General features: G+C 36.5%; 4 protein-coding genes across 17 annotated transcripts in view; 1 reads left to right on the top strand and 3 right to left on the bottom strand.

Moving 5' to 3' along the window:
* Nucleotides 1-4504, top strand: part of LOC125673163 (glutathione gamma-glutamylcysteinyltransferase-like) — a 36009-nt gene extending 31505 nt beyond the window's left edge. For 8 of the 11 annotated variants that reach the window (XM_048909570.2, XM_048909573.2, XM_056160710.1 and 5 more), the window contains 2 exons: nt 2257-2403; nt 3722-4504. In XM_048909570.2, the coding sequence (XP_048765527.2) occupies nt 2257-2403; nt 3722-4443 (869 nt within the window). In that variant the 3' untranslated portion in view covers nt 4444-4504. The remainder of the gene's footprint in view (nt 1-2256; nt 2404-3721) is intronic. The other 3 variants (XM_056160714.1, XM_056160712.1, XM_056160713.1) reach the window with 1 other exon arrangement.
* A 2965-nt stretch (nt 4505-7469) lies between these two features.
* On the bottom strand, nt 7470-10661 carry LOC130053554 (synaptotagmin-9-like). Its single transcript, XM_056160895.1, has 2 exons — nt 10463-10661; nt 7470-8267 (listed from the first exon to the last, which is right to left on the bottom strand). Exons 1-2 carry the CDS (start codon nt 10659-10661, stop codon nt 7960-7962), a joined length of 507 nt encoding a protein of 168 aa, XP_056016870.1. The 3' UTR covers nt 7470-7959.
* A 36-nt stretch (nt 10662-10697) lies between these two features.
* LOC130053553 (synaptotagmin-6-like) lies at nt 10698-18995 on the bottom strand. The gene is made up of 4 exons (XM_056160894.1): nt 18933-18995; nt 12955-13138; nt 12468-12605; nt 10698-11234 (listed from the first exon to the last, which is right to left on the bottom strand). The coding sequence occupies exons 1-4, from the start codon at nt 18993-18995 to the stop codon at nt 10867-10869; spliced, it is 753 nt and encodes a 250-aa protein (XP_056016869.1). The 3' UTR covers nt 10698-10866.
* An 11117-nt stretch (nt 18996-30112) lies between these two features.
* Nucleotides 30113-63475, bottom strand: LOC125673164 (synaptotagmin-6-like). Of its 4 annotated transcripts, XM_056160708.1 has the most exons (9): nt 63326-63441; nt 62561-62949; nt 57019-57060; nt 56695-56920; nt 34463-34646; nt 33697-33834; nt 32428-32750; nt 32015-32132; nt 30113-31373 (listed from the first exon to the last, which is right to left on the bottom strand). In XM_056160708.1, the coding sequence occupies exons 4-9, from the start codon at nt 56881-56883 to the stop codon at nt 31066-31068; spliced, it is 1260 nt and encodes a 419-aa protein (XP_056016683.1). In that variant the 5' UTR covers nt 56884-56920; nt 57019-57060; nt 62561-62949; nt 63326-63441; the 3' UTR covers nt 30113-31065. The 4 variants fall into 4 exon arrangements, with proteins under 4 accessions (XP_056016683.1, XP_048765535.2, XP_048765534.2 ...); XM_048909578.2 differs by lacking the exon at nt 57019-57060 and having other exon boundaries at nt 63326-63475; XM_048909577.2 differs by lacking the exon at nt 57019-57060 and having other exon boundaries at nt 63099-63354.
* Nucleotides 63476-72089: the final 8614 nt, after the last annotated feature.

The raw sequence follows: 72089 nt of genomic DNA, 5'->3' as shown, positions 1-72089 counted from the left end.
AACCAAACCATTTAGCTGTTTCTAGAATTAGAATAATCCGAGAAACCGTTTTAAAACGATAATTGACTCACAACCGTGACTAATTTGGATACAAATGATAGCGAATAAAACCTAAAATAGATAGATATGTTTATTGATCGATTTTTATTCATGAGAAAAGTCTGACAGCTGTTAACAAACTAGTTTCATCTGTGACATCATCTCAAAATTACACTCCTAAGTATTTTGTCCAATTACTGGTATGAGATAATTGATCAATGAAAATTGGCAAATTTGTTTGTTTTGAACTAAAAAATATTGGGAACAAGTTCTGACAACTTACAAGTCCCTGGCAAATGTTTGAGCATCGTATTTCCATTTCGATATACTGCTTATTATTAACCAGGGGCACCGTAATAACATGTACAATATTTTTCAAACCCTGTCCCTTTTTACAATACATGTAGCATCGGATTAAAACATATAAATATAGGATGATCAATGAAATATTCAAAAGATATTCTACATTGTTTCATGCTGGTTCATAATTATAGTACCAATTAGCATTCTTTGTAAGAAATACATTTTATCTTTAAATTCAAAACTGAAATTTATTTTCAATATTTACATTTAACTTTTATTTCTGTCAGCCCTTAAAATACCCGTACTATGTTTATCAAGATACATACGTGCATTGTTCACAACTGCAACGCACTCACTTGGAAATAACTATCATTACAATTTGTAAAGATGTGCCAAAGGAAAAGTTGGAAATGTAAATATCTATACATAAGTGTACATGTACATACCGGTTATTCAGCATGCAGTTTGTTGAATTTGACGAAACGAAGAAATTCCTAAAATAGTTTTAGAATGTATGGGATGTTATTATTATTATGCGTCTGTCTTTTGCTGTTCGTCTGTCTGTTAATTTTTTTTGTGTTAAAGTAATATCTTTCACACTGAGGCCTACGACTATCTAACATGGTGAATTTATGCATCTTTTGAGGAAGGTGTGTCTCTAATAACCAAAAGAAGTCATTGTGACCTTCTTCTGGAATTTTAACTCAACGGTATGACAAACGGGGATTACGTCAGCCTCTCCATCGTCAACTTCCCATATCTATGTAGCAAGATTCGATCATCACCTGCATATGATATTTATGTCTCTCAACTGATTTGATACGCAAGAGCATGTTCTGCGCATGAACTGTTTTCAAATCGAGGAAGACTACTGCCAAATAAGATGATGTTATAGAGGTTTCAACGCTCTCGTTTAAAGTCGGTACATGTAATTCGCAAATTGTATGGTCATTATCTATTTACTAATATAGCCTGTCATTGGGTCTGATATCTTTCATGCTAATTCTTATGCCGTTCTTTATACACTGGTGTTTACTAAGGATTACTCCATTTACCTTATCAATATATAGGGCTCACGGTAGGTGCGATCGATCGACAGGGATGCTTACTCCTCCTGGGCACCTGATTCCACCTCTATTGTGACCAAGGGTCCGTGTTTACCCCACTCCTAATTTTGTATTCTTTATAGGAATTATGAGATTGATCACTGTTCATTATCTTCAGCTTTTCATGGATATGTTTTCAAGTCATGTATGGATTATAGCTTTCACACTGTGAGGCATAGTGTCATCAAACTTAGTTGACGCATTTTCGGTCAGAGAGGTGTTGTGAACGAAATATAGGTCACCATGACCTGATTTTGGACTTTTACAAATCGTGTTTGGGTAATATTCATCACACAGTGACGCCGAGGACCAGCAACCTGTTTTTCTGATGAATCTTGGGGGAAAGGTGTCCTTACCCAAATATATATGTAGGTCACCGTGGTCTCCATTTTGAATTTTACGGTTATATACCCTGAAATAATGTCCGCATCATATCTTACAGACTGAGAGGCGAAAGACCATCTAACTTGATGCATGTTACGGGAAGGTGTGTCGTCAAACCCAGTCTCTTTAGCCTCCTTCTGGACTTTTATGGTTATACATACTCAAATCGTGTTGGATCATATCTTGCGCTCTGAGGCTCTGTGCCAAGAACGGTTTAACAATCGGTATGAAACACGTCAGACAGCATTTGACCCAATGATAGGTTGTATTGACGAACGATCTACGTTATAACGACCATAGAATTTGCGAAATACTGACTTCAATCGAGACTGTTGAAAGCCCTGTACCATCAACTTGTTTGCTTGCCTCGATTTAAAAACTGCATGTAGACTTGAATAAGATTCAATATTTGATCGTTTTGTAGGTGATGGTCATTTTTCCCCTGTGGGAGGGTATCACCCTGAAAAGGATCTTGTTCTGATGTTGGACACCGCGAGATTTAAATATCCCCCTCACTGGATTCCTGTGGAACTTCTCTGGGATGCCATGCACGCCATGGATGAAAGCACGGGTAAATGCATCCTGATAATCTATGATATGAAAAAGTGAAGATAACTAACAGCAATCAATTTCATAAATCCTATAAAGATTACAAAAGTGAAAGTAAAACAGACACGAACCCCTGGAAATACCGTAAGTGATATCAGATGTCTTGGAGGAGTATGTTTCTCCTGTTTACCTGTCACACCAACCGTGAATTCTATCTTAATCAGATAAATGCCCTAATCCATAACTAAAATCAGTATGCAAAGAACTACATGACAATTTGCATGAAACATATCACACGGCATTCAACCCATCGATAAATGGTATTTGCAAATAAGATCAGTATAACCACGAATTTGAGAAATGCTACCATCAAACGAGATAACTGAAACCCCAGCAATATCAACTCGTTTGTCAATAGTCTGCCTTGATTCAAACATTAAGAGCATAGTCACTATATGCAAATGACAATGGAATATTGCTAGATGGATATGGGAAGTTGACGATATAGAAACTTAATTCATCCCCTTTGTCACAAGTTGAGTCACTAGTTTGGCGTTAATGTCTATGTTCAGTAAAATATCCAGATTTAAAACAGATGTGGAAGACTTTGTGGTGATTTGTATTTTTATATAAAATATTAAATCGACATATGAAAGTAAAAATTGTTAATGATAAAACGTCGATGTGTTTAAATGTTTTGAATAAATTTTGCCTCATAAGAATACAACAGATCAGCTAATAACACAATGTGTGTCCATGGAAATACCAACAGACTGTTGGAAGACCTAATTTTCAACACCTACGTAGATTTTTTTGATTATTATTTTTCCAAATCATCATCATTATACTTGTGCGTAGAATCAGAATGCACAGAATTATTTTCTACCATTATATTTAAAGAAATTTTACTGCAAGATGGCACCTATAAATCTATTCTTTATCACTAAGGGATAGTGGACATCATGTAAAACATGATATGTAACTATTACTTGTTTCATGTATGTTTTATTTAATTTTTACATCCATTTGAAATACAATTATTTCATAGGGAATTTTTGCCACTCAGAAGTCAAGTGACACAAAAGTAGGCCTATGTTGGGAGTTGTGGGCCATTTAGGCAGTGATGGTTCATTATCGTGCCAACGCCTACTGTATATACAACCTAAGTTTGGGGGCCTTATCCTCCACCTTTCATCAGAGAGATCTACACGTTTTTTATTCCAAACGATTTGAGCAGTTACACTATCGTTTTGAACGCTTAGTTGTGGTGCCACCTCAGCCTTCCAATTACGAATCCAGTGATCTACCTATTAAACCTGATATATAGTATTTATCTACAGGTGAACCAAGAGGATATCTGACAGTAACAAAGATCACTTCATTGCAAACAGAACAAACGAATATCTTGGCTCTTTTCAAGATTTCGTCGTCTTTTGACATTTCCAATATTAATGTCGTCAGTGCTGGAATCTCTCCTTTCATCTGTCAATGGCAGGAGTGGTTAAAGAAAGATAGTGTAGAACAACAGGACAGCAAGCAAACACTACAGTACATTATCAAGAATCTCAACAACTGTGCTAAGGCAGGTGAGGTGGACGAAACTGTATTCACTACACAAATTGATATCAAATATGCTGGGAATATTTCACAGGCACACGCTTGTGTCGTCCATCAACTTCTTTCTAGCATTGAGAAGACACCACTCTTCACAGCTGTGACAGACTTCCTAACTCATCATGGTGAAGATCAGCATTTAGATAGACTTGGATGCATTAATAGCAAGTTATGCCCAGTACAAGCTGGATGTCTCATTGATAAACTTGGCACTGCCCACTTTGTGGTTATGTTCATCCTCTCTTGGCCATACGAGGCTTGTGATGCTAAAGTAACCAATAACAATGCTGTGCTTGATAGGCTAGTCGTAATGATGCTATCTGAATTTCATGAAAACATTTTAAGTGGAGAGTCAAACGTACTGCGGAAGCAATTCTCTAGTTTGTTAAAGCTTCAAAAAGAAAAAATGGCTAAGAGGAAAAAGTGTAACTGTCACAAAAAGAGCTGATGCGTGGCTTAATTAATACGATATTAAAAGTAGCAAGGAATAAAGATGTAGTGCAATTTCCTATTGTTTTTTTTAATTTCTTGTTCTCATTTTGTTTTAGGCAAAAAGGGATTCATCGTAATTTAGGAATAACGAAAAGTGGTGAATCTAATATCTATAAAGAATACAAAATTAATAATAGGGCAAACACGGACGCCTGGATATACATGTACCAAAGGTAGCATCAGTAAGCATCAACCAATCACACCGACCGTGAACTCTATATCTTGATCAGGTAAGAGGGGTAATCAGTCGTCAAAATTAGTGTGGAAAGAACGGTCAAACAATTGGTTTGGAACATGCATTCGGCCCAACGATAGAATGTACTGGTAAATTAGATCGTTATAACGACCATATAATTTTGGAATTCTGAATTAAAACGAGACTGCTGAAACTTCTTTAACATCAACTTATTTGTCAGTAGGTTCCTCGATTTAAAACTTGGTCATACTCAGAACATGCTCTTGTTTATCAAAGCAGCTGAGATACATAAATATCGTGTGCAGTTGGTAATCGAATATTGCTACATATATAACTTCCAACTTCCCATATTTATGTAGCAATATTCCATTATTATCTGTATATAGTGTTTATGTCTCAACTGATTCGATACGCAATGACTTATTCTGCGTATGATCAGTTGTCAAATTGAGGTAGGTTACTGACAAACAAGATGATGGTGTAGGGGTTTCAACAGTCTCTTTCGGATAATGTGACCTTAAAAGCAGACATCCCGTGTTGTGACAGGCGTTGACACGTTAAAGAACCCCCACTGCTACGCCACTGTGCCCGTACATGTAGCATAGTAAGTCTATTTGTGGTACGTCACCTGCATCTGGTGACGGCTAAATATAAGTGGGACCTAAACTATTGAAATCCTTCGTAACAAATCAAAATAAACAATCCCTCGGATGCAATACAAATGAAAGATTTTGCAATGTAAATGGAAATTGTACAATGCAAACGAAAAAATTATATAATACAAATGGAAAATATAGAATACAAACGGAAAATTATACAATACAAATGGAAAATATAGAATACAAATGGAAAATTATACAATACAAAAGGAAATTATACAATGCAAATGAAAAATTATACAATGCAAATGGAAAATATAGAATACAAATGGAAAATTATACAGTACAAATGGAAAAGATCAAATATTGCAACGTTTGACATGCCATAGTAGAATTATCTCCATGGGATATATGCGTTTTTAAAGTATGAAAAGGTGTAAAAAGGAACAGTCATCAATCTCATAAATCCTATAAGGAATACAAAATTCAGTGTAGGACAAACACGGACCCCTGTGGATCCAATGTCTAGGAGGAGTAAGCATTCCCTGTTGACCGGTACAATCTGTCCTGAGCCTTATATTTTGATCAGGTAAGCGATGTAATCAGTAGTTAAAGTCATTACATAACGAACGGGCCTAACAATTGGTAGGAAACACATTAAACATGTTAACTTCCGTCCATCATTTAGCAATTTTTCGCATTTAAGAAGCAGTAGATGATGTTTGACGGTTGATTATAGCCGTCAGATGGACTTTATTTCCACTTCACCATGACGATGCGAGAGGTAAGACCTTGACAGAGTTGCTTCTAAACGGTAGGGTTCTAATTATCCTATTATATCGAAAATTTCAAGCGATACAGTTGGTAAAAAAGAAAACCAAGATGGCGGCGCGATATACCTTGTGAATATTATGTTTACAGGAGTACGTGTGGGTGGTACATTTTCCTTTCCAAAGTGAAATAATTATATGGATTTGTCAGATCTTTATGTTCAATTGTCTAACCTATTCAGTCAATTCCTTAACTGCAAATTTTGTCATTTATGCAAGTTTCTCAATCACCCATTTGTATGAATAAAACATTCCATACATCTCTGATTGAACGTAAACCTGGGGTGTTCATTTATATTGCAATATCAACTTTTCAGAAAAATAAAACACATTTTCTGCCAATAGTAACATCAACATTTACAGTCATCCATATAACATAGTAAACACTTGTATTACAAAAAGCAAAACGTGATATAACATGTACCGACATAGCCACTGTAGCCACAACATTCACTGAATGACACATCTTATCGATATAGAAAGGGGCCATATTAACTAGGAAACTGTAATTCAAGGTCTGCATGTAGAAACCAGCAATGGTGGAGAGAGACATGTATAAATATGCACACCAATGCATGATGCAACTTACAGTGTACATATTCTTATCCTTAAAACTTAATAACATTGTGTACCATGAAAGGTGAAGATAACGAAAAGTGATCAATCTCATAACTCCTATATGCAATACAAAATAGAGAATTGGGCAAATACGGACCCCTGGACACAGGTGGGATCAGGTGCCTAGGAGGAGTAAGCATCCCATGTCGACCGGTCGCACCTACCGTGAGCCCTATATCTTGATAAGGTAAACGGAGTTATGCGTAATCAAAATCAGTATGCCAAGAATTGTTTAACAATCGGTATGAAACATCTCAGACAGCAATTAAGCCAATGATAGGTTGTATTGGCAAACTAGATCGTTACAACCACCTTAGATTTGCGAAACGCTGACTTTTAACGAGACCGTTGAAACCCCTGCACCATTAACTTGTTTGTCAGTAGCCTGCATCAATTTAAAAACTGACCATACGTAAAACAAACTCTTGCATGTCGAATCAGTTGAGATATATAAATACCATATGCAGGTGATAGTGGAATATTGTTACATAAGTATGGGAAGTTGACGATAGAGAAGCTGAAACCTTTCTGTTTATAATACAGTTTAGTTGTTAGTTTGCCGTTAATATCTACTTGTAATATAATATCCAACTATGGAGCAGAAATGGATGACTCTGTGGTGTCTTTTATTTCGAGTTCACTGGGATATATCGAATCATATCCACCAATATTGCCCTACTATACTTGCAATAGAACAAATCTGTTATAAAGGTCTCCTCGTCAAATGCACAAGAAAAAAATCGTTATTGTTAGTATTTATTTCTGCTTGTGAACTCTCTTCCAACAGGTCAGATACACGATGTAATTACTTCATTAAAACTGAATCTTATAATCCAAAACTTTGAATTTCTATGCAAGTCATTTTGAAATACTAGACAACTGATATATATATGATAATCAATGTGAATGAAACTGTCTTTGCATTGAATATAACTGTTGAAAGAGGCAACAGGACTTTCTCGTAACCAAATATGGATCATAAGAAACATTTCAACCTAAGGTTAGGAACTTTGTTCAAAGCCATGACACGTTTCCTAGAACGGCAAGCTAGAGCTGTGCAACATTATCACATTAATGTAAAGGCAATTGTTGGCATACAAAATAACACTAGCTATATACATCTATAAAAACAAGCCTTATTGTACTTCTTTGGCAAAAATGGAAAACACTCTTCAAAATAATGTCAATGAAAAACTTTATCACGAATAAAAATTCGAAACCATCAGGCGTTATCGTCTATATAGGTGCTGCCACATAGCCATTGACTGTCGGTGGTTATCAAGCATGTCATTCCAATGTTTGCCTTCTCCTTCTGGTCGGTGTGCCCCAATAATGCAACGGCCAACAAATTCACCGTGACCTATCAGGTCATGGTCAAAAACTGTTACTTCAAGATTACATTTCGGCAGCATATCTGAGGAGATATTAAATGTCAGAGCCTCGTTCCAGACCGGTGCTGTTGTGCTTCTTTTGACTGAGGTTTTCTTTCTCTTGACCTTCTTTCCATCAACGATAAGTGAAATCCTCACGTAAGGGTCTGTAAAACGACAAAAAGACACCAATGCAGTATATCGAAATATCTTCATTTTATGGTATCAACCTTTGTGGGCTGTGCTAATAATCATAACTCACGGCAAGATGTTCAATTCTACATTGAAATAAAGAGGGGATTGGGAGATATAGGGCAGTTTCGACCCCATTCGATTCTTGATTCATATTTTTATAATTTAAAGAGGTTCGTACCTGGGAGTAATGTCAAATTTTTTGGACGTGCAGTTTTAATTTCTACGTTGAAGGAGAATTAAGAAACCGAAAACAGAAACTGGGGTCTCAATGCTTGTTATTGAGCTAGAGTGTTCCAAATATGACGTTTTTCCACTTAAAAATTAATCATTTAAACTTGATTTGTAGGTTGGTATCAACACAATATAAGCTACAGCAATCAATCATTACATAAAATAGATACCCAATCATGTCTTTTAACAATACAGATAAAAAAAATTAATACAAGTAATGGAAATAAATAATGACATTTTTGCACTTGATATACGAAAAAATTCCTGATATCAGATTTAAGAATTTAAAAAGACATATTAGGAGTAATGCCAATTTCTAAAATTTCACAAAATTTTCAAGGCCTTATCTTAAAATTTAAAATGAAACTGAACAAGGGGATGGAGACCAAATTTTTCAATTATTGGCGAAAATATTGAATTTTTATGCAAATTTTCGAGTAAATTAATCTTAACTTTTTTTAAGAATCGGTGTTCTATATCAAAAAATATATCAACCAAATTAAGAAATTACAACATTTGATCTAATTCCAAGTCTCAACTACTTGTATGATCAATTATAAAACTACTTATAGGAGTATAAAAATAGAAGATATATTAGATAAACCAGAAACTGTAATATCACGCAGATTTAGAAATGTTTCTTTGATGAATCTTTCCGCCACAAAATACAGTCCCTGCAAAACCCTTTCAAAATTTGAATTGACACAAGTTTTTTCAACTGGATAAGGTTCAGTAATAGATGTGTAATATGTTTGCACCAATGGTATCAATATTGAACCAGTAAATACGTAGTTGTAGCATCCTGCGCAGTTGTGCTCAATAGCTCAGGAGCTAACCTCCTTAACATTTTTTTATTCAGAACGTAACCAGTTTCATTTAAGATAATCACAATTTCACAATGAGAAATCTTTCTTTGACTCTAATCAAAGAAAACGTGCATATAAGCTAATTACGTAAAATATATTGATCTCTTAAGATATAGGGCTGTATGACAAACGGGATGATTTCATCTTCTCCATCGTCAACTTCCCATATTTATGTAGCAATATTCCATTATCACCTGCATATGGTGTTTATATATCTCAACTGATTCGATATGAAAGAGCTTGTTCTGCGTATAGTCAGTTTTTAAATCGAGGAAAGCTACTGACAAACAAGTTGATGGTACAGGGATTTCAACAGTCTCGATTGAAGTCAGGATTTCGCAAATTCTATGGTCGTTATAACGATCTAGTTCGTCAATACAACCTATCATTGGGTCAAATATTGTCTGACGTCTTTCATACCGATTGTTAAGCCGCTCTTGGCACACTGATTTTGACTGCGGATAACTCCATTTATCTGAACAGGATATAGGGCTCACGGCGGGTGTGACCAGTCGACAGGGGATGCCTACTCCTCCTATCAACCTGAACCCACCTATGGTGTGTCCAGGGGTCCGTGTTTGCAGAACTCTCTATTTTCTATTGCTTATAGGAGTTATGAGATTGATCACTGTTCGTTATCTTCACCTTTCATACTTTATGACAGTGTTTTGAATTTTTCCTGTTTATCAATGTATTCTGTTATATTTCTTGAGTTAAATCTTACATTTCGAATTAACTTTATTGGCAGTTATGGATTTAAAAATGATCTAAATACCGATGATTTTTTTTTCTCAATTTCAAATGGGAATTGTGATTGAATATTTTAATGCTGAGATTATACAATTTTTGCTGTAGTCACTCTAAATTATACCCTTCCTGAAAATTGTTCGATATTTCAGGGAAGAACACTGTGTAGTCGAAATTACAAAATGAACATTTGGTGAAGTACGATGTATTATAAATTATTCTTCCTTAAACGTCATATATTTATACTTGATTGAGAAATATACTTGGCATATATTACCATGCACAATTAAGCAATTCGCCAACTAAATATTTCGTCAGCTTACCGTGTGATCCCCTGCCAGCTGTCATCACGAGTTCCTCAGCTTTTGAAGCAACCACGATCAGTCGTTCGGCTGCAGGAAGGTAGCTCAAAGACAACAAAATTTTCCCCATGTCATTGTGCTGTAATAAGAATATCACAGTTTGATTTAGAATATCTTCCTCTGTCTCCGGAATCCTGGGGAAACCTCCACATAGTATCATTTTTTCCATTACCTCTTTATGATTTTGTGTTTACTAATTCATTGATAATTCTTTATCATATTTAGCATACCAAGTACATGCATATGCAACGAGAAAATCTGTTCAGTTAAGAAAACAGTGATTAGTGTTTACAGGACGAATTGCAATTTGTGATGTTTAAAACAATACTCAGAGATCAATCCATGCGTTTAAGCATATTTGTATCCTAAATATAGTTTGACGCTAAAACATCAAAGACTGATAATCTCACCTGACTTTGCTTTTGAATGTCACACCACATTTCTACACTGTTTGTGACGTCAACCTGTCCCAGATCGACTCTAACTTCTCTCATCGTTTTATGACGGGAAAACTTATCATAGTCAAAGACCTGAAAAATCAATGTTCGTTCTTTGACCTCGTCAACTGTCACCGGAAATTTAAAGTATTCATTGTAAAACGGATTGTGGGCTCTGCGTTTGACCGACGATTGTCGTGTTATCTCATCAACTTCCGGTACCATATTAATCCGGATGCACGGATCCCCAAAGCCTCCTTCATGCTCACGTGACTTATCTACCAGAAGTTCTTGAGCTGTAAATAAACAAGATATGAAAGGTTACCTTGTTTATAACCTTTTCTACAAAGTGACAAATTCTGGTGTTGTTCATCAGGAATATCTTCAAAATAGTAAGTCCGACGTGAACGAATCATGTTGTATGAATGTAAAAAGAGATATATATCTACATACTTGCATGCTGAAATAAAACCTTCAGAAATCCTTTTTTATATCACTATGACTTGAATATTACTGGATTTATATGTACTACGAAATCTCTAAATTTAGAGGAAGCGAATCAATTTTCACGGATTCTGTGAGCATCACTGGCATTTCAAACCAAGACGGAATACATAATTTTTATGATGCTTTAATGTACACTTGTTCTTGCGATACCTTTCCGCTAGCTTTCTTTCGGATATTTATCAACGAGGTATGATACTCACGAATGTTTAACTTGTTCATATTTATTCGCTGATATCCGCGCAAAATAAAGTTCTTTCCAATATAAAGGTGATTTACAGAAGAGATGGAATCATTGCAATGTTTGGCATTTCTTTGTCTATTGGTTCTAGTTAAGACAATGATCAATGACCTTCACTACGTTTGATCGAACATGGTCCAGCGGTTCAGAGGAAATTCAATAGAAATACAGACAAGCTTCGACAGCAAACGTTTACTTGAACTTTCATGAGGAAAACAGAAGTTTCCTATACTATTGACCTACAGAATTGTAGACAACGAAACTACTGTGAATTATGTATCTAAGGAATATAATACTTTACATATGTCTCTTCTGCCTTTTTCTTTACTGTGTTATAGCAAAGAAGCCATGGTAACCATTCTAATTTACAGCATAGTGTCCGGGAAATCGAAAAACACATACCATTTTCTAAGTGAATCTCTTTGGCATCAACTATGTATATGACGTTATAAATAGGTATATTCCCCTCAAACTAGTACGAGATACATATTTTGCAAAGTAATTAACTTGAATAGATATAGACCATATGCTTCGACTACAGCCAAACTAATATAGATGGTTAAACATATCATAATATATTAGGTATCCTGAAATTAGCATTGGCAATGGGTGAGAACAGCCCTCCTTATTTGAAATATTGAGGAAAAACCTCCCATTTCGTGGGTTTATTTTTTTTTTTATAGATTTGCTAGACTGTTGTTTATGACATTAGATATTGAAATGTTAATTTCATCACAATTTGTAAGTCTTCTTGTCATTAATCTTTGTAAAAATCAGAATCCACCTTCAATGAGATGAACGAGTACATCGGAGGTCCGGAAGTCGTACTTGATCCGGATATGTAGTTTACCCTGACTCTGCTCCATTGACGACTGTCGAAGAACGGCGTCCTTCCGGGGATATAGACCAGGTCGTATAGCACCTGTGAAATATGCACGGAATAATTTTGATAATACAGTCTGCCCATGTTGTTTTTTATAATAGATGAAACTGAAGCTGTAATGGATGCAATTATTCGATATTCATAAAAAGAAAATTGGAGAAAGGAGAGATATCGAGATAAAATGTCACATCCAGACTGTTGCACAGATTCGCAGAGATATTACATACATTTCTATGATCACTTATTGTTTTCTCTGAACCAAATTTTATTTATTTTTTTACATTCAAATTCTCTTCTACATTTAGTTGTTATGTCACATCATTTACAGAAACTAGGTACTAGTATTCAAATTGTGACATTATCTTGTGATATTCGGCTGTTCACTTACCAATGTTAGTGTCAAATATGTGAGTGTCTGCACTAGTATCGCTGCGTGTACTAATACTGATGGTTTCCTCGGTAAAAGGGTCATTCTTGATATTTCCCATCGCCATTGTAGAGATGCTGCCCTGGGATTTGGATGGAACGGCTGACGGTTGTACAGAACGGTGAACTTTTGTCAAAAACGCTTCCTGTAAAAATGATAGTATGTTGATGAAAACCATTTACCTATATTTGTAAAATTGACTAAATGGAAAATTTTCGATTTACCAAATCGATCAAAGGATGGGCCAAAACTTTGTTTACCTTCAAAGAACGATATCTAAAATTTAAAATTCCAAGAAGGAGGGGTCCGAACCCAGATGACCCTCTCATCCCCGCTTAATTTTACCATTCGCAGTCTGATGATATGAGGGACAGGGAAGGAATTTTACTGATCACCCTTTTTTATGCAGGTGTGTACCGCAGTACAGGTTACTACAAAGATCATGACAGTGCTTGTTCTGGCATTTGAACACTTTTTAAAGTCATGCATGTGAAATGATAATTTATAAATATTATGAGGATCCCACTCAAAAGCTAAATGAAAGGACAAAAACCAAACCTGTATCACGCCGTGTTGGCTTGTCATACCTATATTTGTAAAATTGACTAAATGGAAAATTTTCGATTTACCAAATCGATCAAAGGATGGGCCAAAACTTTGTTTACCTTCAAAGAACGATATCTAAAATTTAAAATTCCAAGAAGGAGGGGTCCGAACCCAGATGACCCTCTCATCCCCGCTTAATTTTACCATTCGCAGTCTGATGATATGAGGGACAGGGAAGGAATTTTACTGATCACCCTTTTTTATGCAGGTGTGTACCGCAGTACAGGTTACTACAAAGATCATGACAGTGCTTGTTCTGGCATTTGAACACTTTTTAAAGTCATGCATGTGAAATGATAATTTATAAATATTATGAGGATCCCACTCAAAAGCTAAATGAAAGGACAAAAACCAAACCTGTATCACGCCGTGTTGGCTTGTCATACGGCAAAGGAAATGCTTATGTTTGTCCAATATTGAAGAAAAGAAAAAATTAACAACACTGAAACTGTATTTCGAAATTTTCTAGTAAAGTAGATATTTGAATGAACCTGTAGCCAAACCCTTGCAATTTTTCTACAATCGGACTTCATTAATGACCCCGTTCATATATGGAATGGCGCTTTTCGAACTCTTCTCATGAACACCATTTACAAGGACATCGCATACTATATTTCAAAGTTTTTGTAGTTTTGGAATCACCCACGTTGAAATCTACGCAGTCATGAGGTGACCATTTTCAAACTTGTTTCTTTACGCCCTTTCAACAATATGTCATATGTCACGAACGTATTCGTAAAACTTTGAGTTTTCATCACGCCCTATCCCACGTATTACCAAGGTGACCATATTCGAATTCTACTCACCTAAACTTTTTCAAAGAATTTTCATATATGACACGTTTAACTATTTACAGTTTTGAATTTTGACCAGACACAATTGATGATTTAGAATTCTTTTGTTGGAGTTTTATTACATCACAGCGAAATGCGATTTTTCACAACGAATTTTACAATTTCCAAAAAATGTTCATTGCTTATTATAATCATGTAAACAATTTACCTGCTGTATGTCTAAGTGTATGAATGATTTTCTAAAACATATTGCATTTTCAACATATGATCAACCAAGCCCCATCCTGGAACCCAAACTTTGAACCCACGGGGTCATAAATTCCAAATCATTCATTTCTATCATAGTTGGGTTAAGGTGTCCCAAGAAAAATAACAAGTAATAACAGCATGTTCAAATTAAAGTAAAATCTTCCAATCGTCGCATATTTTTTACTAAAAATCATCTTTCAATGCATAAACAAACATCGCATCATGCGGAGAAATCCCTCGTTTAACTATTGCGTCATCATCCAAGTGATGTTGAGATATTTATATCCGCTAAACTTTGTACTCAAATAATTTGCACTTTGGGATTGATTTGTCGACATTGATATGGTTCATGTCAATCTACAACGTGATCCAGACAGCTACAATAATCTCTCATATTTAGCAATTTGCATGATCACGATTCAAATGCTGTGAATTTCACAAATTCATTGCCAAATCTTATCTAAACGAGGCAAAAAAGTCTACCTTCCGTATCAAAACCCTAAATCTACATGAGAAGAAAAAATATCTTGCTGTGACCTTCAACTCAACATTTAGATATATCGATGAGGTTTTTATCTATTAACAATAATCCTTATCATTTATATGTCGATTCGATATATCCCTGTGAACTCGAGATAAAAGACACCACCGAGTCCTCCACATCTGCTTCATACTAAAATATGTTATTGAAAATGGATATCAACAACAAACTTTCAACACAACTTTATGACCAACTGGATGATTTCATTTTCTCTGTCATCAACTTTTCATATTTATGTAGCAATATTCTATTATCACATGTATACTGCTAAAGGCTTTAATTTAGCGGGGCTAAAGTTTCGAGATTTTTATCCACAAATGGTTAGCTGTACTTGGGGAAAATTCCAAAATATAGTTCTTCCTATACTACATGTACATCAGTATCTGGTTACGTCTCTTCAACATTCGTCATTGGTGTAAGAAATATACCAACATGGTTTGCAAATAAAGTTCCCCAATTCGTCAAATTTAACAAGTAGTTTTTTAATATCAGAATTCAGTGTGCTTACCACAGATACACAATCATCATTGTATTGTAATATAGGAACTGTATTGATACGTGCAAGTGCATGATAGTTATTTGGTACAGGTAGTCAAGGTAAATTAAGTCTTCGATGAGCAATCAGCATTTTTCCCTATCCGTACCTATGATCGAGTCGAATTCGGGCTTCATGGCTGAAGAGCGTGCAGTTCATGAGGATTCACAAATTGAACGACCCGGTCCTATGCACGATTCTCCTGACAAATTTTACATTACATATGCTTAAGACCTTTTTTCTGATAAACTTGAATGACCCTGAAACGACCAAATCAGAAAACGGTCAGTGAAATCAAATTGGCATCTAAAGCAGTGGAAAAAGGGTATCTGACTTTATGTTACAGAGCAATAAAATTCAATTTGAATTCAAAGCGGATAGAGGGTATGACTTTCCGAAAGCTACAGGTACGATTGTATACATGTAAAACCTATACGGTACCAATATTGATGCACCAGATGCGCATTTCGACAAATAATGTCTCTTCAGTGATGCTCAACCGAAATGTTTGAAATCCGAAATAACTATGAAGTTTTAGAGCTAAATATAGCCAAAAACAGCGTGCCAAAAAAGTGGAGGCAAATTCGTCCTAGGATAAGAGCTATGCATGAGGGAGATAATCCTTAATTTTGAAATGAATTTCTAAATTTTATAACAGCAATTAAATATACACCCGTATTTTCAAGCTAGTAACGAAGTACTTAGCTACTGGGCTGAAGAGACCCTCGGGGACTAACAGTCCACCAGCAGAGGCCTCGACCCAGGGGTCATAATGTAAGACTTATACGAGGCTCACGGCGGGTGTGACCGGTCAACAGGGGATGCTTACTCCTCCTAGGCACCTGATCCCACCTCTGGTGTGTCCAGGGGTCCGTATTTGCCCAACTATCTATTTTGTATTGCTTGTAGGAGTTATGAGATTGATCACTGTTCGTTATCTTCACCTTGCACGGTACCAATATTGATGCACCAGATGAGCATTTCGACAAGTAATGTCTCTTAAAAGGCCCAAACATTTTCTCTCTATAAAATGTGTTTGGAATTAAAGGAAAACCACCTGAATTTGCGGATATTTTCATTGAAAATGGCAGTTTTTGCAATTTTAAGCCAACATTTAGCTCTCGTCATATAGCACAAATCATTTTGCTGACCAAACTGAGAGGATTTGGGGTTTGATAATCATTTCTTTATTTGAATGCCAGGGTTTGAGCTCCAAGTCAATTTAAAGCAATCAAACAAAAGGAACACAATTTGTCGTATTGCCGATAAATGTGGATGTGCTTTTTTTCAGGAATATCAGAATGACCCAATCACTGATGATCTTGATGATGTTGCAAAGCTAAGGCAAGCTATTTTCAGAGCTAGGAGACGCAACTCCAAGAAACCTTATGATAGAACGTCTCGACAAAATGCACGTTCCTTTCCTGGTAGTACTGTGCCTCCTGTTAATTTGATTGATTGATTGAAAATTGTTTAACGTCCCGCTCGAGAATATTTCACCCATATGGAGACGTCACCACTGCCGGTGAAGGGCTGCAAAATTTAGGCCTATGCTCGGCGCTTATGGCCATTGAGCAGGGAGGGATCTTTATCGTGCCACACCTGTTGTGACACGGGGCTTCGGTTTTTGGTGTCTCATCCGAAGGACCGCCCCATTTAGTCGCCTCTAACGACAAGCAAGGGGGTACTGAGGACCTATTCCCCACGGGATCCTGTTAATTTGATGAGAGTCATTAAACAGTTGATTTTGTATAAAGCAAGACGTACTCATATTGTACTCAAGTGCCAGTCCGCACTTTTTGGCCTATGTTGGTTAAGTCATTTTCTGGAGAGTTCCGAGATTTTGTATTGGCTGGAATATCACAAGATCCACCATTTTTTTTAAGGAAAGGTTCTCAATACAGAGCGCGTGTTTGCTGAACCACAGTGTCAGAGTACTGTGTCAGTAGATTACATTGACCTCTCGGAATTTTGAAGTGTTTCTCATGAATTTTTATTTGACAATACGTAATTAGCGTGACCTTGATAACATCTAACTTCTTTGAACTTGTCATGATAGGGCATGATGAATTAACCTTGATGGGGCATTGTGAACGAGCCTTGATGGGGCATTGTGAACGAGCCTTGATGGGACATTGACTGTTTTCTGGACCATGTCAATTAGCCTTAATGAAGCAATATAAATTTGCATTATAACCTTCATTGGATGGATTGTGTTAATGTATTGTTAATTAGTCCCGTACACAAGTACAGTTTTGAGTATTTTTTGTTGTCATGTCAGTTTTTATGGAAAGAAATTAAAACATTCAAGATCCAAGACTCAAAGAATTTTGTTTTGCACTGTATTTTTAGACAGGGCAACATTGTTTTTGAGGCTAGAACAGGTAACAAATTATGCCCTGTATCTTATCTTGAAAAATATATTATTTCTACTTTTTATTTCTACAGGTATTGTTTTTCAGTCGAATGAGTTTATTTTCAGAACAGTTTCCTTTTATAAAAAGGAAAATATTCACTGGCTGTGCAAGTCCAATAAGCCCTTGACAAATACGAGAGCGACAGAACTTTTGTTAGTTTCCCCTGAAAAGTGTGGATGTTGATTTTAAACTTTATGGGTTACATAGTTTAAGAAGTGGGAGAGTTATTGCAGCAGCCAATAATAATATTCCAGATATACTCTTTAAGGTTCATGTTAGATGGCGTTCGGAAAATGTCGAAGATGGGATATATATTAACAGTTTAGATGACAAACTTTTAGTTACATAGAATCTCGGATTGTGATATCTTTTAGATTATCGTTTGCCTATCCTTTGTAATCGAACCGGTTGATAGGCGCTCAACACGCTCTATATTTAGTTTTGTTAGATTTTTTTGAAATACAAGTACTTATTATAGAAATACTTTATGTTCAGATGCGTCAAAAGAAGAACATAATATCAAATATTCATAACTATACGCTTGGTGGAAATTTACGCGCTTATTAGCTATTACGGGAGCGCGTAGTTAGGGTAAATTTCCCCCACGCGTAAATAAGAACTTTAACAGTATATGTACACGATACAAAATAAAAAGAATACCTCAAGACGCTCTTGAAGGGCGCAAGTGGCACGCTATGCAATATATATCTTGCATTTCGTTGCTTTCATTAATTTATCCAGTATAAACTCAATAAATACCCAGCATTGAATATTTTGACAATAATGTTTTTACATACCTTCCTTCTCCTGTAGGACTTTTGGATGTCCCTTGGGACCGTGTGACTATATTCAGTGCCCATGTTTCAAACTCTGATCAAGACGTGTATCACTCGTTTGTAATTATATACTGCGATTGTTCCACATAACCATAGATATTTTATATGTAGGCACTAAGTAATAAGTAATACGTGAAACAATTCATGCAACGACTTATTATTTTTTTTATCTACCGATAATTGTATCAAGACACTACCAATCACAAGTTTCAACTGTTCGCATGCAATTAGAGATTCTTCATTCTACGTCATACAAAATGTGAATTGCTTCACGTTATGTGAAAGATTGCTTCACGTTATGTGAAGGAAGTTCTAAAAAGAATGCAGTGTCTTGTAGAAATGTTTTGACCTCTTTGCTAAAGGAAACGGGATGAAAAAAAAAACCCCAAAAAAATGGGTACGTGGGTTGATATACTTGGCATTTATTTATACAGAGAAAATGACAAGCAAAACCAGTTTGAACTTTCTTTGTCGAGTATTGGCCGTGACATAACTCAAGAATTTGTGGGATGCCATAATCAACACATTTGGGCAAACCCACACAAAATGCAACACCAACACAAAATGCAACATCAATCAACAAGTTCAAAATTTACCATCTCGGGTCAACCGCGGATGGTTTCTTAACCAGAGTATGTTAAATCAACCCAATATTTAGCTTAATTATGCAATGACTTATGATAAAAACTCATTCTTTAAAACAGTCAGTTTACCAAATCAGAGTTGAATTGCACAGAACAGTTTCAAATTCAATAGCAACGAAATACATATTGAATCAGTTGGGAGTTATGATAATAACAATCATGTTGACAACCGCCACAGTTTCACAAATTCCGTCACAGTTCAATTGCACATAACAGTTTCAAATTCACTGGCAACACACCAATACATATGGACTCAGTTGACTTGGTGTGCGCAAACACCACATGACTGCAAACAGGTAAGCATTGTTTGCAGTCATTCCACCAAAGGGGGAGCCACCTATCAACTGACCCACCACCAACCTCGCCTAATTTCCTTAGATTTAAGGATACACTGAACATTACAAGTTTCAATACATAAAACCAAGTCCTCAGTAAATTGCTGAGGGACACGTCATAAAAAATTGCCATTCATCATATCCCTGACCTGCAGCATGGGCTTACCTACTACACTGTTGAATTGGGAAAATATCTTTCCGTTGCATCATCATGTTGGAATACATCCACTTTGATAGAGGAAGTATTAGGGAACAAATCAAAATAGTTGTGCGGAAATCACTCTTTAATCAACTGCAAATATTTCAAATTATTAATAAAAACGTATGCAGAGGAATGCTTCATTCCAATGTCAACCCACACTGCGAATCCAATTTCTTATCCATCAAGATATAACATATTCACAGCGGGGTTAAGGTGTCCCGAGTAAAATAACAAGTAATGACAACATATTCATATTAAAGTAAAATTCTTCCAGGCGTCGCATATATTTTTTAAAAGTAAAAATCGTTTATCAATACATAAACAAACATCGTATCACGTGGGGAAATCCTTCGCTTTACTATTACGTCGTCATACAAGTGACGTAGATCTATTTTTATCCACTAGACCTTTAGTTGTTTATAACCTCACCACAGGTGAAATATGCACTCAACTCATTTGCAGTTTGGGCTTGATATGTCGACATTGATATGGTAAATTTAAGAAGTGATAAGGATCGGTACAATATCCTCTCAAATATAGCAAATTTCCATTATCTCAACTCAAATGTTGGGCATTTTCCACATTCACATCCAAATAGTATCTAAACGAGGCAAAATATTGTACCTTCCGTATCAAAATCCTAAATCTGCAACTAGTTACCTTTAAGAATATGCCTTGATCGAAATAAAATATTGTCATCTTTCTCCTGTGTCGAGTCGATATGTACATGCGTTGGGTTTCTTTATTTCAAATGACTATACACATCGGGGGCGATTTCAAGGTCACAAAGTAATATAAAGGTTACTTTACAATCTTTCGTGCACACTATATATAAAAATATGATACTTATATATTATGAAAGAAAACTGGAACAAAATCATCTGACGAACAGATTTAAACATATAGTTTGAACACTAGATAACGGCAGTAAATAGCGATAACATGTCATTTTCCCCGCGATACAACCATAGACCAAACTCCCCGTCGAGGCCTCATTACGTCACCTACGAATAGACCTCTCCTATGTGACGCAGTACAATATACAGATTTGTATATTGTGAGTCCGCGATTATCACGCAGGCAAATAACACTAAGAAGTAGTTCGTAGTTAAAAGTTTGAAGATATAGACAATAAGAGCATTAATATAAAAGTATGGATTTTATTTTAAACATAAAATGATCAAAAGATCATTAAGAAGTAGGGAGACTGTTCAAATTATTATGTAAAGTAATGAACTTGATGTTTACGTTCTTGTTTTGAAAGTTGTTTACATTTGACGTTATGTTTTTCGTCATTCTACAGTGACGTCAAACAGTGTACGCGGCCTAAAAAATCGCTATCCCATAATGCCTAACTTGAAGAGTTTGGTTTGTAAGCAAACGATCTCTGGCGGAAGTTTGAACTATAGACCTGTAGGTCTGGACGTACTTTTATGTTGTGACGTCATATAGTGTGGGTGCACCGAGGTACATTTCATGATGTTTGTTTTAACTTTACTGGGGACACCTAAACCCTGCTGCGGTAATTAATCTTGTTTTGAGTGTGTTATCGCTATGTCATGGCGGCTTCACCTCTGATTGTTTAACTCGATTTCTTTGTAATTACGAAACTTCTAGTTTTAAGATTTGTTGAGCTCTTATTGACCAACTTGTTGAATGCAAAGACGGAGATATTTACCATAAAATACTGGCATTTGAAACAGTTAATAAACAAAATGTTTTTGGCAGTGTTGTGACCTTACCGCGACTTTTTCTGGTTCAAATTAACTTTCCTCTGTTCCCATTTGTATTATCATGTTTTTCTATGAATTTTCGTACTCGGCTAGGCATTTAGATGTTGTACGACTTGATTTCCTTCTGTCTCAGATTGTATTGATAAGTCGTCCTGTTATTATTATTATTATTATTTTTTTTTTTTTATACAAAAGAAATATATAAATATATTTAGTTGCCGTATGATTTGACTCTCTTCCGTCTCGAATTGTATTAGTAGGTCGCTCTATCAAATTTAGTGCATGCAAATATATCAAATAGTTGTATAATGTGTTTTGTCAGATCAACTGACCTACCTCTGACGAATGCTGGACAACTCGCCCTCAAGACAATTCGCCCCCTCTTCGAGACAACTCGCCCCCTCTCTTAAGACAACTCGTCCCCCCCCCCCAATGCTATATATATATAGCATTGGGGGGCGCGTTGTCTTAAGAGAGGGGGCGAGTTGTCTTGAGAAGGGGCGAGTTGTCCCGAAGATGGGGCGAGTTGTCCTGATACCGTCTGACATATCATACTAAAAAAAATTCGCGTTAAAAGAGAAACGAAAGCTGGACGCAGGCTCATTAGACATATCCATACAGTGTGTGTTGAGCGGTCTAGATGTGTGGGACACCAACAATCTAGGGTTAACATAGATAACCTTGTTTGTATCTCATGTGATACACCCAGCACTCACATATCAGCCGTAATAGTCGCTGATGAGCCTAGCGAGCTTGTCCCTATTCCAACTGTTGGCAAGCAGTTTTCAAAAAAGAGGAGAATACAGGTGAAAGTGTCTCTGGAGAGAAATGTAAACATCAAACAATTGAGTGGTGTAAATGAACATAACTTCATGCATATGCCTACCAAGAACAAACATGTGCACATTACAGACAAATCCATCAGTCTGCATCTGATTAATGAAAGATCTGTAGTAGGAAAAGCTGTATCTCTCTGTGAATATATCACCGATAAATGTGTCGACATCTTGGCTATAACTGGAACCTGGTTGAGTGAAGGAAATTATTCACATGTAAATGACCTCTGCCCAATACATTGATGTGCCCAGACCTACATCCAATGGGGTTAGAGGGGGAGGGGTTGGCTTCGTTATCAGGGCCAGCATGGATACTATATGTACCCCTCAACCTGAATTCAAGACATTTGAAACTTGCACGGTCAGACTCAATGGCAACCATCATGTCACTCTAGTACTTGTGTATCACCCCCCCTCACAACAGAATGGTTTCACAGTGACCCAATTTCTCCAGGAGTGGGAACAGTTCCTGTCACACGTGTGTACCACTAATCCATTCCAACTGTGTATCCTCGGATACATGAACATCCATTATGACGAACCGGACATGTCCAAACCAAACAGATGCAGAACATAGTGGTTAGATTATACCTCAAACAACATGTAGATGTCCCCACTCATGCAGCTGGACACACTCTGGACTTAAGTGTTCACAAGGGATGACCGTATGTACTCACTAGTAAAGTCAATCTCTGTGATTGATATAGGGATATCAGACCATTATGCTGTCACATGGCAACTCCATACCTGTCCATTACACCTGACAAACAAAACTCGGCTAGCTAGGCAATTGAAGCACATCCCTGTGGAAATATTGGCACAGCAGCTAGGAGAATCGCTGTCTTCCATCAAAGAGGGGAACAATGTCGACGATCTGCTGTCAGATTTCGATTCCAAAGCAAAAGAGGTTCTGGACAGTATACCACCCCTCCGAACCATCACCATCAAAGGCGACTCCCTCAAACCGCGGTGCAATGAAGCCAGACAACGGAGAAGACAATTGGAGCGTAAAGCCATGAGCTCAGGTCTGGAGGTGCATAGACAGATGCTTGCGAAGCAGACAAGATCTGTGGTGTATATGATCAACTCCTCCAGCTATTATCAGGAAAAGCTCATCACAGCGGACAGTAAAGATACTTTTAGAGTTATTAGGTGTCTGATGAATTATAATGAAAGGACTCCCTTACCACCGGCTACCAGTTACCAGATCCTTGCCGACGATTTTGCGCAGTTTTTCTACAGCAAAGTTGAAAAGATCAGACAGGGTCTCGATACCTTAGATTTCCAAGACAATACAACTTCTCAAGACCTGGACAGACTAGTGCCTCAACTTGGTTCCTTCAAGATCCAGACGCAGGAAGAAGTGGACAAGGTCATCGGGAGCTGTGCTAATAAGACCTGCTCACTGGATGCCATCCCCACTGCGCTCTTGAAGAACAGCACTGTTCTGTCTGTGGTGCTACCGACTATTACTGAGCTGATGAATACATCACTTTCAACCGGGTTTTTTCCAAATGAGCTGAAACGTGCACTTGTTACACCACGTCTGAAAAAGCCTGGACTTGATATGAGAACTTTTAGGAATGATAGACCAGTATCAAATATCCCATTGATCAGCAAGGTCATCGAGCGTGTTGTTGCGCATCAGCTTAATAGCCATCTCACCAGGAATGGTCTACATGATGATCTGCAGTCAGCTTATAAGACCGGTACTAGCACCGAGACAGCCATCCTGCGAATAAAAGCAGACGTAGAAGCAGTACAGGATGAAGGTGACGCTATGCTCCTGGTCCTTTTTTTTTTTTTTTTTACCTAAGTGCGGCATTTGATACCATCGATCATACTCTCTTGCTGCAGAAACTACGTGAGGAAGCTGGATTGACGGACACAGCACTCCGTTGGGTACAGTCTTACTTGAGTGGCCGCATCCAAGCAGTGAAGATCAACACCAGTGTGTCCTCAGATGTACCACTGTCCACCAGAGTGTCCCAAGGGTCTGTTCTCGGCCCCCTTCTCTTCTGATGTACCTTCTCCCACTCAGGAGAGTTATCAACCAATATACCATAAACCGTCATGAGTTTGCAGATGACACTCAACTTTACACCCGTTTGAGTGTAAAAAAAAGAAACAAAAAACACTGCTATGCGGACCTATCAAGTCAACATTATGGAGGAATGCATTATGTCCGAACCTGGATGAGTGTGAACAAACTTAATCTAAATGATGGAAAAACTGAGATAATGGTGGTTGCTAGTGCCCACAACCAGTGCCGTGTGAAGGATATCCGTCTGAAGATTGGTGAGGCAATATTGACACCTAAGTCTACTGTTAAAAACCTCGGTGCTGCCCTGGACGCCACCTTATCAATGGCAATGCAAGTCAGCTCCGTGGTAAGGAAGATGTACTTCAACATCAGGAGAACATCCAAGGTGAAACACCATCTCACCCAGGAAACGTGTGCGAAGGTCATCAATGCAACAGTTATATCCCACCTTGACTATCACAATGCCCTCCTGCTTGGTATGACCGATCGCCCCATGCACCGACTACAAGTGGCTCAGAACAATGCTGCACGTTGTCTCACAAGAACATGCTACAGACAACATATTTCGCCGGTACTTCCGACATCTACATTGGCTGCATGTAAAGCAACGTGTTGTGTTTAAAGTGCTGACAACCACACTTAAGTCACTACACTCTTTCCATGAGAGAGCTATTTCCTGTTTACCAACCACATAGGACTTTGATATCATCATCCGACCAATGGAAACTGGTAGTGAAGAAATCATCAAACAAATACGGTGCAAGAGCCATAAAAACACTAGGTGCACAATTGTGGAATAAACTGTCACTGGGACTTCGAGAGCTTGAAACACATGGAGCATTCCGCAAGAACCTAAATACACTCTTTTTCAAGCGTGAATATGCCCATGAATGTAAAATTCAGTGCAATATCAAGGATTCCATGTGCAAGCTCTTGCAAGCTAAATTTTGATCCAGCTGTATGCCATTGGCATCTTGTCAAGTCAAAGTCAACCACTTTGTCATTTTATTACCATGTTTTATTAAATTCTTTCTATTGTTTTATCATTTCCTTTATAGCTCTTGTAGGTCTTTTATTAGTATATTATCATTGATTATTAGCACAAACATTGTATATCGCATAGAAACTATTTTGCGCTTTATAAATGAATAAAATAATAATAATAATTAATCAAATTAAACTATATTGGGTGGAAATTGATAGCCTTTCCACCATTAATATTGATAAGTCACATGGGGTGGAACGACCTTAATATGCCTATATAATGAAGGGATGGTCATCACATGTCATAGATTTGTCATAATCTTCACCAGACTTCACCTTTCAAAATATGTCATATTATATTAACCTGTCGTAGTTTGTCATAATCATCACTTCTCATTGACTTGATACATGTATTATGTAAAATTGTCATAATATTTCAAAATCTTCTCTTGACATGACCTGCCATATAATGTTCAAATGTCGTGGCTTGTCAATATCTTAAACTTTCGACATCATGACTTGTCATAACCCTAACTTGTTATGACCTGTCATAATTAGAGTAACCCAAACTCCCGGAGTTTAATGATTTCTCTCTTTTGATCAGTTCTTCGTCTTCTTCTTCTTGTCCTACATGTTTCTTACAGACCGCTTGATAAACTTCTATGACACTAAGGAGATAATAGGCTTACGTTCAAGTTTTACCGTCCATTTTTCTTGGTGTCAAAGCATATATGTGATGATTGAAATGGCTTAGAGTCTATAATAGAAATCTATTGGAACATTTGCAGTCTATTGTATTGTTGCATAAGAATGGAAAGAGATATTGATATAAGTGAGTTTTTGATGTGATGTACATATGTTATGTCTTATACTGGATTATGATTATATGGTATTTTGAGTATGCCTTCAAAGGTCATTCCCCCTGAGATGAGATGTAGTAAAATATCTTTAGAATGCTTTGAAATATGCCTTTAAACTAGATACTAGTACAGACTGTACAATCCAGACAAATGGATTGATATTTGGACCCTCTGGGGTCATCCCTATCCTATTAAAATCGGAACTATTTAATGTAATTTCCTCACCCATTGATCACTTAAGAAATGGTCAAACATCTTGAAACTAATTGGGAGTTTATTGTAAATGATTGTAACTTGAAAACGATATGATTGAGTCTATGCTTTTCAGTATCATTTACCTGGTCACATATGTAATTCATTTGGTATATCAAATTTGGTTCATCCCCACCCCCTGAGATCAGAAAAAGCCCATTGTGTTGAGAATGCTTAAAAACCACATTTTTAGAAATATTCTTAGTCTTTGAGTGAAGAAAAAATAATTGGTATATAAATCAAGTCCCAATGGCGTCATCCCCACCATTTTCAAATCAGAAGTTACAATGTAAATATCTTGAAATCAGTTTAAATTCTCACTCCTAAATATATTTTCTTGTCTCTGATGTCAAATTGCATTAGGTGGCGAGTAAGAAAATTGCTGGAGGAGGTCATTCTCACTCATGTTATTTTATAAATGGTCAGATATTTTTAACAGAATTGATATTTTCTCCTAAACCACAAATAATAATAATACCATATTTCTATAGCACCCTTTTCATACACTATGTACGCTCAACGGTGCTTTACAATGTATATTATACCTTTCAACAGAATGTTATACACATAATACATAGAAAATGAAAAAAAAAACACATTAAAAAGCAATGCTATAAAAGGCGTTATCACATGTAAACAGTCCGTAGCTGTACCTATCCTGATTGTACATATAAAACATGAAAACACAAGACAACATAAATAATATTGGTATCTTGGCCGCGTTAAACATAAGACGTAAGAGTGCAGTATTTGGTCATGAACCATATATTTTACCTAAGAAATAAGTTTCATTTTTGAAAATACACGAGCGCATGAACTGCGACACTTCACGTCGACATACGTCATGAGACACATTAGTGCACCTGGACAATGTAAAACTTATACAGTACCAATTTTGATGCACCAGATGCGCATTTCGACAAATAATGTCTCTTCAGTGATGCCCAACCGAAATGTTTGAAATCCGAAATAACTATGAAGTTTTAGATCTAAATATAGCCAAAAAACAGCGTGCCAAACAAGTGGAGCCAAATTCGCCCAAGGATAAGAGCTGTAACGAACATCAGAGTAAAGCATTGCAGCTCATACCTTCATGTATTTTCAAATATGAAGTTCATTTTATATATTCACATTCTTCTCTCATTTCTGGCGAAATTCCCAATCGTTAAAATAGGCCTACTATGTTTATCAAGATTCATACGTGATTGTACACAGTATGAGAAAATGGATATTATTACAATTTGTAGATATATCAAAAGCAATATCATTGGAAATGTAAAACTATGAAAATAAACTCCCAAATACTGAAGAAGCAGACATTGTTGAATGTTCTAAAAGTGTCTAAACCCAACGCCAAAGTCCATTCTTGCAGTTATACATTAGTGCGAACCATGAAAAATATTGATTTTATGTCATGTTGTAACATTGGATAAGCAATTGGTTTAGCTTACATGACTAATATTACAAGCTATTCTTTTGTTTTCCATTGTCCGATTTTACTTTTTCTGCCATTAACCTTATTGAGGATTTCAATTGACTCCTTGTCTTTCCCTTCCACTTTTTTTGTCTCCTCATATCATTCATACAGCCAAGTTTATAAAACGTTTGATTCTTGAATAATCCAGTATATTTCTAGCAGTTTTTTTTTTACCTTGAACATTCCCACATGGGAAGTAACTCCTTAGTGATAACATGGTCACGTACACGCATATCAACTCTAGGAAACTCCAAAAATATTCCAAAATATGCAGCACCCGACATTTCAACTTTGGTTAAACATATTTGTTTTATTACATTTAATTCAAATAATGCTGTGGAAAAAATAGATTTTAGAAATGCTTAAATCTCTACTTTTCTAATGACCAAGAACGACATTTTTTGGAATGATTGTTTTTAGCAAATGGCAGCATGCTATAAAGAAAATATACATGTATCAAGATACACATGAAGAATAAAGCTGATATAGTATAACTCAATCATAAATATTGCTAATAAAATTATTTTTACAGTGAGTGAATTTGTACCATTATGGTGTAAAATTATTGAAGGGTTTCTGTCTGATGATTATACATTTTTCTTTCCCACAAACATCTTCCTAGTATATATGTGATGAAGTAGAATATTGTTATTTGTGCTATCTCAAAATGTTTTTAAAATATGGCAAATGACAGAATATCTTTGGAAAAAGGTTATGTTCCTTATTTCCCATTTTACTTTGAAAATAGTTTGCAAAATGTTCGATTTATAAAAAATATTTAAATTTTACTGCAATTCCAAAGTGGACTGAGAATTATCTCCTCATGGGATCAGTGATATATGCGTAATGGATGTTTTTATAGTATGAAGAGGTGAGGATAACGAACAGTTATCAATCTCATAAATCCTATCAAGAATACAAAATTAAGTGTAGGACAAACACGAACCCCTGTACACACGAGAGATTGGATTCGGTGTCTCGGAGGAGTAAGCATCCCCTCTTGACTAATGCCATCTGACTTGATCCTTATATCTTGATCAGGTAAGCGGCGTAATCGGTATTCAAAATCAGTATATAACGAACGGGCCTAACAATTGGTAGGAAACACATTAATCTATTTTGGAATGTTTGTTCATATTCAAAACAGTTTAACAACATGTATCCATCTGAAAGGCTTGTCTTGGTCTTTTGTGGTGCACCATTTTGTAAAATATACAAATTTATTTTATACCATTAATGTATCGTTCTTTGATACTGTGGATCCCATCCTATTTTGCATTTTGTGATTATCTCCCATTTGAAGGAGGCATGGCCTTCATGAAAGGCGAAGATAACGAACAGTGATCAATCTCTTAACTGCTATAAGCAATACAAAGCAGAGAGTTGTTCATTTCAACAAATTTGAATCCCCTTCATCCAAGGAGGTTTTGTGCAAAGTTTTGGTTGAAATTGGCCCAGTGGTTCTGGAGATGAAAATGTGAAAGGTTTACGACGCCGACGACAACAGGCAACGGACAAATTTCGATTAGAAAAGCTCACTTGACCTTTGGCTCAGGTGAGCTAAAAAGATACAATTTTTAAAACTCCCATTGTATATGATGGTACATTCTCCCTTCAAGAGTCAAAGAATTATATGGACTTGTCAGATCTTTATGTTCACTTGTCAGATCTATTCAGTCAATTCCTTACTGCGAATTCTGTCATTTATGCGACTTTCTCAATCACCCATGTGTACAAATAAAATATTCCATACATCTCTGATTGAACGTAAACCTTGGGTGTTCAATAAATTTATTGTGATATCAACTTTTCAGAAAAATAAAACACATTTTCTGCCAATAGTAACATCAACATTTACAGTCATCCATATAACATAGTAAACACTTGTATTACAAAAAGCAAAACGTGATATAACATGTACCGACATAGCCACTGTAGCCACAACATTCACTGAATGACACATCTTATCGATATAGAAAGGGGCCATATTAACTAGGAAACTGTAATTCAAAGTCTACATGTAGAAACCTGCAATGGTGGACAGAGACCTACAGTTTTGCATGCACAAATATGACCAACAATTTATGATGCAACTTATAGTGTTCATCTCTTTATCTTTAAAACTTGAACACCATTGTGTGTCATACCTACCAATATTGCCCTACTATACCTCGCAACAGAACACATCTGTTATAAAGTCCTCTTCGTCACAAAATCAAATGAACAAGAAAGAATTGTGTGTGTGTCGCGTTGGGATGTGCGTGACAATTTCACTAACTTTCTTCTGCTTATGAAAGTCTCTTTCAACAGGTCAGATACACGATGTAAGTACTTCAACATAACTGAATCAATTTTGAATATCTATTATAATCAATGTGAATGAAACTGTCTTTACATCGTATATAACTGTTGAAAGAGGCGACAGGGCTTAGACTTTCTCGTAACCAAATATGGATGGTAAGAAACATTTCAACCTAAGGTTAGGCCCTGTGGCTCAACAGCCACCACACGTCTACCAAAACGGCAAGCTAGAGCTGTGCAACATTATCACAATAGTGTAAAGGCAATTAACGGCATACGATATAACACAAGCTATATACAGCTACAAACAAGCGATATTTGCCCTACTTCTTTGGCAAGAATGGAAAACAAATCATTCTTGTTAAAGCACTTTTCATAATAATGTCAATGGAAAACTTTATCATAAAAATTCGAAAACATCCGGTGTTATCGCCTATAGAGGTGCTGCCACATAGCCATTGACTTTCGGTGGTTATTAAGCATGTCATTCCAATGTTTGCCTTCCCCTTCCGGTCGGCTTGGCCCAATAATGCAACGTCCAACAAATTCACCGTGACCTATCAGGTCATGGTCAAGAACTGTTACTTCAAGATTACATTTTGGCAGCATATCTGAGGAGATATTAAAGGTCAGAGCCTCGTTCCAGACCGGTGATGTTGTGCTTCTTTTGACTGAGGTTTTCTTTCTCTTTACCTTCTTTCCATCAACGATAAGTGAAATCCTCACGTAAGGGTCTGCAAAACGACAAAAATATACCAATGCAATACATCAAAATAGCATCATTTCATGATTGAAACTTTTCTATGTCTGATATCAAGGAAGCGCTTTAAAGCATAGCTCACGGTAGGATGTTCAATTCTACATTGATTTATAGAATATGAAAGACTTAGGGGCTTGGGCGATTCAGGATCGTTTCGATCCCATTCAATATTCAATTCAGAGTTTTAGTATTTTTGATTGAGAACGTCACCAGAAGTCATTGATGATAATAACAACTTTACTTTGAGAAATCTTTCTCTGATACCAATCAAACAAAACGTGCATATAAGATAATTATGTAAACTGTACTCGATGATAAAATGTCCCCCCCCCCCATTATTTCTGTTAATTAATACATTAAATATGTGATATTTTCTGCGTAAATCTTGCATTTGGAATGAAAGGTACTATAAGTTATGGATCTAAAATTGATCCAAATTCGTCGCTATTTGATAAGAAAACACTGCGTAGTCGAAATCATACACAGGTCATTGGCTAAAAAGCATGCATTAACGTTTTTCCTCAAAAGTCACATACATATACCTAATTGAACAATATTCATGACAAATATTACAACAATTAAGCAGTTCGCCAACTAGAAATTTTGACAGCTTACCGCATGATCCCCCGGCAGCTGTCATCACAAGTTCCTTAGCTTTTAAAACAACCACGGTCAGTCGTTCGGCTGTGGGAAGGTAGCTCAACGACAACAAAATTTCTCCCATATCATTGTGCTGTAAAAAGAATATCACATTTTTATTTCAAATATTTTCCTCTGTGTTTTGAATCCTGGTATTATCATTTGTGTCCATTACCTCTTTATGATTTTGTGTTTACTAATTCATTGATAATTCTTATCATATTTAGCATACCAAGTACATGTATATGCAATGAGAAAATCTGTTCAATTAAGACAAATTTACAATTTGTAATGTTTAAAGCAATACTCAGAGATCAATCCGTGCGTTTAAGCATATTTGTATCCTAAATATAGTTTGACGCTAAAACACCAAAGACTGATAATCTCACCTGACTTTGCTTTTGAATGTCACACCACATTTCTACACTGTTTGTGACGTCAACCTGTCCCAGATCGACACTAACTTCTCCCATTGTTTTATGACGAGAAAACTTATCATAGTCAAAGACCTGAAAAATCAATGTTCGTTCTTTGACCTCGTCAACTGTCACCGGAAATTTAAAGTATTCATTGTAAAACGGATTGTGGGTTCTGCGTTTGACAGATGATTGTCGTGTCCTCTCATCAACTTCCGGTACCATATTAATCCGGATATACGGATCACCAAAGCCTCCTTCAGGATCACGTAATTTGTCTACCAGAAGTTCTTGAGCTGTAGATAAATAAGATATGAAACGTTATCTATCTATAACCTTTACAAAGTGACAAATTTTCGTCTTGCTGTCCATGAGGAAAATCTTCAAAAAGCAATTCCTATGTATTCCAAAACATAGAAAAATATAAGATTCTATAGTGTATTTCGAAATATTTCAAACATCAAATGTGTTCAAAATGAATGATATGATAATTGTTTTAGCAGTTTTTAGCATATCACTACACAGAAAAAACGGTAATACAGCTAAATAGATGAACGAGTTGATGAGTTTCTTTAAATATAAACAAAAAACATACGATACATACATGCATATATACGCTTAATTTTTTTTCTTGTTACATATATTTGAATTTGTTGATTATATTTGTTTATTTTCAGCTGTGTTTTAAATTAAAAAAAAACCCGGTGTGTATTGTTGTTGATTATAATTGAAAAAACATCGAAGCGAACTGTGAGGTCACAATGTACTGTTGAAGTCGATGGTGTTATATTCGCCGCGTTAGATAAATAGGCGGATCCTGTAGTTATCATCATATATCCCCCTTTAAGATTCGACTGCTACTGGGCGTTTAGCGCAAAGGGAATTTCATACATAATGTATATTTTCAAGTGAATGGCCATTTCTACCTCTATTACCGCAGGTAACTGAATTCTTATATAAATAATTATCACTTGGGACACGTCAATGATCCAACAAACACACCGTCTATACATAATACACACTTGTAGGTAGTTAACCATATCATAATACATAAGATATCTTAATATTAGCGTGAGCGATGGCTGTGAACAGCCTCACCTTGTGTAATACTAATGATAAATTTCCCATTCCATTGTTTTTGTTATAGACTTGCGAGACTGTTGTGTGTTTATAACATGTTAATGGGTCACAAACATGTACGCCTACATGTCACTAATGTGTTTCAAAAGAAAGGGAAATCACCTTCAATGAGATGGACGAGCACATCGGAGGTCCGGAAGTCGTATTTGATCCGGATATGAAGTTTACCCTGACTCTGCTCCACTGACGACTGCTGAAGAACGGCGTCCTTCCGGGGATATAGATCAGGTCGTATAGCACCTGTGAAATAATTTTGATAATACAAGGCCAAAATAAAATATATTAGTTTATTTTATTCAAACTTTTATTATTGAAATCTTAGTTTTTGATTCGCTTTAAATACAAGTCTAGATACATTACAAATAATTTTCAAACATTTATAGATCAGTAGTAGTGAAAATGTAAATCAAAGAAACTTAAACGCGAAAAGAAAATATTCTGGTTTGAAAATTCTGGATTTGTATTTTATTCATATATATTGTTAATAAAATATTTAGGGTCGGCAAAAATGTAGGTAGGGTCGGGAAACCGGAAACACTTATATTTTTTTCATTTGGTTCAATCTGGACACTTTTATAATAGATGAAAGCGAAGTTGTAATGGAAGCAAGCATTCGACATTTATAAGAAAATTGGAGAAAGTGGAAGTATGGATGTAAAATGTCACATCCAGACTTGCAACGATTCGCTGGAATATCATATCAATGACTTTTATGAATTTGTGTTTTCTCTGAACTAGATCTTTCTTTTTTTACATTCCGATTCTCTTCTACATTTTGGTACCACACTGTATGCCGCATTAGTTACGGAAACTATGTACTAGTATTCAAATTATGCCATTCTCTGGTGAGATTCAGATGTTCACTCACCAAAGTTAGGATCAAATATGAGACTGTCACCACTAGTATCGCTCCGTGCACTAATACTGCTGGTTTCCTCGGTGAAAGGGTCACTCTTGATACTTCCCCTCGACATTGTAGATATACTCCCCCGGGATGTGGACGGAAGGGACGACGGTTGTACAGAACGGTGCTCTTTTGTCAAAAACGCTTCCTGTAAAAATAATCGTATGTTGATCAAAACCATTTACCTATATTTCTAAAATTTGCGGTTTAGCAAATCCACCAAGGGGCGGATCAAAGATTTTGTCTACCTTCAAACAACGAAATCTAAATTACAAAATTCCAGGAAGGAGGGGTCCGAACGCAATTGACCCTCACACCCCCGCTTGATTTTGCCAGACGCAGTTAGTGACTACTACTGACATGAGGGACAGGGAGGGAGTTTTACTGATGACCGATATTTTCTATGCAGGTCTGTACTGCAGTGTAGGTTACTACAAAGGTCACGACAGTGCTTATTTTGACATTTTTAACATCTTATAAAATCATGTTTGTGAAGTGATAATATGTAAGTGTGATGAGGATCCCACTCAAAAGCTAAATGAAAGGAAATAAACCAAACATTTATCACGCAGTGGTGGCATGATATACGGTAAAGGAAACGCGTATGTTTGTCCTGTATGTCCTGACTAAAAAGAAGAGAAAACTAACAACACTGAATCTGTATTTCGAAATTTTCTAAGGTGGATATTTTTAGGAAAATGTAACACGAAAGAAAAATAATATTTTCTCGAAAAAGGAAAATATAAACCAGTAGGTCATCCGTAAAATAGTGGATTTTCTTCACTACAAAGCGATCATTGTGAACTTGTAGTCAATCCCTTGTCAATTGGACTTTGCGTGCACTTAAGGACCCCGCTCATATTTCGAATGACGATTTTCGATCTTGACTCATGAAGACCATCGCATATTATATTCCTAAGTCTTTGTACTTTTGGAATCGCCCATGTTGAAGTCTACGCACGAACGAGGTGACCATTTTCAGACTCTTTCTGTTTACGCCCTTTCAACATGTCATACAGTGTATTTGAATTTTGATCACGCCCTATCCTACATATTCCCAAAGTGACCATATTCGAATTCTACTAATCTAAGCTTTTTCAAAAGTATGTCATATAACACGGCTAACTATTTGTGACCATACACAATTGATAATTTAGAGTTCTTTTGTAGGAGAGTGAGTTTTATCGCATCACATCGAAATGCGATTTTCTATTTCTCAAAGGGCAAATAAAATGGCTGAAATATTGCCAAAACGGCGTAAAACCCTAATCAATCAATCAATCAAAGGGCAAATGAATTCTACATTTTTCAAATAGGACCCATTGCTTATTGTAATCATGCAAATAATTTGACTGCTTAATGTCCCTGAGTATGAAATATATTGCATTTTCAACATATGATCAACTAAGTCTCACCCTGCGGCCCGAACCTTGAACCCAAGGGGTCATAAATCCCACACCACTCATTTTAATCAAACACACAATTTGTCTGCTTGATGTCCAGCAGTAAAAACAAAATGTCTACTGCATTTTCAAATCATAATGTATATGACCATTCTAGCCCCATCTTGGTATCTGAACCTTGGGGTCATGAATTTTACATCTCAATGCCAATTGTAATCTTGCTCACATTATTCCTCTCAATATTGTCCAAAAGTAAAGAATATTTTCTAATATAAAATTACAAAATGTCACTTAGAACAATTATTGAATATTGATGACTGATAAATGTTAAAAGGTCATAACGAGTCAGTATGAATGGAATATAGGAATTCTACGCAATATTTGTTATTCCATTACAAAAGGTTTTGGGATTGTGAAGTCAAAAAACCCATAAATATTCGTTCCATGTCACAATATTCAAACAGTCTCGATACCTAATATAACGTAGATGGGTTTCTTGTCTAATTCGAAAAATTAGTTCAATATATTTCATGTATACATCTATCGTGACAATCATTCATTGCAAATATCTCTTAACATCGGATTCTAACATGATATTACAACGATATATGCTTAGCAACTCTTATTACATAATCATGTACTATTCAATCATAATTATATATAGTAATCATGTATAATCTGTTTTAATAATTAGGAGCCAAATTTTCATTAGATGAATATGGAATATAGAAATTTTTTTCATATAACTCTTCATTATGTATTCCATATAGGAGTTGTGAGATTGATCACTTTTCGTTATCTTCGCCTTTCTAATATTTAGAATGCAAATCATACACATTTTCAAAATAACGGAGACATATATATTGAACATTTGGTCTTTGTCCTGAAAACGATGCCTTGTGAACTGTCAATGAACCTACCATCGGAAATTCTAATGCCGTCGTCTTCTAGTCTCTTAGTATATCAAAACTAATTCCGGTCAATAGGCGACAGAAAAAGCTAGCATTCTGACAATTGTCAAGGGTATATCACATATGGTTAGGTGTACTTACGGAAACATTTCTAAATACCATTCTTCTCATGTTACATGTACATCAGTATCTGATTATCTCTCCTCAACATTCGTGTAAGAAAATAATCGAACATGCATTGTAATTAAAGTTTCCCAATTCGTCAAATCAGAGACATATATAACATAATATTATACATGTATATGTCTCTGGTCAAATTTCACAAGCATTTTTTTTTTTAGATATCGGAATTACCTATAAATAGTCTGCCTACCACAGATACATATTCATAAGAAAAATACCCAAAAGTTTGATATTGACATGCAAATTTTGATTCTTTGAAATTCAATGTAAATACCACCCCCCATCACCACCACCCCACCCCCCGACTATAATACCCACAACATGGTATATATGTACACGATACAAAATAAAAAGTAGATCTCAAGACTCTTAAAGGGTGCAGGTGGCACACTATGCAAGGCATATTACATTTCGTTTCTTTCATTAATTTATCCAGTATAAACTCAATGAATACCCAGCATTGAATATTTTGGCAATAATGTTTTTACATACCTTCCTTCTCCTGTAGGACTTTTGGATGTCCCTTGGGACCGTGTGACTATACTCAGTGCCCATGTTTCAAACTCTGTTCAAAATGTGTATCACTCGTTTGTAAATATATACTGCGAGTAGTTCACATGATCATTGACATTTTATATGTGGGCACTGAGTAAACAGGTTATACGTGAAATAGAACATGTTACAACTGGATTTTAAACCAATAATTGTATCCAGACACAGCCAGTCTCGTAATAAGACAAAATTGTTCGCAAATAACTAGATACTCTTCATTCTGCGTGTTACGAAAAATGAAAGATTGCTTCACGTTATATGAAGGAAGTTCCAAAAAGAATGTAGAGTCTGGTAAAGATGTCAATGACCTCTTCATTCAAGGATTGAATGATTGTTCTCTACGTCCCGTTGAAAACGTTTCACTCATATTGAGACGTCACACAGTACCCTTTTAGAACCATGCTTAGCGCTTAGGGCCATAACAATGAGGGTTCTTCATCGTGTCAACGCCTGCCGCGACAGGTACTTCCGTTTTTAAGGTCATATCCGAAAAACCCGTCATTCTCACTTATATATATGCCGAGCGTTTGGCGAAGGAGCAATCACTACCTATTTTAACGTTTTAGGTTTGACGTGGTCATGGCATGAGCGGGGTTAGAACTGACGACCTCCCGGTTAATAAGCGAACGTTCTACCACTGAGCTATCGTGACCGGTCCTTTATTTAAGGACACTGGGTCACTGGATACATAAAAAGGAATGGTTGCGTACATATATCATTGGCGGATTTAGAGGGGGCGCAGCCCCCCCCCCCCCTAAAATTTTCAAATTTAAGGTAAATCACGGTATCTTGTTTCGGAAAATGTACTAAACGATAAAAGAAACAATAATTTCTTCCACTCCAGGAGAAATAAATGACAGAATCTTTTGATTTCTTGATTACTTTTATTGGGAGAACTTAATTTTTTTCCGAAAAAAACGTTAAAATTTGTGTCATTTTATTAATTTCACCTTATTAAAATGATAGAAAATAGTACGAATGACTGAATAGGAGAAACATTTCAAACATTTCAAGCCCCATAAAATCTGTAAAATCCGGGGGCTTCGCCCCCTGGACCCCCACCAGGGCTTCGCCCTGGACCCACTGCCTCATAAAGTGGCGCCCCTCGTAACCGCAATTCCTGGATCCGCCCCTATACACACACACACACACACACACACACACACACACACACACACACACACACACATATATATATATATATATATATATATATACATGTATATATATATATCAAAAACATGTAGTCTGCGTTGTAAATACGTTTGTAGATTAGTCTAGTTGTAGTGCTAGATGTATTTATATGTAGTTTTTGTTATTATTCTCTGTTAATATTGGTCATATTATGTAATTCTTTTCATTTATCCTGAAGAAGGGACAGGCCGTCCCGAAAATTTGACAATCTGGTTGTTCGTGACGTTGGTCATTTTAGTGCTTTGTATAATTTTTTGGTATTTGACCTTGTATCCATGTTGTGGATCCGACACTTTTAGGTAGCGGGTGTTGTTGGAACTTAGTGTTCTTATATATATATATATATATATATATATATATATATATATATATATATAATTTGTGTAATAAGTACAGTTATAAAGATTCCTAGAAAATAAGGGACTTTGATGTTCAAAAGTTGAAATATATTATATCTCCCTATATAACTCTCACTGTTTTGGACTTTATATATAGATATCATGGGAATGAATTAGATTCCATTTAGTAAACTGTATTCATTTTAATTATAAAAACATAAATTTAGTTATCGTTTCCATCGTTTTTCAAAAAAAGTTTGTAGCAAGTTTCGTTAACTTGGTAACGTAGAATATGTAGAAAAAAAATGAATAAATCTCACTTCCGGAACTGACTATCTTTAAAAGCATGAAATATATCATAAAGAACGCGTATTAAAAGAGAGATAACTGGTGTCGAAAAAATACTGTACCTTCATATAGTATAAAAGCATTCATTACAATTAAAAAGGCCCCAAAACACCTTAAACACGTGTATTACATGTACATATGCAGGTACATAATGTTTTTCGATGACAATGACCTAATTGTATTTCAAGGTCGATAGAAGCAATGTCCCGTGTTTCTAAGAGGTACGATGTTACATGTACATGTATAAGCTTAAATAAAGAATTTGATACTTTCAAGGGTAATATAACTACTGTTAGGGGATATTCAGGGGTAATATAACTACTGTTAGGGGATATTCAGGGGTAATATAACTACTGTTAGGGATATTCAGGGGTAATATACTGTTAGTGGATATTCAGGGGTAATATAACTACTGTTAGGGGATAGTCAGGGGTAATATAACTACTGTTAGGGGATAGTCAGGGGTAATATAACTACTGTTAGGGGTATTTAGGGGTAACATAACTACTGTTAGGGGATATTCAGGGGTAATATAACTACTGTTAGGGGTATTTAGGGGTAACATAACTACTGTTAGGGGATATTTAGGGGTAATATAACTACTGTTAGGGGATAGTCAGGGGTAATATAACTACTGTTAGGGGATATTCAGGGGTAATATAACTACTGTTAGGGATATTCAGGGGTAATATACTGTTAGTGGATATTCAGGGGTAATATAACTACTGTTAGGGGATAGTCAGGGGTAATATAACTACTGTTAGGGGATAGTCAGGGGTAATATAACTACTGTTAGGGGTATTTAGGGGTAACATAACTACTGTTAGGGGATATTCAGGGGTAATATAACTACTGTTAGGGGTATTTAGGGGTAACATAACTACTGTTAGGGGATATTTAGGGGTAATATAACTACTGTTAGGGGATAGTCAGGGGTAATATAACTACTGTTAGGGGATATTCAGGGGTAATATAACTACTGTTAGGGATATTCAGGGGTAATATACTGTTAGTGGATATTCAGGGGTAATATAACTACTGTTAGGGGATAGTCAGGGGTAATATAACTACTGTTAGGGGATAGTCAGGGGTAATATAACTACTGTTAGGGGTATTTAGGGGTAACATAACTACTGTTAGGGGATATTCAGGGGTAATATAACTACTGTTAGGGGATATTTAGGGATAATATAACTATACTGTTAGGGGATATTCAGGGGTAATATAACTACTGTTAGGGGATATTCAGGGGTAATATAACTACTGTTAGGGGATATTCAGGGGTAATATAACTACTGTTAGGGGATATTCAAGGATAATATAACTACTGTTAGGGATATTCAGGGGTAATATAACTACTGTTAGGGGATATTCAGGGGTAATATAACTACTGTTAGGGGATATTCAGGGGTAATATAACTACTGTTAGGGGATATCTCAGGGGTAATATAACTACTGTTAGGGGATATTTCAGGGGTAATATAACTACTGTTAGGGGATATTCAGGGATAATATAACTACTGTTACGCAATATTCAGGGGTAATATAACTACTGTTAGGGGATATTCAGGGGTAATATAACTACTGTTAGGAGATATTCAGGGGTAATATAACTACTGTTAGGGATATTCAGGGGTAATATACTGTTAGGGGATATTCAGGGGTAATATAACTACTGTTAGGGGATATTCAGGGATAATATAACTACTGTTAGGGGATATTCAGGGGTAATATAACTACTGTTAGGGGATATTCAGGGATAATATAACTACTGTTAGGGGATATTCAGGGGGGGGGGGGTAACATAACTACCGTTAGGGGATATTCAGAGGTAATATAACTACTGTTAGGGGATATTCAGGGGTAATATAACTACTGTTAGGAGATATTCAGGGGTAACATAACCACTGTTAGGGATATTCAGAGGTAATATAACTACTGTTAGGGGATATTAAGGAATAATATAACTACTGTTAGGGGATATTCAGGGATAATATAACTACTGTTAGGGGATATTTCAGGGGTAATATAACTACTGTTAGGGGATATTTCAGGGGTAATATAACTACTGTTAGGGGATATTTAGGGGTAACATAACTACTGTTAGGGGATATACAGGGATAATATAACTATACTGTTAGGGGATATTCAGGATTAATATAACTACTGTTAGGGGATATTCAGGGTAATATAACTACTGTTACGGGATAGTCAGGGGTAATATAACTACTGTTAGGGGATAGTCAGGGGTAACATAACTACTGTTAGGGATATTCGGGGTAATATAACTACTGTTAGGGGATATTCAGGGGTAATATAACTACTGTTAGGGGATATTCAGGGGTAATATAACTACTGTTAGGGGATAGTCAGGGGTAACATAACTACTGTTAGGGATATTCGGGGTAATATAACTACTGTTAGGGGATATTCAGGGGTAATATAACTACTGTTAGGGGATATTCAGGGACAATATAACTACTTTTAGGGGATATTTCAGGGGTAATATAACTACTGTTAAGGGATATTTCAGGGGTAATATAACTACTGTTAGGGGATATTAAGGGGTAATATAACTACTGTTAGGGGATAGTCAGGGGTAATATAACTACTGTTAGGGGATATTCAAGGATAATATAACTACTGTTAGGGATATTCAGGGGTAATATAACTACTGTTAGGGGATATTCAGGGGTAATATAACTACTGTTAGGGGATATTCAGGAGTAATATAACTACTGTTAGGGGATATATCAGGGGTAATATAACTACTGTTAGGGGATATTTCAGGGGTAATATAACTACTGTTAGGGGACAGTCAGGGATAATATAACTACTGTTACGCAATATTCAGGGGTAATATAACTACTGTTAGGGGATATTCAGGGGTAATATAACTACTGTTAGGAGATATTCAGGGGTAATATAACTACTGTTAGGAGATATTCAGGGGTAATATAACTACTGTTAGGGATATTCAAGGGTAATATACTGTTAGGGGATATTCAGGGGTAATATAACTACTGTTAGGGGATATTCAGGGATAATATAACTACTGTTAGGGGATATTCAGGGGTAATATAACTACTGTTAGGGGATATTCAGGGATAATATAACTACTGTTAGGGGATATTCAGGGGGGGGGGTAACATAACTACCGTTAGGGGATATTCAGAGGTAATATAACTACTGTTAGGGGATATTCAGGGGTAATATAACTACTGTTAGGAGATATTCAGGGGTAACATAACCACTGTTAGGGATATTCAGAGGTAATATAACTACTGTTAGGGGATATTAAGGAATAATATAACTACTGTTAGGGGATATTCAGGGATAATATAACTACTGTTAGGGGATATTTCAGGGGTAATATAACTACTGTTAGGGGATATTTCAGGGGTAATATAACTACTGTTAGGGGATATTTAGGGGTAACATAACTACTGTTAGGGGATATACAGGGATAATATAACTATACTGTTAGGGGATATTCAGGATTAATATAACTACTGTTAGGGGATATTCAGGGTAATATAACTACTGTTACGGGATAGTCAGGGGTAATATAACTACTGTTAGGGGATAGTCAGGGGTAACATAACTACTGTTAGGGATATTCGGGGTAATATAACTACTGTTAGGGGATATTCAGGGGTAATATAACTACTGTTAGGGGATATTCAGGGGTAATATAACTACTGTTAGGGGATAGTCAGGGGTAACATAACTACTGTTAGGGATATTCGGGGTAATATAACTACTGTTAGGGGATATTCAGGGGTAATATAACTACTGTTAGGGGATATTCAGGGACAATATAACTACTTTTAGGGGATATTTCAGGGGTAATATAACTACTGTTAAGGGATATTTCAGGGGTAATATAACTACTGTTAGGGGATATTAAGGGGTAATATAACTACTGTTAGGGGATAGTCAGGGGTAATATAACTACTGTTAGGGGATATTCAAGGATAATATAACTACTGTTAGGGATATTCAGGGGTAATATAACTACTGTTAGGGGATATTCAGGGGTAATATAACTACTGTTAGGGGATATTCAGGGGTAATATAACTACTGTTAGGGGATATATCAGGGGTAATATAACTACTGTTAGGGGATATTTCAGGGGTAATATAACTACTGTTAGGGGACAGTCAGGGATAATATAACTACTGTTACGCAATATTCAGGGGTAATATAACTACTGTTAGGGGATATTCAGGGGTAATATAACTACTGTTAGGAGATATTCAGGGGTAATATAACTACTGTTAGGAGATATTCAGGGGTAATATAACTACTGTTAGGGATATTCAAGGGTAATATACTGTTAGGGGATATTCAGGGGTAATATAACTACTGTTAGGGGATATTCAGGGATAATATAACTACTGTTAGGGGATATTCAGGGGTAATATAACTACTGTTAGGGGATATTCAGGGATAATATAACTACTGTTAGGGGATATTCAGGGGGGGGGGTAACATAACTACCGTTAGGGGATATTCAGAGGTAATATAACTACTGTTAGGGGATATTCAGGGGTAATATAACTACTGTTAGGGGATATTCAGGGGTAACATAACTACTGTTAGGGGATATTCAGAGGTAATATAACTACTGGTAGGGGATATACAGGGATAATATAACTACTGTTAGGGGATATTCAGGGATAATATAACTACTGTTAGGGAATATTCAGGGGTAATATAACTACTGTTAGAGGATATTCAGGGGTAATATAACTACTGTTAGGGGATATTCAGGAGTAATATAACTACTGTTAGGGGATATTCAGGGGTAATATACTGTTAGGGGATATTTCAGGGGTAATATAACTACTGTTAGGGGATATTCAGGGGTAATATAACTACTATTAGGGGATATTCAAGGATAATATAACTACTGTTAGGGGATATTCAGGGGTAATATAACTACTGTTAGGGGATATTCAGGGGTAATATAACTACTGTTAGGGGATATTCAGGGGTAATATAACTACTGTTAGGGGATATTCAGGGGTAATATAACTACTGTTAGGGGATATTCAGGGATAATATAACTACTGTTAGGGGATATTCAGGGGTAATATAACTACTGTTAGGGGATATTCAGGGGTAATATAACTACTGTTAGGGGATATTCAGGGGTAATATAACTACTGTTAGGGGATATTCAGGGGTAATATAACTACTGTTAGGGGATATTCAGGGGTAATATAACTACTGTTAGGGGATATTCAGGGACAATATAACTACTTTTAGGGGATATTTCAGGGGTAATATAACTACTGTTAGGGGATATTCAGGGGTAATATAACTACTGTTAGGGGATATTTCAGGGGTAATATAACTACTGTTAGGGGATATTCAGGAATAATATAACTACTGTTGGGGGATATTCAGGGGTAATATAACTACTGTTAGGGGATATTTCAGGGGTAATATAACTACTGTTAGGGGATATTCAGGGGTAATATAACTACTGTTAGGAGATATTCAGGGGGTAACATAACCACTGTTAGGGATATTCAGGGGTAACATAACCACTGTTAGGGATATTCAGAGGTAATATAACTACTGTTGGGGGATATTCAGGAATAATATAACTACTGTTGGGGGATATTCAGGGGTAATATAACTACTGTTAGGGGATATTCAGGAATAATATAACTACTGTTAGGGGATATTCAGGGGTAATATAACTACTGTTAGGGGATATTCAGGGATAATATAACTATTGTTAGGGGATATTCAGGGGTAATATAATTACTGTTAGGGGATATTCAGGGGTAATATAACTACTGTTAGGGAATATTCAGGGGTAATATAACTACTGTTAGGGGATATTCAGGGGTAATATAACTACTGTTAGGGGATATTCAGGGATAATATAACTACTGTTAGGGGATATTCAGTTTCTTTTGACGACGATGTCACTGAAGTACTTTTTCGTATGCAAATTTATCAGTGTAGGTTTGGCGTTTCCAAGACTTATGGTTTAGTCAGAGTAACAATAACAAGTTTGGTTTTAACGGCAAAGTCTGGAGTAATCATGTGATACATGGATGTCAGATCGTAATAGGCGTATTACATAAAGAGAGCTAAAAATGCACTTAATTTAAAAGGTCAACGATTCTGTTTTAGTCCCGCGTCTTTACGACCAATTTGCTTCAACATTTTGAGCAAAAATCGTAAACTTGCAGTATGCATTAACTCCAATTAAGGACTGATGGATCCTCACGAATCGATTAAGACGTCATGTAAATGAAAGTTTCGTGTCTCTACAGTTTTACGGTTTGAAATATGTACAGGTAACAAGGGTTGCTCTTTGTGCAAGGTTCCATAACTCCATAAGGGGTAAATTTTCAAGAAGGACGATATATGATCATATCTCGAAAAGTCGAATATTACATGTACACAGTATCTGGCCATAAGTGAATCGTCATTTAATTTTTCACAATCTCTACCCAGAGTTGTCGTTCCTTGCTCTCACTTACACCTCTGTTAACGTCTCAAAATAAGCAATGTTATTCCACATGGAAATCCACTTTTTTATGGCTAATAAAACTAAGAACTGTTTTATAAAATATCTGGAAAATGTAGGACAAGCAACTATTTGTATATTTTTTTCCATTACTATATATTCTTCATGTACCTATCTATAGGCCTGGTGCAATAGAACTACCCCAATATCTACGTTTCAACTTTATTTATTTACGTATATTTTTGTAACAGAAGTCAAAACCATACTTCATTTGAGCATACGTGCTATTTTACAAAAATCTTGTAAAACCCTTGAGACGTTTACAGAGGTGTAAGTGAGTGTAAGGAACGATAACTCTGGGTAGAGATTGAATTTTTCATTGAAAAAATGCCTTATAGGATAATATTGCAACGTTATTTGTAGCTCATTTCAATGGATACAATATCACAAAATGCAGATTTGTTTGTAGTTTCTTCTCATTAGTAATGATCACCCATTAAATGCGAAATTGAAATTTTACGGCATAGATTTGGTAAGAAATAGCAGTGTTTTGAGGTAAGAAATTTTGCCTTGATGATTTCATAAAACATTCCCACTGATCAATGTTTCACAACTTGCTTAACATCCCAAGAAAAGAAAATTTAAACAATTTTGTGTAATTAAGTGAAAAAAGTATGGAAATCGGATTGATATTGATTAACCTCACAATACGTGTTTATAAAAAAAAATATGGATTTTTCAATGAAATATATAATGAAAAAAAATATGAAATGATGATTCTGAATGACTTATGGCCATGTACTGTGTATTATTATCTACATGTAACTTTCTGATACGTCCAAAGATCAAAATGAGGTTGCGAAGAAAGCGCTCAAACCTCTACACTACAGTCTGAAAACACAATGGTTGCTCCAGATACGAGTATTAAAGTAACAACAAATTCTTAAAGTCTCGAACATATTTTGAATAAGATGACAAAACTTTTCGGGGAATGTTTTCAAAAATAACATTTCCATGGTCATGGTATTTTTGAGAGGCACGTATTTGCATTGCTTTTGTAAATGGCTAAATAATGATCATTTTTGGGGGGCACATGACTTCAATTCAGTATGTACAAACTCCCTTTTAGTTTCTATACCAAATACCATGACAACTGAGGTGTGGTCTTACAGCATTTGATAATATTTCTCGGTAGAATGAATGTCTACTAGATTTAGTAAATTAAATAAGAATTTAGCTATTGATCGGCTTTGCAGTGGCTCTTCAGTGTCTTTGCATCACTGGCCTTGTGGCAGTTTTGTGTTCATTCATTATATAAATCAATCCACTTAATTTTTTCACTAGCCATCTAGTCGCTTTCTTCCCTATTTACTCATCAGCTGCACGGTGTTTACTGACCATATGTCCTGTGGCTTCAGTGATTAATTACAAACTTTTCAATGCCTTACTTTAGATTTTCTGAAAATATATTCTGTGATTTTTCTTACTGTTTATTAATTAGTACATTCATCGGTTTTCATTCGAGTTTCATGATCGGATGCACTGCGAGTCTCCTTACTGTCAAATCGGAAATGCTATTGTTTCGCGCAGGTGTCCTGTGACTTCCATTAATGTTTCATGACCAGGAGCCCTGTCTTTTCTATTAGTGTTTCATGATCAGGTGCCCTGTCTCTTCTATTAGCGTTTCATGATCAGATGTTTTGTAGATTCTGTTAGTGTTTCATGATCAGATGTTCTGTGGCTTCTGTTAGTGTTTCATGACCATATCCCATGTCTCTTCTATTAGTGTTTTATGACCATATCTCATATCTCTTCTATTAGTGTTTCATGCCAATATCCCATGTTTTTTTCTATTAGTGTTTCATGACCAGGTGCCCTGTCTCTTCTATTAGTGTTTCATGGCCATATGTCCTGTCTCTTCTATTAGTGTTTCATGGCCATATGCCCGGTCTCTTTTATTAGTGTTTCATGGCCATATGCCCTGTCTCTTCTATTAGTATTTCATGGCCATATGCCCTGTTTCTTCTATTAGTGTTTCATGGCCATATGCCCTGTCTCTTCTATTAGTATTTCATGGCCATATGCCCGGTCTCTTCTATTAGTGTTTCATGACCATGTGCCCTGTCTCTTCTATTAGTGTTTCATAACCAGGTGCCATGTCTCTTCTATTAGTGTTTCATGACCAGGTGCCCTGTCTCTTCTATTAGTGTTTCATGACCAGGTGCCCTGTCTCTTTTATTAGTGTATCTTGATCAAATGCCATGTCTCTTGTTAGTGCTTCATGACCATATGTCATGTCTCTTGTTAGTGCTTCATGACCATATGTCATGTACATGAAAGATCCACTTATAAACGTTCGGTTCAAATACCCAAACGTGATATTACTGAGTATATCCTTTGAGAGAATATCGATTAGATGGGATACATAAGATAAACCAGATGAGATATTAACACGATTATTTTACTCCTTCCAGAATATAAACGATATACGAGAAATCTGATATTGTTGTAAGAACCTGAGCAGGTGTACATACTAAATCGCTATTAACATTATGTTGATCCCTACATCCAATACCAAAACAATGACTTTGTCAAACGAGAAGCTACGCAATATGTTCCGTGATCTTCCCCCATTAAAGGACGTAATTAACAAACATCAATATTGATATGTTAACATGTCTCAAGTTTTATGCTTCAAACGACCAATCATGAAATAAGCGACAGACTAGAAGAAAATCTAAATTTTTTGAAAGTTGTTCTTATTGACTTCACCATATTCTTTTTTCCATGTGTTCTTTTTCATCATTAATAGCAAGAAAACCCAGTGTTATTTGTTTAATATGTGTATATTATTTCTTGAATTTTTAATTAATAACGCTATTAGTCTATTATATCCTTGTGATCAAATTCCTCAAAAAGCTGTGATTTCCACGTCCTTTTCTAAACATTTGATGGATTTCTATTCAGCCTTGCGATTTCTCCGGTAGAATGCCCTGTCTGATTTTAACAGCTAGTTGCGGTGAGGAATTGCAGGAAGACGAACGTTGATCCATGTACGTTTGCAGATGAAAAATATAGATGAAATCGGGTTTCTGAACAATATGCTATTAATCAAATGTACCTGTATTCTAACATAACCTGTAAATGACTTGATTACAGTATATATCGGTTAATATTGGATGTTGAAAATATATGACAGACTATTCTAATAAATTAGTTTGAAATGTTAGAACTTTATTATTGTCAAATCATCATTCAATGATTGGAAATCCCGTGTTTTGTAGAATTTTCCTATTCTGCTAAAAGAGCGCCTCTCCAGCACCGCCAAAATTCACCGATACTTTCTATTTGTTTGTAGTTATTCGTGTATTCATATCTTAAATACGTTTTGTCTATTAACAATGATAGCTTTCATTCATATGTCGATTTGATATATCCCTGTGAGCTCGAAATAAAGGACACCACAGAGTCGTCCACTTCTGCTTCATACTTAGATATTTTATTGAAAGTAGACATTAACGGCAAACTGACAACTCAACTGTATGACAAACGGGATGATTTCAGCTTCTCCATCGTCAACTTCCCACATTTATGTAGAAATATTCCATTATCACCTGCATATGGTGTTTATATATCTCAACTAATTCGATATGCAAGAGCTTGTTCTGGGTATAGTCAGTTTTTAAATCGAGGTAAGCTACTGACAAACAAGTTGATGGTACAGGGATTTCAACAGTCTCGATTGAAGTCAGCATTTCGCAAATTCTATGGTCGTTATAACGATCTAGTTCGTCAATACGACCTCGCATTGGGTCAAATGCTGTCTGGCGTGTTTCATACCGATTGTTAAGGCGTTCTTGGCACACTGATTTTGACTGCGGATAACTCCGTTTACCTGATCAGGATATGGGGCTCACGGCGGGTGTGACCGGTCAACAGGGGATGCTTACTCCTCCTAGGCACATGATCCCACCTCTGGTGTGTCCAGGGGTCCGTGTTTGCCCAACTATCTATTTTGTATTGCTTGTAGGAGTTATGAGATTGATCACTGTTCGTTATCTTCACCTTGCATAATCCAGTTTCCCGTGGCTTACAGTATATAGTGTGATAAACCATTTCAGCCGCGGCTCGCTTCTGGGTACCCCTTGACGTTTATTTATAGATCGGTGTTCCCCTTTCCACTGGATATTAAGTCACCTGAGTCACTTAGGTGACCCTTTTCTTTATTGGCCTACGCCCATTGTCGTCCGTTAACAATTACACACTAAATATTTAAGTTCTTGATAATTATCCTTCTAATTCTTTTCGAATTTGGTATGAAGCATCTTCGGGATATAGGGATAAAAATTGTAAATTTCAGGAATTCTGCGCTCCCGAGGCCTTAGGCATGAGGCAAAAACTGCTTGAAAATTGATCAACGTTTTAAAATCTTCTTCTCTACAACCGCTCATCTGTAAGGAAAACTAAATGCCTAATCATATATAGAAGAAAGACTTCTACTTAAATCGCAAATTATATGACCCCCGGGTTAGAGGCCAAACATGGCAAATAGTGTTTATTTGTATACCGAATTTAAAGTAAAAATATTTAGAAGAAGCAATGCAATTTACCAAAATTGTAAATTTCATGATCCAAGAGGCTGGGGTTTTGGTTTCCGGTTTGGTATGAAATTATCCTAGATATTGAATTATCCTTCTGTTGATACTGTTTAAACTAGTGCATATTTTTGAAAAGCAGACTTGGGTGTACACACTGGTGAATTTCCCAACCCCAGGATTCTGACTCTAGAGGGAGTCCAAAGAGTCGTATAGTGTTAATATTATATAAATATTGCATGGCATTGAAAATTTTTACCCCAAGAAAACCATTGTCAACCGAGGGGTAGCGGAGGTTTTCAATGTTACCCTCAACTACATGGAGTAATTGTTTTATTATATTGAATGTTATATAAACAACAAAGCAGAAAAACTTACGTTATTTGACATTTGATCAATCACTATCATGCGATGTTTTGTATAACAATGCAGGTATTAGCGTTTATTACAAACGCTCAAATGACGTTTAACAGTTTTACATTTACATGAACGTATAACAAAACATCATATTATGTAAAGTATCTCAAAAATCAGAATCTCATTCTAAAGTATCTCATTCAGGAGCATTTGTAATTTAAGAACACATCTTGTTTTATTCTGCTGCTGAATATATGAATTGAGTTTAGATATGCAGATTGTATAAACAGGAAAATCATCAAATAATTCACAATCCTTGTGGCTAATGATACTTTTGACTAATACTCAGGTGACTGGTAAGGCCTATGGACCTCTTAGTTAAGTATTTGTAAACCATCTGTTAACTGTTTCCTTTGAATATATATTTGTAAGGTTTACGAACCAGATGTTTTTTGGTTCCCCATTTTATCTATAAACCATTCGTGATTCATTTTGTGTTTATACAGCTCATAGACCGTAGAATTCTTTGATCAAATATCTTATGACTTCAGTCGCTGTTTACTGTGGCCTTCGTTAATGGGACATACGATATGAAACGATTAACGGAAGCCATGGGGCACATCTTAGGAAGCCACAGACTAACATGTTTATAAACAGAAAAATATCAGAAGACACCTGGTCTACGAACACCAGAGAAAGCTACATGATATCTAGCTTATCTCATATGTCATTTGACTTCCTTTCATGTTTCGAATCTCGATCCCGAGTTCGCGTCAACACGATGACTTTGAACATAGGTGCATGAAGCAACTATTCCTTCACAAAACAAACTGATGTCCCATGTCATGGAAGACGTCGACACGATTAAAACACATTCCTATGGCTAAAGACAACATGCATACATCAGAAAATGTGGTACATCACCTAAAAGTTGTTGACCTCTATACATGGGTGAAAACAAATCTCCAATGAGACATAAAGCAATATACAGATACCCAGTGTTTACCTTTGGTGTGAGCTATGGTTTTATGCTACACGTCTTACATCTTCTCCCGTGGGGATCCGGGTTAGAGTAGGTCCTCAGTACCCCTTGCTTGTCGTAGAAGGCTACTAAATGGGGCGGTCCTTCGGATGAGACCGCAAAAACCGAGGTCCCGTGTCACAGCAGGTGTGGCACGATAAAGATCCCTCCCTGTTCAATGGCTAAAAGCGCCGAGCATAGGCCGAGAGTTTGCAGCCCTTCACCAGCAGTGGTGACGTTTCCATATGAGTGAAATATTCTCGAGAGAGACGTTAAACAGTATTCAATCAATCCTAAATCTTCTTAAATGGTTTTATACTACATATCCAACTGATTGTCCTTTGGCTACCTGTTTTATAATATATGTCATGTGCCTTCCTTTAGTAGTTTTGTGTCAGATCTCTTACGGCGTCCGTTAGTGGTTTTAAACCACACGTCCTGCATCTTCCTTCAATGTTAATACTAAATGGTCAGTGATTTACTTTAATGGTGTTATATCATATGTTCTATGGGTTCCTTTAGTGGTTTTGTACTACATATCATGTGACTTTCCTCGGTGGTTTTATACGGTTTCCTTTGGTGGTTTCATACTACCTGGGTTTTTTTTTGGCTTCCGTCAGTGGTTATATACTACACTTGCGCTGCGTCTTCCTATAATGATTTTGTACCACATGCCCTGCGGCTTCCTTTGGTGGTTTTGTAAGAACTGTCCTTTGACTTTCTTTTAAATTAGTGGTTTTATATTACATGTTTTGCATTTTCCTATAGTGTATTATGCTAAATGTTTTGTTGCTTCCTTTACTGGTTTTTGTACTATATATCCTGCGGCGTCTTTAGTGGATTTATACGACATCTCCTGCGGTGTCTTTAGTGGATTTATACGACATCTCCTGTGGCGCCTTTATTGGATTTATACGACATCTCCTGCGGCGCCTTTATTGGATTTATACTACATCTTCTGCGGCGCCGTTAGTGGATTTATACGACATCTCCTGCGGCACCTCTAATGGATTTATATTACATCTCCTGTGGCGCCTTTAGTGGATTTATACGTATACTACATCTCCTGCGGCGCCTCTAGTGGATTTATACGGCATCTCCTGTGGCGCCTTTAGTGGATTTATACGACATCTCCTGCGGCACCTCTATTGGATTTATACTACATCTCCTGTGGCGCCTTTAGTGGATTTATACATCCCCTGCGGCGCCTCTAGTGGATTTATACGACATTTCCTGTGGCGCCTTTTGTGGATTTATACGACATCTCCTGCGGCGCCTCTAGTGGATTTATACCACATCTCCTGTGGCGCCTTTAGTGGATTTATACGTATACTACATCTCCTGCAGCGCCTCTAGTGGATTTATACGACATCTCCTGCAGCGCCTCTAGTGGATTTATACTACATCTCCTGTGGCGCCTTTAGTGGATTTATACGTATACTACATCTCCTGTGGCGCCTCTAGTGGATTTATAGGACATCTCCTGCGGCGTCTTTAGTGGATTTATACGACATCTCCTACAACGCCTCTAGTGGATTTATACAACATCTTCTGTGGCGCCTCTAGTGGATTTATACGACATCTCCTGCAGCGCCTCTAGTGGATTTATATGACATCTCCTGCGGCACTGTTAGTGGATTTATACGACATCTCCTGCGGCTACTTTAGTGGATTTATACGACATCTCCTGCAGCGCCTCTAGTGGATTTATACGTATACTACATCTCCTGCGGCGCCTCTAGTGGATTTATACTACATTTCCTGTGGCGCCTTTAGTGGATTTATACGACATCTCCTGCGGCACCTCTATTGGATTTATACTACATCTCCTGTGGCGCCTTTAGTGGATTTATACGTATACTACATCTCCTGTGGCGCCTCTAGTGGATTTATAGGAAATCTCCTGCGGCGCCGTTAGTGGATTTATACGACATCTTCTGCGGCGCCTCTAGTGGATTTATACGACATCTCCTGCAGCGCCTCTAGTGGATTTATACTACATCTCCTGCGGTGCCTCTAGTGGATTTATACATCTTCTGCGGCGCCTCTAGTGGATTTATACTACATCTCCTGCGGCGCCTTTAGTGAATTTATACGACATCTCCTGTGGTGCCTTTAGTGGATTTATACATCTCCTGCGGCGCCTTTAGTGGATTTATACTACATCTCCTGCGGTGCCTTTAGTGGATTTATACGACATCTCCTGTGGTGCCTTTAGTGGATTTATACATCTCCTGCGGCGCCTTTAGTGGATTTATACGACATCTCCTGCGGCGCCTCTAGTTGATTTATATGACATCTCCTGCGGTGCCTCTAGTGGATTTATACGACATCTCCTGTGGCGCCTTTAGTGGATTTATACGTATACTACATCTCCTGCGGCGCCTCTAGTGGATTTATACTACATCTCCTGCAGCGCCTCTAGTGGATTTATAGAACATCTCCTGTGGCGTCTTTAGTGGATTTATACGACATCTCCTGCAACGCCTCTAGTGGATTTATAGGAAATATCCTGCGGCGCCGTTAGTGGATTTATACGACATCTCCTGCAGCGCCTCTAGTGGATTTATACTACATTTCCTGTGGCACCTTTAGTGGATTTATATGACATCTCCTGCGGCACCTCTATTGGATTTATACTACATCTCCTGTGGCGCCTTTAGTGGATTTATACGACATCTCCTGCGGCGCCTCTAGTGGATTTATACGACATCTCCTGCAGCGCCTCTAGTGGATTTATACTACATCTCCTGCGGTGCCTCTAGTGGATTTATACATCTCCTGCGGCGCCTCTAGTGGATTTATACTACATCTCCTGCAGCGCCTTTAGTGAATTTATACGACATCTTCTGTGGTGCCTTTAGTGGATTTATACATCTCCTGCGGCGCCTTTAGTGGATTTATACGACATCTCCTGCGACGCCTCTAGTGGATTTATATGACATCTCCTGCGGTGCCTTTAGTGGATTTATACGACATCTTCTTTGGCGCCTTTAGTTGATTTATACGACATCTTCTTTGGCGCCTTTAGTGGATTTATACGACATCTTCTGCGGCGCCTCTAGTGGATTTATACTACATCTCCTGCGGCGCCTTTAGTGGATTCATACGACATCTTCTTTGGCGCCTTTAGTGGATTTATATGACATCTCCTGCGGTGCCTTTAGTGGATTTATACGACATCTTCTTTGGCGCCTTTAGTGGATTTATACGACATCTTCTTTGGCGCCTTTAGTGGATTTATACGACATCTTCTTTGGCGCCTCTAATGGATTTATACTACATCTCCTGCGGCGCCTTTAGTGGATTTATACGACATCTTCTTTGGCGCCTTTAGTGGATTTATACGACATCTCCTGCGGCGCCTTTAATGGATTTATACTTCTTGTTTCAGTGCTGCCAAGGAAAATTTTTTGGCGAAGAAGCAACTTCTACCTCCACTCCATCCACCAAATTTGTAATATCAATATGATGTGTGGTCCTTTTTATGCACCATTTTTGTTTCCAGTAAAGATTCATTTTGTATTTTATCGCATTATCGCATTTGCTTTTTGTAACAAAATTGTGGCTGGGAGAACGCTGTAGTGTAATATTTTAATATCTTGCATGTCTAGTCAAGATGCGAGTATGTCTCGCAGCCAATTTCGTTCTGTATTTTACACCTAACATGTTTTTCTGTTATGATTTACATGGAAAACAAACAGAGCTACAATGTTGCCTTGGATTATAGCACGATTTTAACATAAAAGTCCTTTCATAATGCTTATCATATCACACTGATACACGAACAGTTTCTCATTACACCGTAAAAAGTTGAAATCCAATACTATTCTAATGTACTTGTCAGTAATATGACCCCAATGACTTTTTATAGTTCTGTCAAAATGATGTCATAACTTTCACGTGCATATTGACTGCCGTAGAAGTTTGCTTTCTAATACTGTATATAAGAGAGGCTTTGACGGCAGGAAGTGATAGGATCTGTGAGAAGGGGGATTCATCCTATTCCTGGATTTCAATAACATATGTTTCATTTCATGACAACATGCAAGGATAGTAACGCCAAATCTTTAGATAAATAGGGATATCGTTATTGATCATGCAGTCACCGACTGGCGTCTTGATAGAACGTTGCTTTATTGATTATTAGTCATTTTCTTTGAAAACAAAACCCCAGTTATTACATACAAAAAGTGAGATTTACTCACGTTTTCCTCCCAATGTTCCTCCAACAGGATACATTCTGTAGAAGGTTGATATGTTCAACATTTTTTTTAGCATTGTTTGACAACGAGATCTGAGATATATGTTAAAAGAGCTGAGAAATAGCGGATTCATTGATCGTGATAAAAGATTATACATCGGCATAGCATAATCTCAATGATGTCAAAACGCCCTTGCTATAATTCATGTGATTATAAATTAGAAAAAATAGCATCAATCAGAATAAAACACTATTCACTAAAAGCATCAAATCATCATAAGCAACCAATCAAAATAAATAGACCAATCAGAAAAGTGCTCCAATCAGAATAAAGGAACGAGAAAATGTGCGTTGTCTTTAATGTCAAAGCAGGATTCCGTTTTATGATAACCGTGTCTTCCTCAGAAATTTATTACGTAAACATTTCGGAGGCTGCATGTATGTGTATGCATTGCAATTGGGTTCTTCTAATTCACCCATGAGCGTATCATTTCTGCACTCTGCGTTAAATCACGATTAGTAAATTAAGGTATTTTTGAAATACAGTTTTACATCCCACTACTTCACATTGTGGTATGAAATCAACCAATTACCTGTGAGGTTGTAGAAATGGACATCAGAGATGGTGGTTTGTAGTCACCAACTGCGTCATATCCGGGAAATGTACGAATACTCTGCCTGTGTTGCCGCTTCCGGTATACTCTACAGAGTACGAAACAAACAACTCCCCCGATGATGCCAACAAGGCTCAACGTAATTCCGAGGATGACGGCATTCATCATCGTCTACTTCCTAGCATGAACTTGTTTTTCAAAGTCTCTGAAAGTGAGAAAAATGATAATAATAAATAATATGTTGGGGTATTTTGTATTTTTAATACAAAAGTAACTTACAAAAAATCATTAAAATTCATTTACCCCACAGTTGTATTTTGAAAATGCCATCATTTCTTTTTAGCACTGTAAGTATCGTAAACATGGAGTATATTACACAGAAAGCAGAAAGTATATGCACATGAAATCGACAGAAAAAATACTTGCACGTTGCTACGTACAGTAGCATAAAATTAAATCGTTTTCCTTTGTATATAATATGGCAAATCGACATATTCTTTATAAATAACACTGCGATAGAACCAATGACTTTTTAAATATTGAAAACTTGACAAATGTGCAATTTGGTTAAAGATTTTTAAAGTGCTTTTATGTGAAAACACTGTAGTTGTGTATCCGCACGCACAATGTAAGGTATCCACATTTGATAAGTGGGGTATGTTTCTATAAAATTACTGTAACGGAAATAATGGGAGTTCATTCATTCAGAGGAAAATTAAATACTTGTTCGACATATTGGCATTGCAAGTACATCAAACGATCGTCTATTCACGATTACATCCAACATCTTAAGATGTAATTAACCGTGTCCGAATTCTGAAATTGATCAAGAACCATGCACTTTGTGTTAGTGCCTTGCCTTTGCCACTATTAGACCGTAAATATCGTCGACGACTTCCGGTCTGCAGCGCGGTCTTTTTTTCTTCTTCTATTGATGAATGCATAACTACCAGTGAGATCTGACTTTATATTCTTTGTAAATTGTTTTGCAATGGCAACCACATTTTTCTATAAAACAATGTCCATTCAACATATGATAAAACCAATATACATTTTTAAAAATGAATTACAAAATATGAATATAAGTAGGAATAAAGGTAAAGCAGGGTGTTTGTCTCGTGGAAAAATGATTTTTACACAATAGGTTTCACCAATTACATGTATCCTAATCACCCAATGTTTAAACAGGTTCTATACACCCATTTATATAAACAGACATTTAAACAAACGAACATGATGCTCTAAGAGGGGGTGTCATGTTACGGGTATACACGTTTATCAATTTCTTCTCACATATCGCTCTTACGGATGCATCGCTTTCTAAGCAGAAAAAGGAATTAAGCATCTATGGAAATACGAATTTTATAAGTATATCTCGTTTTCTGTTTTTAATTCATTGATACACCGAGTTCTATCATCCCCTGTCCTCTAGAGCAAACCCCGTCTTCCGATATGTTGTCCCTGATCTTTCCGGCTTGAAACACTAGATTCCAGGGGGAAATTCAATATCGATGGGATACTTTTCAACATAAGGATATATTACAATTTTAGAAGGGCGTTGGCAATTCTTGTTTCAACTGAGATGAAAACAAATATGGCGAATTTCATAGACCCTCCCTTCCTGAAGCCTGAGGGGTGTGACTGAAACCATCAACATTTAAGTAATCTTAAGCTTATAAGTATTCTTTATTCCTGAACACCAAGCACTCAAAACTATTGAAATGATTATGATGAACATTAAGCCCTCAACTAAAAATTTCATGATCCCTGGGTTCAAGGTTTATGTCCCAGGGTGGAGCTAAAATTGGTCATACATTAAAAAGGCATTATATCTTAGAAACCCCTCTCTATCAATGGACATCAGCAAGTCAAACTGTTAGCACGGTTATAATAAGCAATGTATGAGCCTTATACCTACTAAATTCATTACTTCTGGGTTCAAGGTTCATGCCTCAGGGTGGGGCAAAGATGGTCAAATGCATTATGTGATTATATCTTTTTTTTTAAATATATATATTTCTGGCAGGATGTTTGCATGATCATAATGGCCATTGAGTCCTGTACCAAAATTGTTAAATTCATGGCCCCGGAGTTCAGGTAACAGGTTGGTGCTAAATTGGTCATATGCATTATGTATTGAAAATGGAATTTAAAACAATCATCTTTACTGCTGGACATCAAGGAGATGAGTTGTTGTGAGCAATGTGAAATATACTACCCCTAAGTTCAGGTCCCAGGGTGGTGCTTAATTGATCTTATATTACAATGTAAACATGCAATATATTTTAGAAAACGTTTACTCCGGGACATCAAGCAGGCAAACTGTGTGCGTGATTACTTATACTGAGCATTAAGCCCTCTTTGAAAAAATGCACTTTTAGAGAGCGAGAGCACTAAAAACCAACAACACTCAACATCCAAAGTGTCGTATCTGAATGTAGGTACGAGGTCAGACGACTAAGGATAAATATAGCACTAAAAATGACCAGCGACACGGATACTGTTGATTGTCATTTGAAGGTACCGGTGTTGCACGTCTCATATCAATTTCCCTGTTGTGTTGCATGAAAGATTAATATAATAAAGTTATTCAAGTATATGATGAAACCAATTGGAACTGATGTCTTAGTTCAAATTAAGCATTTTTGAAAATAAGTTTAAAAGACATGTATTAACAAGAACTAGCCAAAATAAATTGAGTTTAAATTAAGCAATAAGCGCTTTATGTGATTTTAAGCGTTAAAATACAGGGATATCCCCGAATTTCAGAAAAACTACCCTCGTGAAATAAAATCAATTTAGCATGAACGTGTTCTTCGAGTTTTCCACACAAAAAACTGTCGCTATGAAATTTTGTTTCACGTGGGCATTTTTTATGATTTTCAAAATATCGAAACGATTTCACTAATATTTTCAACTTCTCCTGTATGTAATGTTCAGTGGGTAAGGTTGTCGATTTTTAAATGTAATTTTTTAAACGACCGGGTTCGAATCCCTCACGGACACAATATTTTTAATATCATGTTTTCCATCTAGATTATTTTCATAATTGTAACATATTTCTAGTTTTTATAAATGTTTCATGTCAAATTTCTGTATTACAATGTGCAGAGTTTGAAATAACTTCCAACCTGCCATGGGGTGCGTTCAAGATCTTAGGGGCTAGGTATGGTGACTGATTTGTACCATTTTACTATGTGTTGTTCTGTTAATTTGAGACGAACAGTAGCTAATATTATCATTTTGTCGACTTTTCGTTATTTCAGGACGAATAGACGCTAACTATCGTTTTGTTGTCTTTTCGCCTCAAAATAAGAAAAAGACAATAAAGTGTAAAATGGCACAAATCAGCCACCATACCTAGCTTCTAGGCTAGCCGCTACGATCTTGAACGCAGCCCAGACTGGACACGGTTTAGTTTGTTGTACATGACCGTGAATGGGACTCACAACAAACGTGCCGAATACCACATGTGATACCTTGCACCTTTGTTTTATTAGTCAAGGTTGCTAACGAGAACTGAGTGAAAGGTGAAAAGCTTGCCTAAGTGCGTAATTTAAATCTGGATGGAGGTTAGTTCAACGTCACGAGTGTTTAAATACCCGGCACAGGGTCCCGATTAGCGCTGTGCAACACCCTCTTTTCGGAACGACCTGCCCTTTCTTCTTTACATAGTACATAGAATAAAAATGCAAACTGCACCTGTAGCACTAAAAGTAGATTAATTCTTGAATAAGGGGCAGGTTGTTAGAAAATTTTATAATGTTGTGTCGTTAGTCAGTTATAGGAAATTTGAAAATTCATGTTGTTCGTGGAGTTGGTCATTTTAGCGATATATATATATATATATATATATATATATATATATATATATATATAAGATAGCTTCAGAACTGAAGCTCTCTGAAAAAATATTTTGACATAACAGAGAGCTTCAGAGCCACCCTTTATAAAAACCTTCGATTTACGGCGCACAAAAAGCTGCGCACGGTTGAGGCCTTATATCGTTGTATTCTTGAGTTACTGTCTCATAAATTTGATATCAAAAAATTCTTAACATATTTTCCTACTATACTTGTGTCTAAACATACCTTCAAATATTCATTAAAGCCCCACACGACCTGAAAACTCCCAGCTTCAAATGATTTCGTTTGTTGACGTAGCCATGTTAGGTAGCCGGTCAATTCGAATCCTGGTTAATTTCCATACTTGCACAATAACGTCTAGATGTGAACTAATATCCCCACAAATATTTTAGCTAAATATTTTAAATAATATATCATCCCAGTGCCTTTAAATAATAATTATTCAAATAGCTAAACTCACGGCAGTGCGGCTTTCATTAGTCTGGTGCGGTCTCCATCCCTGCCACACGAGTGTTAAGGACTTTAGTAGCATTTTCATGAATCAAGAGCATATTTTACCTTTAGAAAAACTTTTTTTTTTTTAATTTCTATAAATTATTCGTATTGATAATAAATGAAGAGCGAATACATAACATATAACGAATTTTATGAATATATACTAACAACAACAGGGTACGAACTGACCCGGCTACCTAACATGGCTACGTCAACAAACGAAATCATTTGAAGCTGGGAGTTTTCAGGTCGTGTGGGGCTTTAATGAATATTTGAAGGTATGTTTAGACACAAGTATAGTAGGAAAATATGTTAAGAATTTTTTTTATATCAAATTTATGAAACAGTAACTCAAGAATACAACGATATAAGGCCTCAACCGTGCGCAGCTTTTTGTGCGCCGTAAATCGAAGGTTTTTATAAGGGGTGGCTCGCTCTGTAGCTCTCTGCTATGTCAAAATATTTTTTTTCAGAGAGCTACAGTTTTGCAGCTATATATAAGAGAGAGAGAGAGAGAGAGAGAGAGAGAGAGAAAACTCATATTGAGACGTCACCAGCTGTAGGTGAAGTACCGCAAATGTAGACCAATACTTAGTGCTCAGGGGCCGTAGCAGTGAGGGTTCTTTAAAGTGCCAAAGCCAGTCGCGAGAAGGGACGTCCAAAACACCCGTAATTCTCACTTCGAAATGCCGAGCGTTTAATAAACAAGCAGTCACTTTTCCTAGGTCTCTCGCATCCATGGCATGAGTAGGACTCCTACTCACGACCTGCAGGTTACGAAGCTGTATAACACAGTCAAAATTATTAAATCAGGAGGAAAGCAGTTCCAACGTGTATTCAATACACCAGCGCTTTCTGGATTATATATATATATATATATATATATATATATATATATATACACTACTCATAGCATAAGGCATACGTGATATATAGATATCGATCCAGATTTTCACCAGCTAATACTGTAGTATGTATTATTTCTAAGTGATAGCTGTAATCTGCTTTACGTGCTACATGAATGAATTTTTTTCTATGAAGATATTAAATCTGACGCCAATTGATTCAACTTAGACAAGGTCAATCGAACCCAATGTAAATATTTCGCCCACATGGAGTTGTAGAGATTTTGTCCCCCAAAGGTGAATGCTCATTTGCCATGTTATTTCGTAATTAGTAAGAGCTTTATACGACCGCGGGAAGTTAACCGCAGTAAGTGGCTTTAAATGATATTGACAAACAAATCGAGATGAATTAAACGAACATTTCCCGAAACAACAATTAAAAAAAAAACCAACAAGAGAGAGAGAGAGAGAGAGAGAGATGATTAACAACTCTACTGATTTCATAATCAGAAGGCCCGAGTTCATTTTAAAGATCATCACAGAAATATACATATATGTCTCACTAGACAAATGAATACCTAAAACATGTTTAATCGAAAGCACGTTTCCCAAAAGATACACAGAAAACCGGAATCTTACCTTGCGATACGTAAACAAATCCCTGGACCCATTTTACCTCCATAAAGCACTGAACACGGAGAGCATCAACACTATTTAGAATTCATTATCACATAAACAAACGTATGACGTTAAGCACGGCAAAACTATCAATTAAATGGCTGCTTCCGCGGCATTCACGTTAATCAGAAGGACCATGTCGATTGACACATTTTCTGGGAGATTCTAATTCTCAATGATGCAAATAAGAGGTTAAAAAAAATTCCTGAGAGTGATGTCGTCGTGACGTCGCCTTGGTCGGCTGGAAGCTCCCTTCAACACCGCCTATAGACCGAGTGTGTGGGCAGCAATCAATGGCAGTTCTTTGTGTTGAGCTGCAGCCACGACTTCACAACGTTGGCACATTGACACTACAACGACAATGTAAATCATGATCTCACCTTTATATACCTTCTCTGTCACACAACAAACATCAATGAACAAACAGCATCAAGTTTCTTAATACAATCGGCAAAATGTTTCAGCGTGCTCAGAAAACTATACAATTGTTTACAATCACCCCGCAGAATCTTTCAAAATCTGTTCGTCTAAGCTTATGAAAAAAAGGAAATGATAAGAACAAAATGGAGATGATCGTCATGGAAATGAAGAGTTGTTAATATGGTTAAATGGAGTGTCCATCTGTGAGCTAAATGCTCATTCCCCGAATGTCCATTTACACTTCTGCTGATGCATACATATGTTCACTCATGTGTTGTAACGAGTAAGATTTATGAAACTTCGCACCTCTGCTGAATGTAATTCTCCACAGTTATAATGTCTACACGACAAGCCATTCCCGAGTCTCCTCGCTCAGCTGGTCGATAGCCAGGCAATCACAGAAACACTGGGTTTAATGTCCGTGCGGCATTATCATCCATCCTCATTTGTTGTTGCAAAAGGAGAAATCATTTTATCTTCATTTAATTATAATATCGCCATTAATCATAAAGACATGCATACAAATGTCATCTCACACATTGTTGGCGATCGTCCTCTCTAATAATATCAAAGGTCGTCTCATTAAATTTTTTAGAAAATAAAATAGCATTTCCAATTACAATTCCGGAAATAGTACATTTGACATTGGTAAATGAAATTGTATTTTGAGAAATTGCACAGAGCGGTTAAACCTTTAGCAAAACCTATTTAGAGTAAAACGAAACGAAATAAATAGAACGTTGGAGAGTTTGAAAGTCTTTCAATTTATAAATTGATTTGTCTTCGTGAAGTTGTCACGGTTTTATTCGAAATATCAGAATGAAAGAGAGATAGAACTTTGCAAGTACATGTTTTGTTTGTGTGTTGTTAGAGAATTTTACTCATATAGGGTCGTCACTATTGGTGAAGTACCACGAATTTTGACCTATGCATGGTGTGCGAGACCGTAGCAGTGTGGGTTCTTATTTTATTATTGAAACCCCTACCGTGACCCGGAACCTTCGGTCGTTTTTAAGGTCATATCAGAAAGACCCGTGACTTTCACTGCTAATATTGGGCGCTTTTGTTATCAGCTGTATTTCACGGAGTCAATAATGGCTTTCTAATTACACGTATAATGGCAATCACGACTGAACGTGTGCCGTTATTAATTACATGTACATCATCCATGGTGTGGTATTTAATCAATTTTATAGGTGTAAATGAGGAAGATGGACTGTTGCAACACGTGAAAGTTACCTACCAGCCTGTAACCGATCGCACTGTACCGAGTCTTGTCTCTCACTTCGGTAAGCGACGCCAAGTCAACAATATCTTGCTGTGAACCTCTAGGATGCTAGAATAATACATTTACTATTCAGAATGGTTTTTTAATCATTAAAACATTTAATATTGAGTTGCACAATTCACTTCTGTAATTTGCGTCTAATGTCAGTTTTTCCATGAAGTTGTCAAATCATCAAATTCTCAAGATAAATACATCTGAAATGGCACAGTTTTCTAACCTTTTAAAGAGCTAAATCAATAAAACACATTTCTGGTTTAAACGGAATCACGAGAAGTGGAAATAGATGGAACAATATTTATTCTACCGGCATTTTCGTGCAGCTGAATACGTAAATTCATGCACCATTTCGTAACTAAACGAATACACGCAAACTTTCCCTTTGTTAACCTCACATCCCTTCACTTAGGACCACTCCTTGTTCGGAACTAATTCATTAAATGTAACACTGGAGTGCGGCCGAACAAAAGTAAATTAAATTGGAGCAAATCGATAGGGAAACAATGGAATGAAATTAGTAATCGTATCGTGAATTGCAAAACGCGAGATAATGAATAAGGTTGGAGGTGACGGCACGTCTTAATATAACTTTGTGGACCATCAGATAAGAAACATGCTCGTGAAATCCCTTTTAGAAAAGGACAGAGACAATACTACGGGTCACTCATGAGGTGATTTCTTATGACAGTTTTGTCATTAGATTTTTTAGTCAATAATTGACATCCAGTATGAAAATTAGGACGCACACTGCCCGATTAACAGCAACTGTAAAGAGTTTGAACTCTTTTATAGGGAGAACAAATTTACACACTGATACAATGTGGTGTTGCTGCAGTTTAATATATACAGTAGGGATTTTAAATGCGCAATACGGTGATTACACTGCAGTGGATGATATCAATTCAATAAACAAATATCTGTTTTATACATCTTTTATGATAAAATTCTAATAGCCATTAATTTCAAACGTCATTGTTATTCTCTGAGATGTGACATAGAAGTCAGGAGAGGTGCATCAAAATGTGGTTTTGGTGACTGATACCGGGTATATCCACTATTGGTTTTGATAACGGTGCGTAGGCAACGTGTATTTGACAGACGCTCCGAATGGCCCTATTGGAAATGTTCTGTCAAGCTTCCAAAAATGCCCTTCCAAGTTCTTGCCGATTCTTAGGCTGGAGACTGAGCACACATCTATCTAATTCGTTCCATAAATGTCCAATCGGGTTTAAGTCCGGGTACATAGCAGGCCAATCAAGACCGTTGATGCTGTTCGTTTGAAGGAAATTGCCGTGTGTGAGCGAGCTTTGTCCTGCTGAAACATTAATCCATTACCTTGCCTATGGTAGCAGGGGACAGTTTCGCACTATAGGCCCGGTCAACGTTTTAAAAAAAATGGAAATACCCCAAATTTGAAGAGATATTACATGTGTAAAAATGTATACAATAATTTTAGGATGCATGTCAAATGTAGCTGAGTGCTTAATAAAAATGTTGATGTACAACATGTAGGTGTCACCATGATTCCTAGCATATAGATGGGTGCAAATACGAAACTAAGACACGTGGTCAGTTGCTGAAGAAATGCCGGTGAAAACATGCATGTTTCAGCAAAAGGTATGTAGCTGTGAGGGAAGGTGGATGACCCCATATGAGAGGTAGGTTTTTGAGATGGGCAGATAGGATTCTTGATTGTGCAAAGTATCTAAATCCCCATGTTTGGTACTGTGATGGTGTTGGGGGTGGTGTGGATTAGCCCAAATGAGGGAAAATCAAAGCAAAAAAGGGGAACCTGCTCAGAGCATGTTTTGTGCAGCAGCACCAGTATTTATAGATTACATGTAATTTAGGGTCATATTTTATTAACTACACCAATATGAAATACAAGTATTGACATAAAACGGAAATATGATTTTTCATTAGTCTGTCATGATCTGACTTTGATGTATACCACCTATCCACATGTTTCAGAACCAAAGAAACTGTCCCCTGCTACCTATGATACTGCATTAATGATACTAACACATACTGGAGAATTTCAACTACATACTGAATGGCAGTTAAGGTCCCATTCGAAATGACCAACTTTGAGTGAAAAGTTGTGTTCATCGCATCCCAGGTCATGATGCTACCGCTGCAGAATCTGTCACATTGAAGGACACAGTCGTCTGTATAACGTCCGTGTACACAATGTAAATTCCAGCTCTGCCGTCAACATCACTAATGTTCAATCTGGACTCGTCGGAGAACAAGACCTGTGTCCAGTTTTGACGTTTATTCAGTCCCTGTCTGGCCCATTGCGCTTTAACGTCTGTGATGCAGTTTAAGTTGTAACCCTTTAAATAAGGTCTTCTGCAGCGGACCCCATGACGTTTCAATATTCTGGATCTACCATGACGTCTAGTCGTTTGTCTCGCCTTAGTCCCAGCAACCGTAAACATATCCTGCAAACGACGTTGTCTTATGTACGTTTGTTGACGTGGCGCTCTCACAAACTGTCAACCAGATCTTAAGCGATCTTTCTTTGATCCCGTGTGGAGATACCGCTTATTGTACAGGGTTGAACATTGAAACGTCTTCGCATGTCCCATTGACTAACGTCTGCTTGCATCATACCTACGATTTCATTGTTATAAAGTTGACATAGCCTTATTTTCATCTCTGCTGTTGATTTTGCATCAGCATTTACATACTAATGAAAAATAAAAGGCCCACGGGCCACATCGCTCATCTGAGTCACTTTGACCAAGATGTTGTAATAATCAAAATTTTCTTTACAATCTTTATTCCCTTGAAATATTTCAAAGAATCCCAACATAACCAACTAAGTCATGACTACTGCATCAAGATGATGAAGTGGACAAATAATGATACAACACAGCACTAAAATCCAACAACATCCGATACTTAGAAGTGTCGGATCCGCATACTGGATGCAAGGTCATTATGAAAAGCACAGATATGACCAACGACACGAACAATTCCGTAAATCATAGAGACTCCTTTCCTCAGGACAAATGACAAAAACAAAATCACTGATAAAAATATAATTTTATATATATATATATGTCTTCGAGTCAGAAACTCTACCCCGGGGATCATGAACTTTATAATTTTGGTACAGGCTTTGCTGCTCTCTATATAACTAGGGGTTTAGTTTGTTTTTGTACAGTTGTGGAGAAGATTTTTAATTTTTTTTTCAAATTTTTGACAGGTGTCGCCTTCCCCTAAGACCACAGGGATACAGAAGTCCTCAAAGTTACAATTTATGTCGCCAATGTTCCAAAGGCGATTATTCATACCGAATTTGAAAAGAATTGGAATAGTGGTTATCGAATGTCCAATCATTTACACACAAAGGACGAAGACGGACGCCGACCAATTGATAAGGCACCTGAGTTTACTCATGAGACCTAAAAATCTCAACATATGCTTCAAAGCTGAATGAAATTGTTCAAACAAGCATATGAAATTTTGACGATCTTTATGCGCAGGATTTATTTGCTGTCGGTATAAGAATAAACAGAAAATTTGTGAGCCAATGAAAACCCGTGTAGAGACAACAGTCACAGCAAGGATAATCTCGCTTTGCGAGCCGACTCATTATATAAAAGTCCTACCTAAAATAGTTCAGGAGATATTGAATAGGGCAGATGTTTCAAAAGTAGGTAATATTCCAAGGTCAAATACCGTAGAATCTTGCCATAAAGAATATATCTACAAAACATGGAAGCTCTTCCTAAAATAGTTCAGAAGATATTCAATAGGTTGTTAGTTTTCTTTAAAATACGTCAAACTCTAAGGTCACAGGGTTAAAGATCATGGTATGAAATGAAAGGACGTGCAATAAGACATTTATATGCAAATCATGAATGTTCTACCTTAGAAAGGGCAGGATATATTGAGTAGGTCAGGTTTTATTTTAAAGTAGGTCAAACTTCAAATCAAACACCATGGAATCACATGAGAGGTTTTGCCAAAAAATATTTATGCAACATCTGATAGCCCTACTTTAAATATTTCAGGAGATATTCAATAAGTTGCAGTTTCTTAAAAGTAGGTCAGCCTACTAGGTCACAGGGTTACAAACTTTGATACGAAAACAATTCTGTCACAGGGAATGTATATATGACACATGGAAACCCTATCACTCGTTGTTTAAAAGTTAAAGGTAAATCTAAATCTTTGACATTTGGGTCAAACTCTAAGGTTAAAATATCAGGTATGAAATTTAAGGCCTTACCATAATGAATGTTTATGCATATTATGAAAATCTTACCTTAAATACTAATAGTTCTAGATATATCGAATAGTTTTATTTAAAGGTGGTCAAACTTCAACGTCAAGGTCATAAGGTTAAAAATGTTAGTACCAAAGAAAATGTCATGCCACAAGGAATGTGTATATGAAATATGAGAACCCTCTCACCACTCAAAAGTTATGAGCAAGGTTAAAGTTTTGGACAGACAAACAAGGACAAAACGATACGCCTTTGACTATGGTCACAGGGGTGTAACTTGAACCCACATTTCTTGGGAGCATTTTGCATTGGATATGATTTAGTGTCGTCTTGCTACTTTTTAATAGAATTTATTTGAATTGATTTTCTGTATATTCCCATATAAAACTATCATCTCTTATTGGAGCTCCATCCTACACCTGGTGGCCATGATTTAAAAAAAAAAACTTGAATCTGCCCTATGTCAGGAAGCTTTCATTTAATTTTCAACTTTTCTGGCCAAATGGTTCTTATGGAGACGATTTTAAAGATCCTCCCTGTATATTCACATATAAAACTTTGATCTTATATTGTGGCCCCACCCGAACTCCTGGGGACATGATTTTGGCAAACATAAATCTGCACTATGTCAGGAAGCTGCCATGTACATTTTAATTTGTCTGGCCCAGTGGTTATTGACAAGGATATCCCACACTATTATTGCCTTTTTGTGATTATCTCCCGTTTGAAGGGACATGACCCTTCATTTGAACAAACTTGAATCCCCTTCACCCATGGATGTACCAAGATTAAAATTGGCCCAGTGATTATGGAGAAGATGAAAATGTGAAAAGTTTACGGACAGACTAACGGACGGGTAGACAGACAGACGACAGACAAAAGGTGATGAGAAAAGCGCACTTAAACTTTCAGCTCAGTTGAGCTAAAGAAGTTAAAGAAAACTTCATTACAAATAAATTAGTGAATGATATTGTAGTCATAATGGGTTTAAAGGCATAGGGTCTATCTTTTATCTCATAATGGCATCACAATATATATTGCAAGAAGAACTAAAAAAAAAACAACTTGTAGTATTAATTATGAGTTATCTATAGCTGCGGCGCTTTGAAATTAAGGTCATTTTGACGTTTTAGCCCTTTATAAAATATTTGTCTGGAGGACAATATATTAAACTGGTACCCCGCTGATTGGTGGCTACACAAAAACACAAGAGATGCAAAGTCAATAGGGTACCAGTTTAGGCGAATGAGAACAGGGAATTATTTTGTAATTACTATCGTATCCAATGTGTTTGTAAACATTCTGAAGAACTTTTTGTGATTTTCTAGTTATGATCTTTAGTTTCATCACCTTTTTGGAACATGCAAAATTTTACCAATATCTTAGACCCTATGTCTTTAAGTGACCTTTGGTTGGTATGTAGCAATATACATTTGATATTTCATAGTAATTTAACCCTATTCCAATCTTTTGCAGCAACAGGATGAAGTTATGAACTTTCTGTCAATGCTGATGTTATAAAAGGTGAAGCAGGTCGGCGTAAGTTCTCTGACTTAAAACATTTATCAGAACTACTGCATGATTGTTGTTGATTTACAGATAAATGTATGTAGAGTTAGATATTGATTCCAGGAGGAAAATGTGATCAAAGTTGATATGATGGCACAACAGTTACTATGGTAACGGAGCCAAGATTCCGGAAAAATAATGAATCGAAATCTCTATGGCGTTCTACTGTCTATAAAAAATAGCAATTAACACCTATATCGTTTCTAATTTATTGTGTGAGGCCTGTACCTTTTATCAGTTGACAAAGCAACGCAAGATAGATGTATACAAATACATATAGATTTATTCCGTGAAATTAACAATATACGCGATATGTAAACTTCCAGATGGCGTCTGCTGGGAGGGGAGCTAGGTACATGTATATTAGATTCAGTAAAGTTATTTGTCCCGGAAGCGGACAAGTAAGAATAAAGAAATGTAAACTATTTATAAATAGACAACTAAGGTGTAAGTTATGGAAGGTGCACCAGTCTGAGAACGAATGGGCACCGACCTGAAGCGAAGGTGCTACAGCAGACGTTGCTAGGGTAAACAATTTTACGGAAGTAAATAATATTAATACAATAATTGGTGCTGGGGAAGATACACAAAAGTACAAGGTTAACTAAAAGCTCGAGAGCATCATCTGGTTTATAATCAAAATATCCTGGTGAACAGTGTAGTCTGCGCTTTTTACAGCACCTCGTTGTTTATATTGCCAACGACAACCAATCAGTGAGCTTCTAACAAATGAAGCGGAGCGTAGTGATTGTACAATAATTTTATTCACTTCTAAGTTATTACAGTGACGTCATGTAAACGTTATCAAAACTGTTTTATAAATACAGTTATTGTCGGTACAAATGTACTATGCAAAATTGTAACGGAAAAGTCAGCATTTGAAATATTTAAATCAATTACATATTTAAGGAAGCGACAATATGGAGCTCTCAGGATATCTTAATATGGTCTGTACTGGGCCGAAAATCGGCCCCATTTCCAAAACTGAAAAACAGTTGTTTTTTCCAAGTTAACACCTAAGTATTCCCAAAGGCTGATAAAAAAAAATCGCAAATCAAATCTTTTTGTTTAATTTTTGTTAAGAATTCATCACTCGTGATACATATGTACTTCGGGTATTAACATATATTCTTAGCTTTACTGCATTCAAGTTAGATCAGAGGAAGAAGCCTTATATTTATATATTTCAAAACTAAAGATATATCTTGAAAAAAAAAAACAGGTGAAAAATAAACAAGAGCCTAAATCCGAATTGAACATGGACATGGCATTGACAAAATTAGTCTTTGAATGGATATTGCAAAGGTTTTTCTTCGATTTCAGAGAATGATAAAGAAAACGAAAATATTAAAAATGTTGATTATTTGAGTTCTGATGATCCAATCACGGCTTACATTAGAGACTGGTGATAATTTTCATTGATTAAATCTTACCTAGACTATGCCTGGATAATGTCTTTACTAGAACATTTCCTTTTTCTTTCCCACAAAAATAGAAAATTGAATTTTGCTTACATCGGTAGATGAAATCAATTAGAATGATAAGTGCATGTTTTCCCACATTTCAACCAAACATTTCCGTTTCCCCAAAATGAATGGCATTGGTCAGACTCCTTGAAATCAATAGTTAAAAATCCCTCAAGTTTCCATATCTTTTTTAATTTATTCAAATATACGAAGTAACATTTGAGGTCTAAATTCTTTATATATATATATATATATATATATATATATATATATATAAAGACTTATATATATATATATATATATATATATAAGTCTCTTTTTTGCAAGTAAAATACAGAAAAAACTCTAAACACTTTGTTGAAATATTTTGACCGTGTTACCGGTCTTCTTCAGTCGGTAACACGGTCGAAATATTTCAAAAAAGTGTTTAGAGGTTTTATATATATATATATATATATAATCAGTTGCTCTGCGAAGGAGGATGTCAGCATACAAATACCGATTGTTGTA

Source organism: Ostrea edulis, chromosome 3, assembly GCF_947568905.1.
Source record: "Ostrea edulis chromosome 3, xbOstEdul1.1, whole genome shotgun sequence".
NCBI lineage: Eukaryota > Metazoa > Mollusca > Bivalvia > Ostreida > Ostreidae > Ostrea > Ostrea edulis.
Note: the sequence above shows the minus strand (reverse complement) of the source record. Positions and strands in the feature narration are given on the sequence as shown.

Coding starts and splice junctions, on each gene's coding strand:
- LOC130053553 (XM_056160894.1), bottom strand. CDS start 18,995: ATGGGCACTGAATATAGTCACACGGTCCCAAGGGACATCCAAAAGTCC. Junction 13,139..18,932: donor AGTCCTACAGGAGAAGGAAG/GTATGTAAAAAC, acceptor TCATTTTTACAG/GAAGCGTTTTTGACAAAAGT. Junction 12,606..12,954: donor CATATTTGACACTAACATTG/GTAAGTGAACAG, acceptor CATATTTCACAG/GTGCTATACGACCTGGTCTA.
- LOC130053554 (XM_056160895.1), bottom strand. CDS start 10,661: ATGATACTATGTGGAGGTTTCCCCAGGATTCCGGAGACAGAGGAAGAT. Junction 8,268..10,462: donor AGCTGGCAGGGGATCACACG/GTAAGCTGACGA, acceptor GTCGTTTTACAG/ACCCTTACGTGAGGATTTCA.
- LOC125673164 (XM_048909578.2), bottom strand. CDS start 56,883: ATGATGAATGCCGTCATCCTCGGAATTACGTTGAGCCTTGTTGGCATC. Junction 34,647..56,694: donor CCATTTCTACAACCTCACAG/GTAATTGGTTGA, acceptor TTATTTTTACAG/GAAGCGTTTTTGACAAAAGA. Junction 31,374..32,014: donor AGCTGCCGGGGGATCATGCG/GTAAGCTGTCAA, acceptor GTCGTTTTGCAG/ACCCTTACGTGAGGATTTCA.